General features: G+C 35.9%; 4 protein-coding genes and 1 long non-coding RNA gene across 5 annotated transcripts in view; 2 read left to right on the top strand and 3 right to left on the bottom strand.

The window, feature by feature from the left end:
• Positions 1–602, bottom strand: part of LOC113729045 (F-box/FBD/LRR-repeat protein At3g26920-like) — a 2,768-nt gene extending 2,166 nt beyond the window's left edge. Inside the window, exons 1-2 of the mRNA XM_072077632.1 lie at positions 286–602; positions 1–188 (exon numbers count right to left, since the gene is read on the bottom strand). The exon at positions 1–188 is cut by the window's left edge and continues 1,004 nt beyond it. The gene's annotated coding sequence lies outside the window, so the exon portion shown is untranslated. The remainder of the gene's footprint in view (positions 189–285) is intronic.
• Positions 603–33,397: 32,795 nt separating this feature from the next.
• Positions 33,398–35,221, top strand: LOC113729044 (uncharacterized). The gene has a single exon (XM_027253371.2). It carries the CDS (start codon positions 33,398–33,400, stop codon positions 35,219–35,221), a length of 1,824 nt encoding a protein of 607 aa, XP_027109172.2.
• An 11,615-nt stretch (positions 35,222–46,836) lies between these two features.
• On the bottom strand, positions 46,837–48,852 carry LOC113729042 (putative FBD-associated F-box protein At1g55030). Its single transcript, XM_072077631.1, has 4 exons — positions 48,497–48,852; positions 48,156–48,318; positions 47,933–48,034; positions 46,837–46,959 (listed from the first exon to the last, which is right to left on the bottom strand). The coding sequence occupies exons 1-4, from the start codon at positions 48,850–48,852 to the stop codon at positions 46,837–46,839; spliced, it is 744 nt and encodes a 247-aa protein (XP_071933732.1).
• A 5,614-nt stretch (positions 48,853–54,466) lies between these two features.
• Positions 54,467–54,901, bottom strand: LOC140036280 (zinc finger BED domain-containing protein RICESLEEPER 2-like). The gene has a single exon (XM_072077630.1). It carries the CDS (start codon positions 54,899–54,901, stop codon positions 54,467–54,469), a length of 435 nt encoding a protein of 144 aa, XP_071933731.1.
• A 16,530-nt stretch (positions 54,902–71,431) lies between these two features.
• Positions 71,432–72,089, top strand: part of LOC140037008 (uncharacterized) — a 5,860-nt gene continuing 5,202 nt past the window's right edge. The window contains exon 1 of the long non-coding RNA XR_011840783.1: positions 71,432–72,089. This exon is cut by the window's right edge and continues 3,469 nt beyond it. This is a non-coding gene — a long non-coding RNA (uncharacterized lncRNA).

Raw genomic sequence — 72,089 nt, 5'->3', positions numbered from 1 at the left:
ATCAAAGCTAACTGTTAAGGATATTAATTTCAGAAAAGCGTATCAAACAGATAAGGGCTTCCTTAGGTTAATGTTAAGGATATACATTACTACCGCAATTGAGTACTCTGCATAACAAATTCCCTAAATAACATGCATGAAACAATCAAAAAAAAAAAAAAAACAATCACAAAGAGTCGTCGGATCACCTAGAAAACCCAGAAAAGAAACATTAAACAAAATATACTAGAGGAGAAACGAGAAGAAACCATTAATTGGGGGAAGGACAAAGGAGAGAAATATCACCTAATCCATCTCGCAAACACCTTTCACCCATTATTGATGCAGAAGAATCCAAATAAGGTGTGCTCTCTATAAATGAAAACCCTAGGTCATAGATGTTCTTTGAAGTTGTGATGGTTAAGTTTGAACTCGAAATGAAGAATTCTGAGCTAGAGGAAGCATCTATCGACTCTAGTGAGGTAGCCTCCGCACCTGACAGAGATTTTAAAATGAAAACAAAAGAGTGGAAAAATCTAATAAATTTCATGATCCGTTTGAATTAACTATTTTTGGGTTATTTTTAAAAAAATTTACTCTATCGGTCATTAAAAAACAGAGGATGTCATTTGGGGTGTTGTATATGAAAAACTCAGTTTTAAAAAAAAAAAAAAAAACCTATGCTTGGATTTCGCTGTATTTGAAAAGAGAAAAATGTAATTTTGGTACCCAAACTTTGACACATGAGCCGTTTTAGTCCACAAACTTTGGGTTAAAACAAATCTAGTATCCAAACTTTCAACTTTTGAGCACATTTAGTACCCTTGACGATTTTTTCTCAAATTGTTATTGGAAAGAGTCACGTGATAGTCACATGTCCGGCCATTTTTGTATAAAAAAAAAAGCCAAAAAATGTCAAATGCTATTCTGATACTAAATACTAAGTTTGAGGACTAATAATTTAAAAAAAAAAACTTAAGGACTAAATTACTTCACATGAGTCATTTAAAAATAAAAGAACAAGAAAACGATTGTTTGAAAATCACTAGAATCTACCAAGTTTTCTCAAATTTTTGGAGCCCAACTTGAATTTTTGTTGAAGTTCGGTTCTTAAGTTTTCTTTTGGGGAGCGGAGAGAGAGAGAGAGAGAGAGACGGAACACAAATATCATTTTCTTGTTCTTTTATTTTTTTAAATGACTCATGTGATGTTATTTAGTCCTTAGGTTTTTTTATTACATTATTAGTCCTTAAACTTAATACTTAGTATTATAATGGCATTTAATATTTTTTCGGTATTTTTTTATACAATAGTGGCAGGACATATGACTATCACGTAACTTTTTCTAATAGCAATTTGGGAAAAAACCATCAAGGATACTAAATGTAAGGATCGAAGATAACCAAGTGGAAGAGATAAACAATATACAGATCATAAACGTAACAATAAGTAAATAGAAAGGAAAGAATTGCAAACCAATTAACTACCCAACTCCTCTTGAGCTTGTAAATTAATTCAAATAAGCTTCTTCAAGTTGATAAATTACAATCACTCTTGCGTATAAAGGAAGGTTCACCTCCTTCTTGCCCCGAACACCACTCGGTCAAGCCAGGAAATTTTACTAACGCTCAGGACAACCCTCACAGAGCTACACTCATGAAGTATTCACTCACAAATGAAAAGCTTACAATGAACCTCACACCACTAAGACTACAAATCTTCTTTGAAGAGTATTTTCTCACTAAAATCACTGTAGATCTTTTGTATCTTCAGTGTGCAAAAGTTATTTGATGTATCTGACCAACCACTATTTATATAGGACCAAGAAAGTGCTTCATTAATGCTTTCAACGGATAGAAAGTAGATGAAGAGTCAACTAGCCATTGGAGTATCGGACGTCCGGTACTCCTGTTTTTTGCATCCGACAGCAGGCAGTGAGTTTGAGAAATTTTCTTCAATTGTATCGGACGTCCGGTGCAAGCTCTTTGTGCGTCCGATGGTTTCGTCGACTTCGAAAGATCCTATCGGACGTCCGAAGTTGTGCAATGTTTATCGGACGTCCGGTACTGTCATCACAAGCGTCCGACATCTTTTAGCAACCTTTGTCTTCTTTCAATTGCACTTGTTCATGGAATCAAAAAACTTCATAACTGAAAATATATCTTGAAGAAATATTAGTATTATCCATTGTTTTGTAAATATCAAAAGTTAGGGACCAAGGTCAACATTCTCCCCCTTTTTGATGATGACAAAACAATGGATGGAAAAAGGAAAAAGATTGAGCAAATGAGCATAAGCTCCCCCTCATTCATCACATCCAAACGTATAATCTCAGAATAACTCCCCCTAACACATAGCATCTATTTCTTCCCCTTTTTGTCATCATAAGATGAGAGTAAAAATCAGCTATCAAAATCCAGCAACAATAACAGAGAATTCAATATTCCAAATAAAAACAGAGAAATAATAGCAATCACCAACATATCACAGCAAATCATTATGAGATCAGCATTATTCTTCTTTTTTCTCCCTTTTTGACATCATACAAATTCAGTAATATTCAAAAACATAAAAAAAAACTCAGTTCAAAGTATCAGAAATATTAAAAGAGAATTACAAAAAAAAATTATGAACAAGAATCTCATCAAACTTACCAATATCTTCTACTTGTTAGAATTAGTATCATGTCTAACTATCCACACGCATTTCATGCCTCTTCTCATGTTCTTTTTCACATAACAATTACTTTTCATATGACCTTTTTGACAGCAAAAATTACACATAATCAAAGAGTTATTTACATGAATAGGTTTAATAAACCTTACTTGTCTTCTCTTATAAATAGCAAATTTATTTACATTCTGATTCAGCCTTATCTGATAATACCAAAATTTATCTTCTTCTCATAAGTGCCAAAATAAGATTTTGTTCCATTTTCTTGAAAGCAATTTTGTTTCTTATATAGTAGTAATTCATTTAAATCATCCATTCTTCTTTTCAAATCACCTTGTTTCTTTTTGAGTGTCTCACAAAGACTTGTTTTTCTATCAAGTTTATTTTGTAAATCAATCTCATTATTTTTCAAAGAATCATTTTTAGTTTTCAATTCTTTAATTTCTTGAAAAAGACGAGCATTGCCCTGAAAAAGAAAGCCAATTTTATGTTTTAATTCCTTATTTCCAGTATAAAATTCTTTCAAACTATCATGCAATTTTATAATGAAAGATTCAAGATCATCATCAGTTTCATCATCACTTTCAAATTGAGAGTTAGAAGATATTACCTCATCATCTCCAATGGCCATGAAAGCCAATTGAGCAGATTTTTCTTCCTCTTCAATTTCACCATCGGAGTTGCATTCATTCCATGTGAACTGGAAGTTGTTGAATCTGGATTTTCTTTCATATTTCCTCTTCTTCATTGAACACTCACTCATGTAGTGTTCAAATTAGCCACATTCATAGCATTTATCAGTTTACTTTTTATTGTACTCTTGCTTCCTTTTGTTTCTTGTGTTGCTGAACTGATTTGGGAATAAATTGATGTTTTCTCCTTTTTTGAACCTTCGTTTGTTGAAAATTCTCTTAAAATTTTTTGCGACGAGAGCTAGATCATTATCATCAGTTTTCGTATCTTCTTCATCCAGGGAGGCAGAATCATCCACATCTTGAGATGCCTTTAGAACAATACTCCTTCTTACTTTCGCATCCTCTTCCTCTTGCACTTTGGACTTAAGTTTCAGCTCATAAGAGTTCAGAGAAGATTCAATAGACATAGTATTCAAATCTTTAGCCTCCTCAATAGCAGTCACTTTATTTTCCCAATCATCGGACAAGGCATTCAAAATTTTTCTATTTTTCTCACCTAGAGAGTATTCCTTTTCCAGCACCTCTAAGTCCTTAATGAGGTCGTTGAATCAACAGTACATCTCATCAATATTTTCATGAGATTCCATCTTGAATGATTCATAATTGGTAACCAGAATAGACTTCTTTTGTTCTCTCACATTCTCACTACATTCATGAATTTCTCTAAGTTTGTCCCAAATTTCTTTAGCGGACTTACAACCCTTGACTCTAATAGATTCATTTGAGTCTAAAGCACAATATAACACATTCATGACTTTTGCATTTAAGGTGAGATGAGTTCTATCCACAGCAGTCAGTTCATTTCTAGTTTTTCGTCTAAATCTATGAGTATTTTCATTTATAAGAGAGGCATCATATGGACCTTCACTAATAATAAACCATAATTCAATATCAATTAATTACAAAAAAATAATCATTCTTTCTTTCCAACTCACATAATTTGACCCATTAAATATAGGTGATCAAATGACAGAATGTCCTTCAAAAAACATGGCATTATTGGTTGTCATTTTTACTCCTAAGCCGATTGAGTTTAATCTCAAGGAGACCAAGTTCTGATACCAATTGTAAGGATCGAAGACAACCTAGAGGAAGAGATAAACAATGTACAGATCACAAATGTAACAATAAGTAAATAGAAATGAAAGAATTGCAAACCAATTAACTACCCAACTCCTCTTGAGCTTGTAGATTAAGTCAAATAAGCTTCTTCAAATTGATGAATTACAATCACTCTTGCGTACAAAGGAAGGTTCACCTCCTCCTTGCCCCGAACACTACTCGGTCAAACCAGAAAGTTTTACTATCCCTCAGGACAACCCTCACAGAGCTACACTCTTGAAGTATTCACTCACAAATGTAAAGCTTACAATGAATCTCACACCACTAAAACTATAAATCTTCTTTGAAAAATATTTTCTTACTAAAATCACTCTAAATCTTTAGTATTTTCAGTGTGTAAAAGTTATTTGATGTATCTGACCGACCACTATTTATATAGGGACCAAGAAAGTGCCTCATTAATGCTTCCAACGGATAGAAAGTAGTTGAAGAGTCAACTAGCCGTTGGAGTATCTGACGTCCGGTACTCCTGTTTTTTGCGTCCGACAGCAGGCAGTGAATTTGAGAAATTTTCTTCAATTCTATCGGACGTCCGGTGTAAGTTCTTTGTGCGTCCGACAGCAAACAAAAAGATTTGAGAAATCATCTTGTTTCTATCGGACGTCCGGTGGAGACATATTCAGCGTCCGATGGTTTCGTCGATTTCGAAGGATCCTATCGGACGTCCGAAGCATGCGTCCGAAGTTGTGCAATGATTATCGGACGTCCGGTACTGTCATCACAAGCGTCCAACATCTTTCAGCAACCTTTGTCTTCTTTCAATTGCACTTGTTCATGGAATCAAAAAATTTCATAACTGAAAGTATATCTTGAAGAAATATTAGTATTATCCATTGTTTTGTAAACATCAAAAGTTAGGGACCAAGGTCAACATTCTCTCCCTTTTTGATGATGACAAAACAATGAATGAAAAAAGGAAAAAGATTGAGCAAATGAGCATAAGCTCCCCCTCATTCATTACATCCAAACTTATAATCTCAGAATAACTCCCCCTAACGCATAGCATCCATTTCTCCCCTTTTTTGTCATCATAAGATGAGAGTAAAAATCAGCTATCAAAATCCAGCAACAATAACAGAGAATTCAATATTCCAAATAAAAACAGAGAAATAATAGCAATCACCAACATATCACAGCAAATCATTATGAGATCAGCATTATTCTTTTTTTTCTCCCTTTTTGACATCATACAAATTCAGTAATATTCAAAAATATCAAAAAAAACTCAGTTCAAAGTATCAAAAACATTAAAAGAGAATTACAAAAAAAATTATGAACAAGAATCTCATCAAACTTACCAATATCTTCTACTTGTTAGAATTAGTATCATGTCTAACTATCCACATGCATTTCATGCCTCTTCTCATGTTCTTTTTCACATAACAATTACTTTTCATTTGACCTTTTTGACAGCAAAAATTACACATAATCAAAGAGTTATTTACATGAACAGGTTTAATAAACCTTACTTGTCTTCTCTTATAAATAGCAAATTTATTTACATTCTGATTCAGCCTTATCTGATAATACCAAAATTTATCTTCTTCTCATAAATGCCAAAATAAGATTTTGTTCCATTTTCTTGAAAGCAATTTTGTTTCTTATATTGTAGTAATTCATTTAAATCATCCATTCTTCTTTTCAAATCACCTTGTTACTTTTTGAGTGTCTCACAAAGACTTGTTTTTCTATCAAGTTTATTTTGTAAATCAATCTCATTATTTTTTAAAGAATCATTTTTAGTTTTCAGTTCTTTAATTTCTTGAAAAAGACGAGCATTGTCCTGAAGAAGAAAGCCAATTTTATGTTTTAATTCCTTATTTCTAGCATAAGATTCTTTCAAACTATCATGCAATTTTATAATGAAAGATTCAAGATCATCATCAGTTTCATCATCACTTTCAAATTGAGAGTTAGAAGATATTAGCTCATCATCTCCAATGGCCATGAAAGCCAATTGAGCAGATTTTTCTTTCTCTTCAATTTTACCATCGGAGTTGCATTCATTCCATGTGAACTGAAAGTTGTTGAATCCGGATTTTCTTTCACATTTCCTCTTCTTCATTGAACACTCACTCATGTAGTGTCCAAATTAGCCACATTCTTAGCATTTATCAGTTTACTTTTTATTGTACTCTTGCTTCCCTATGTTTCTTGTGTTGCTGAACTGATTTGGGCATAAATTGATGTTTCCTCCTTTTTTGAACCTTCGTTTGTTGAGAATTTTATTAAAACTTTTTGCGACGAGAGCTAGATCATTATCATCAGTTTTCGTATCTTCTTCATCTAGGGAGGCAGAATCATCCACATCTTGAGATGCCTTTAGCGCAATACTCCTTCTTACTTTCGCATCCTCTTCCTCTTGCACTTTGGACTTAAGTTTCAGCTCATAAGAGGTCAGAGAATTAATAAGTGATTCAATAGATATAGTATTCAAATCTTCAGCCTTCTCAATAGCAGTCACTTTATTTTTCCAATAATTGGACAAGGCATTCAGAATTTTTCTATTTTTCTCACCTAGAGAGTATTCCTTTTTCAGTACCTCTAAGTCCTTAATGAGGTCGTTGAATCTACAGTACATCTCATCAATATTTTCATGAGGTTCCATCTTGAACGATTCATACTTGGTAACCAGAATAGACTTCTTTTGTTCTCTCACATTCTCACTACCTTCATGAATTTCTCTAAGTTTGTCCCAGATTTCTTTAGCGGACTTACAACCCTTGACTCTAATAGATTCATTTGAGTCTAAAGCACAATATAACACATTCATGGCTTTTGCATTTAAGGTGAGATGAGTTCTATCCACAGCAGTTAGTTCATTTCTAGTTTTTGGTCTAGATCTATGAGTATTTTCATCTATAAGAGAGGCATCATATGGACCTTCACTAATAATAAACCACAATTCAATATCAATTGATTGCAAAAAAATAATCATTCATTCTTTCCAACTCACATAATTTGACCCATTAAATATAGGTGGTCTAATGACAGAATGTCCTTCAAAAAATATGGCATTATTGGGTGTCATTTTTACTCCTAAGCCGATTGAGCTTAATCTCAAGGAGACCAAACTCTGATACCAATTGTAAGAATCGAAAACAACCAAGTGGAAGAGATAAACATTGTACAGATCACAAACGTAACAATAAGTAAATAGAAAGGAAAGAATTGCAAACCAATTAACTACCCAACTCCTCTTGAGCTTGTAGATTAATCCAAATAAGTTTCTTCAAATTGATGAATTACAATCACTCTTGCGTACAAAGGAAGGTTCACCTCCTCCTTGCCCCAAACACCACTCGGTCAAGCCAGGAAGTTTTACTATCCCTCGGGACAACCCTCACAGAGTTACACTCATGAAGTATTCACTCCCAAATGAAAAGTTTACAATGAATCTCACACCACTAAGACTACAAAGCTTCTTTGAAGAGTATTTTCTCACTAAAATCACTGTAGATCTTTTGTATCTTCAGTGTGCAAAAGTTATTTGATGTATCTGACCGACCACTATTTATATAGGACCAAGAAAGTGCCTCATTAATGCTTCCAACGGAAAGAAAGTAGCTGAAGAGTCAACTAGCCGTTGGAGTATCGGACGTCCGGTACTCATATTTTTTCCGTCCGATAGCAGGCAGTGAATTTGAGAAATTTTCTTCAATTCTATCGGACGTCCGGTGTAAGCTCTTTGTGCGTCCGACAGCAAACAAAGAGATTTGAGAAATCATCTTGTTTCTATCGAACGTCCGGTGGAGACATATTCAGCGTCCGATGGTTTCGTCGATTTCGAAGGATCCTATCGAACGTCCGAAGCATGCGTCCGAAGTTGTGCAATGATTATCGGACGTCCGGTACTGTCATCACAAACGTCCGACATCTTTCAGCAACCTTTGTCTTCTTTCAATTGCACTTGTTCATGGAATCAAAAAATTTCATAACTGAAAGTATATCTTGAAGAAATATTAGTATTATCCATTAGTTTGTTAACATCAAAAGTTAGGGACCAAGGTCAACACTAAATGTACTCAAAAGTTGAAAGTTCAGGTACCAAATTTGTTTCGCCCAAAGTTTGGGGACTAAAACCGCTCATGTGTCAAATTTTGGGTACCAAAACTGCATTTTTCTCTATTTGAAAAATAGTTGTTGCGACAAAATATGGGTCAGTGAATTTTAAGGATAAATTATGGCTCAAATATATTTTCATTTGGCCTACACCACAAACTTAGGGCATTTTATGGCTAATCATTGGAATAACGGTGCTAGAGATGAGAAAATTGGGTATTGTACCACTTTTGAAAGCAACTTGTCAAAACACGTATACTAATATCACTCCCATTAACATTTCCAATTTGAAGTGCAGGAGCTATCAATATGTGCCGAAACCAATTCTAATAGTTTAACACAATCCACCTTATCATTAAGTTGGTACTAAAGTACATTACCACAAAATTAAGTATTGTTAAATATGAACTTGTTAGCTACACTAGGAGAATTCTAAACGATGATGTCCATCTTCCCATGTCAGATGAAGATTGGTCATGGAAAAAACAACGTTACCTGGTCCATGGATGAGTCTTCCCATGTCAGATGAAGATTGGTCATGAAAAAAACAGCGTTGCTTGGTCCATGGATGAGTCCCCTGTCCACCTCCTATCGATATAGATACACATGATTGGCAATTGTCTGCCGATCTTAATTCCAATCAATAATTCCCTATTGTGACATATAAATTGGATGAGGCGCATAGACTAGGTTCCCTCCTCGAAACCATTTTCATATGCTCCGACTGCATATCCTTCCTCAAAATATTGGTCGTTTGGTACCTGATCCCACATCAAATTATGCAATGCACAATAGGTAAGAACAATATTATTCTGTGTGGCTATCATGTAGTTCTACATTTGCCCCTTAAGAATTGGGAAGTGCTTCTTCAGAACTTCGAACGTCCGTTCTATAATGTTTCTAACTGTTGCATGGCATTTGTCGAACAGGACTTTTGTTGCATGCTCCTGTGCTGATCCCCGAACACCTCGAAATGGAGCCATGAATCTGAGTAGATTTGTATATGCAGCGTGTGAGACCCCGATTAGCCCTTAAGTTTGATAAGAGGCGAGGCGAGTTATTTGGGCGGTAACATTAGGTTTTGGGACTAATTCGAAAGCCCTAAGTTAAATATAAGTTCGAGTTGTAGTTAAAGGTAGTTATTTTAGTGTGTGTTGAAGCAGGTACGTATAGGATTTGAATTGTTTTACATAGGTTAAGTAGGTTTACGCAGGTTAGAAACCCTAAACTAGCAAAACCTCTAGTGCTGCAATGTCTTAGAAACCCTAAGTTGGGTTTCAAAACCCTAATTTTGCTTATGACAAAAGGTTGTTGTTTAATTGCTTTGATGTAGGATAAAGTATGTTTAAGTATAGGTGATTAAGATAGAAAAGTGCTTAGTAGAGAAATTAAGTAAGATTAATGAGATTGGACTAGATTAAGTTTAAGTCCTATGGAGTAAATTGTAAAGAGTTCAAATGTTCAAGGGCAAGAGTGGAATAAAAGGTAAGTTGAAGTGTAAGGGTTAAAAGAGCAAAAAAGGAACTTTTATGTGATTGGGTGGTGAGAAAATATCTTCTCATGTCTTGACTAGGCTTATGACTAAGCTTATATCTAGAATATTCAAGAGAAACCGAGTTATTCAACAACAAAAATAAGAAAGAAATAGAGAGAGAGAGGGCCGAACCTTGAGAGGAAAAGAAGGAGAAAAATTTCTTCCAAGTTTGATCAAGTTTAACCACTCATCTTGGTTGTGGAGCTTGGAGTAACAACTTGAGCACTTGATTGTTGTAGATTAACCACCAACAAGGCTTGTGTGAAGGTAAACCATCTTGATTGAAAGTTAAACTCTTGATGACTATGTTTTGAATTCATGAAAAGTGATGTTTTTGTTGTTTTATGACCTTATATGATATAGATGGTGATTATATAGAGTTTAAATGGTTCATCTTGGTGCTATTTTGCTGCTGAAATTTCGGTCAAACCAAGAGACATTAGGGCTTCTTGTTATAGGTTTTCTTAGTTGATTGGGTTGGTGATTAGACTTGATAATGGAACTTTTGGTGTAAATAATTCATTTGAATGGTGAATTCTTAATAAAATCAGGTTTGGTTATGAAAGCCTAATGCAAAGAGGAAATTTGTGTGGTTTAGTTAGAACTTGAAAGGTTAGGGTTTGATTGACTAGAGTTTTGAAGTTGGTAAAGAACTAGTAGAACTAGAATCTAGATTATGGTTGGTATTTGGTATTTTGGGGAAGGAATTTCGGACCATTGCTAGGTATTTTAGAATCTGGTATAGGTAGTATTGTTTGGCTTGAGTTTGGCTAGAAAGTTTGTATGAGAACCATAGAAACGGACTGTGCGGTTGAGGCGCGCGAAACCGGCAAAACTGGAAACAGGATAGTCCACAAATCCAAACTTGACTTCTATTTTTCTTTATGCTGCGTGCTGATTCAGACGTTTCTCAAAACATGAAAGTTGTAGCTTCTTAAGTCTTTAAGGTGCCTGCAAAATTTCAGGTCAAATGGATCAGTGTAGCCAGATTTATAGCCGAAACACTCACTCCTGTTTTGAACACTGGATTGTGTTACGTTTTTGAATTTTGCTTCTGACCATGCTTTGTCCGTCTTGATAACGTGCGAACTGGGTGCTGATCCCTTCATAAGAAATGTAGATCTTGGTTTTAGCTTTGAAATGGTATAAAGTTCATCTGAATCTGAGTTCCATAGCTTCATTTATGACCAAAACAAGATCGGTTGTCAGAACTGCCTTCGGATTTGGACAGTTCTGACAGGAACTTTGAACCTCTTTTTCCCTATGCTCCATACTGATTTAACTTTTGGTCAAAACACGAAAGTTATAACCTTATAAATAAGCTTTCTAACGCCTCTGTAATTTCTTGATTCCGATTTCTGAGTCGTGAGTTATGGTCTTTCAAACAGGGCCTGTTTGGTAACCCGAAATGAAATGGCTGGAACTATTTTGCACATTTTTGTCCTAGTTCCATTGAGATCTGGCTTGAGGTGCCTTTATGAAAGTTGTAACCCTTCTTCTAAGCTTCGTAACGGTACCTCATGTACTTCGATCAGATAACCATAGCCTGAAATTTGATCAAAACAGTTCTAGGTGCCAAATCTGCCGTTTCCGCACTTACATGTGCCAATTTTGCCGTTTTGCTTGTTTTAGGCATGTTAGTAGCCATTTGTGATATAATGTGATGCATTCATCTATTTCAGACGGTGGTGAGTTAGGCGGAGCCGGTGGGGCCTACTACTAGCTATCCTTCGCGGCGCAATTTTCGTACTTTTGCTATCTTGGTTCTTTGAATAAGTATTCGGGTCGTTTTGTATATATGACTTGCTTATGCGTCTAAGGTGAATGAAAGGATACCTAGGCGATGGTGTACTTCATCGCACTCGACCTAAACCCTAATTTACATGCATATTTATACATGACATGTTTAAATGAATTATTTTGGGGTTGAACCCCTTGAGCTTGTAGCTCGGGGTGACGTTTGTGAGTTGAGGTCGATCTTCCGACCTAAATGGACTATTCGAGCCAGCCGGGGCTTGGTCGAAGCCAGTCCAACCTAGTTTGAGGTCACCAAATTTGTAGGTTCAAGTTGTGAACCAAGTTTGTAGGTTCAAGTTGTGAACCAAGTTTGTGAACCAAGCTTGCGAAGCAAGTTCAATTTCGTTTCGTTCACTCGAGCAAGTTTGTGAGGTGACTGGCCAGTGAGGGTGATAAGGTGTTAGGTGAGAGTACAAGTGGAGTTCTACGGACCTTATTTGTGGTCGAAGGAATGTCGGCAGGAGGTCACGCATGGCAAACGACTTGGCTTTGGAGCCAACCTGTATCCTTCATTTGTATTGTTACTTTTGCACTTGACTTGACATTTTGTGAAATAGTTGTTTATCTAAATGTGCAATTTACGATTTTACCCCTGTTTACTTACTAAGCACATAGCTTACCCCGTTTCCTTTGTTTTGCTTAGCAGGGGACGACACGAGGAACTCCTTGGCACATTCACTAGTATAGTTAGGTTTGCTTGTAATAGTTGGACAATTAAGATGGTTGTTTTTGTTTTGGTGGTTTGTATAAGGACCCTCCTTAGGGTCTACTTTCTGCTGGTTGTTATCATAATGTAATATAGTGGTTTGACTAGCTGCTTTTGGGGATGTAAATAGAACTCTTTTGGAGTTGGCTATATTGTGAATAGTACACTTTTGGTTTATCTAGCTTTTATTGTTTTGAAATTTCGAGTCCTGGCGCGAGCTAGGCAGGCCTCCCGTCGATACCCTAGGGTTTGCCCTTGGGAGAAGCGGGGGCGTCACACAGCGTCCACTATATAATACTTACCTGCACATTACTAATTCATTTCAAGCCCATCAATGCTCAAATAGAAAAAAATATGGTTTACTTTCCCAACTCTAATACTAAAGTAGACAATTGGGAATTGTATTGGAACTTGTTTAATTGAAATTCGTGTCTCCTTTTGCCATTGATCACCTAACCTCATTCATGGTTAGACATTTTTTGGAACACACTAGCTAGTAGCATAGGAAATGCTGCATTTGGGTCAAGAAAGGTATCTTGTAGTAACCGCGAATCATGTGCACTGTCTTCCTAACCTACTCGGACATATACAAATCTCATGTTATGGTCGCAGGCCGCTAAAACATTTTGAGATAATCCACCATGTCTATTTCGAAATCACTCTCTATTGCACCAGACTGAGACAAGAGTGCCATTTAATGCCCCAACACAATCTTGTTGAGAGTAATAATAAATTACGAATGGTATATGTGCAAACATATATTATTCATTACCTAAAACAAGGCTACCTTAAACCACAGCCAATACTTCCCACTATTCACAATCCGTGGATGAATCACATGAAAATTGGTTGGCCTAACTATATCCCAACCTAATCTCACTAAGGCCCTTAGGAAGTGATGTATATGCCGATCCACTGTTTCTAGGGGATGTTGAAGCGTTTGGACAAAACCTGATGCCGTTCATCATGACTTAGGCACATAATGGCAATGGCAACCGACTCATGAATGCCAACCTTTTATGTAGCGTGCGATAAGCTAATAACCCCGCTGTAGTAATAAATCACATAAAGCCAGGAACTGTGTAACCTCCATGGGTATGTTCTCAAATATCCTGTTGCTATGGCCATTTATGAGCTCAATCAGCCATTGCTCGTTGCTTAGAGCACCATCTCGAATCCTGTGGCTTCGTAGATCATTGGAATTGGTGTCTAATAAAACCAACAGAAGCATTACAAATAGAGCATATGCTACCTCGTCATCGTCATCGTAACTGTAATCGTCGTTACCACCCTGTCCATGAAAACCCTGCATGTTGATGAAATTATCCATGTAGTGTCCACAAGATCCCACATAGATGCCAAGATGTTTTCTGAAAGAAAAGCAATAAAGGAAATATGTCAATCATATGCCATACGTCTAATATCGGGCTCGAATAAAAATGGATTGTACCGATATTCGGCTGCATTTGCATCTAAACATATTCTCAATAACAATTCTAAACCAAATGCCACTAGAAAATTGGTTAAAAAAATTGAAGTAGAATCGACCGGGATAACAAATGGCCAATCCAACTGAGCGAAAACCGTCCAAACCAGAAAACATTCTTTAAATACAAATAGCCAACACCTACAACTGTAAAATCAACAAACCAGAACAAATGTATGTTGTTCAATCTAAATTTACAATCATTCTAAGCACTTTAAAAAGTAGCAGGTTACATAGGAGCTATGAACCCTTCAAGATAGCAATACAATCCTACTAATATTTATTTGGTTCGAGAGGTAGATAGCCCCGAAGTGGGGCAAACTCAAGTCGGTCATCATCGGATCTGGCAGTGAACCAAATGGCGCGATCCTCTACATCTTGTAAGATATTGGTGACCTTGACATGAATTTTTCATGGAAAGTTCAGAGAAGACAGTTGTTGGAGGACAACTTCATAGGCGGACAGTGCTGGCACAAGGGGTGGAGCATTTTTGGAAGGGGAGCTCACTGACATCGTACTAGAGCTCTTTTTCCAGCTTACAAAGCTCTATAGTCCATCCAAGATGCGATCAACTCTATCCTGTGAATGCTTGGATACGCTAGGGATAGGGAAGGAGTTTTGATGTGTCCCCGAATTTGCACTTACCTTTTCCCTTTCTGGATTTCACTTTCTTTGGGGAAATTACCTACACTTCATCTTCTGAAGTATCGTAGTCAACCAAACCCTTGGCTCTCGTATCCTTGGTAGCATTTACCATTTCCTTCTCCTGACCCAAATTAGGAGGTGAATCTTCAAATCCAGCACTAAAGTCCCCAGTAGGACAATGTCCAATTTCTCGTCTTGGCCATTACCAAAGTAGGAGAACTATGTGCTTGGAGTTCACAACGACAAGGGATCGATTGGATTTGAGAAATAAGGAACGAAGGGTCAAAAAATAGGGCTGATGGACTTGTAATAAAAAATGATAGTGTCTAAAAAAAGGGGTATTGTGCACTTACAAATTTTTCCTCTGCTTCGGCGTGCTATTGTGAAATACATATACAATTTTTCATAAATTTCTCAAATCCAAACGGAGTCTCAGTAAACTGAAGAAGGGATAATTTCAAAAACCATGCTTAGGTTTCTACTATTTCATCTAACGCACCCCTAATGTTCTAAAAATATTACTGACCTCTTCTTAAACCATGTCTTTTGTAGCAATACCACCCCTATATGATAAAAGTATTCCTAAAAGAACCAATTAAGGAAAGAGATGTAATTTTATTCCAACTCTACCCTTTTGGGTTGTGCTATCTTGAATTTTTTACCAAATTAATTTTTAATATGAGATTTTCATGACAGGACTTAAAAAAATTCTAGGGGTGGGGAGGTTTATTGTATGTGCAACAATAATTGTTAAAATAGTGATTTTTTCTACTTTTGGTTTTTTATTTGAGATTTTTTTGCCTCTATGGTTGTTAGAATATAATGAAGTAAATTTAGTATAAATTTGACATAGAAGGATATTAAAAGTACGAGAGAGATGTTTCAATGCAAAATTAATTTTAAAACATCCACCTTTTATGGATTTCAATTTATTATCTTTTAATTATTTTTTGCCTAATTGATTATCATGAGGTTAACATAGGAAGACCAAAAGTGGAGAAAGGGGGAGGGGAAAGGGGTTGTTATGTGAAAAAATAATTATTAGAGTAGCTACTCCTTCTGGATTTTGATTTTTACTTTTCCAATGTTTTTGGACATAGTTAATCAAATAGCAAAGTTAAATGAATATGAGATTGACATAAAACAACAAGAAGTAAATAGAGTGTTTACCTGAAATGATAATTTTATTATAATCTCATTTTTTAAGATTTTTTTCTCTTCCAATTCTTTTTTTTGGCTTAAATAATTGTAGAGTAACAAAGGCAATTTAATATAACATTGCCATAGGAGAATCAAGAGAGAGAGAGAGAGAGAGAGAGAGAGAGATGTTTAAGTGCCACATTAGTTGCTAGATTAACGAATTTCGGTATTTCTCTCCCCATAATTTTTTCCTTAAAATATATTAGAATTAGTAAAAGAGATTCAATATAAAGTTGGTATTGGAGAACTAAGAAATATCAGGATGGAAAAAGTGTTTAAGTGCAAAAACAATTTTTCACATGACAGTTTATTTTTATCAACTTATAGTTTTTCCCCCTAGATTTTTTTCCTAGACAATTGTTAGAATAGACAAGGATAATTTAATACATAGTTGGCATAAGAGGATTAATTGAATATACAGGATGTTTTAAGTATAAAAAGAATCTGAAATAATCACTAATTTATTATAGTGCTTTCAAGTGAAAACCAGGAATATGTGAAGTCCACTAGTATTAATATACAGCCAAAATGTCATATATAACCGTTTCTTAATGTAAATTACTTACATTTTACCTATGGACTTGGAGATTATTACGCTCTACCACCTTCCATTTAATAAAAATGCATTGTCCTTTTCTATTTAACAATATCTTGTGGTGAATAATGGCCGTTCCAAACAAGGTCGGACATAAAGGTGAACAACTGTTGGCTACATTGAATTTGACAATTTGACGAGAGCTCATCATTCATAGACCATGTCAGATTCTCCTTTCCTATTTTGCATTAATCAATTTCTAAAATATTATTCAATCGAAAACAGGAAATGATAAAGGAGCTAAGAGGGCAAAAGTCCACTAACCATTCAAGAGAAGAATTTTCCATTTCGTTTGTTAGTTGTAGGGCTATAGTCGAGTAGAGTTGAGTTGAGTAGCACTATGCTCGAGTTTGACTCGAAAATAAAAAGATGCTGCTCGAGTTTGAACGAGCAAAATTTTTAATCACTCGAGAGCGAGCTTGATGTCGAGTAGTCTACAAGCCTAAATGATATGACTCCTTGATCCACAAGAATCAAGAAGGCGACACGCGGAAGCAAACCCTAGACCTTTAGAGGGCACGTTGCGAATTGATGGACTCGACCTCCAAACTTGGACCACTCAAGCTTGAATTCGATGGTAGAAGACGCCACAATCAAGTGTGTTCGCTTGATTGGTAAGTCAAGAAACAACCTAGGATCAACTCTAGGGTATTCAACTTAGCTTTCACATGCTAAAGGGAAATTGCCTCAAAGAAGATGAATTTCTGGAATTTCTTTTATTAAATGTCAAAAACTCCTTGAATACATCAACTTAGGGCTATTTATGGCCTTGTCTAAACCTAATAAAACTTGGAAACTTACTAAAGAAATTCGGCCAGCATGTTATCTTCCTCTTGGCCGAAACTTAACCTATTTAACTAGCTAATTGACTAACTAACTAACGGAACTAAGGCCCACAAGGCCGGCCCTCTAAGCTCAACATGAGCTGACTAATCTTGGCCCAATCGGCTATTGAAACTTGATCACTTGCATCTTCAATTATAAAAAAAATCTTGGTAGTCTTGCAAGGATCCTCCATGTCCATTTCTTCGATGCACGGTTTCTCTTGAACTTGAACGGCATGAACTAAGGCTTGAAGTGAGTCTTTGAACCTCTTAACTCGTGCACGTGTCACGGGTCCTTGAGGGACCTTCACAGGGTCTACTTGCACACCATAAGCAGTTTGCTCATTCACATCATTCCCCTCCTCTTGAAAAGGATTTGTCCTCAAAGCTTGGGGAAAAAGTGGAACTCCATGTTGGTGCGCTTATAGGATAGCAATGTGGAAACTAGATGAATGAGCACCAGCCATGTCACATATTGCTTGGACAACCTCATGATGCTCTTGAACAAGGACATTCTCCAAGACAACAAACACCTTGTATAAAGCTTGTGAAAATTCCATGTAGCACTCCAAAACTCTCTCATCAACCCTTGGTCGTTGCATGTCAAATTCAAACCTACAGATCAAATCACACAATTAGTATATGTAGGGTTAATACTACTTGACAACTTACGTTTCACATGCACTAGATAGGGATCTTCATGATGACTCTCAATCAGCGTAGAAAAATCTCGAATCTGATTGTGCAAAGTGACGAAATTCATCACTAGATGTTGGTGATAGGGTACTTCTTGCACGTATAAAGCTGAAGCAACGTGTTGCACCTCCTTATAAGCATGAATCAAGAAGTTAAAAATAACATTTGAATGCTCAACACATATGTTCACATCTCCCAACATGTATGGTAACAAAGGCTTGAAGTCCCCATCACATGAAGCACACGGGTTAGCACAATTCGAAGTAGACACAAGAAACAATTGACAACCAGCTTTAAGAGACAGAATTATGCTTGAAAATTCACAAACTAATATTGATGAAAAGTCCTCAAAACTGGCAGCAATAGGTACTATAGTTTGCCTTGGATTCGATGGCTTTTCTTGAGGAAACTTTGGAGGTACCTGGACATCTTTACAATCTGCAAATAATGAACAAGTTTCATCATGTAAAGGATCAGAATTTGGAACAATAAGGAAGGCAATTTCATGAAGTAATGGTGATTTTTGAAATTGAACAGCTTTTACTCCCTTCACCACTTTATTCTTGAAAGTTGGTAACACTTGAACAACCATAAATCCTTCAAAAGAAACAAGCGAATAAGCTTTAAAAACCTCAGAAAATTCAGAAGGAAATAATGAAGTGTCACTAGATGAATGATAAGGAACTATAGAATAAGACTCAGGTGTAGGTACTCCCTTTGAAACTGCATTCGGATCACCAACAAACAAATCAACTCTAGGCGAGAAATTGGTCACTTGTTGATAACAAAGAGATACCACACTTAAAGCACAAACTCCATGAAAGCTCTTCAATGTTCTAAAGGATTAAGGAATGGAACATTTTAAAATCAAGGCGATTGCACTTTGCTTAACTTGCACAAAACAAGAAACACTAGACAATGCAAAGTTAAGATGGTTAGTACAATAAGAAGTTCTCTTCACATCCTTAGATTCTGTAGTAGATGGTTGCTCTCTCTCTTGTTTTTCCATTATGGCTGAACCGTGCATGAAATTTTCCACACTCAACTCCTTTAAATGTTCATTCTCTCTATCTTTGACACTTTCCTCAACTTTTACCTCAAGTTCACTCTTAGCACCACACTCAACTCGCTCTTTTTCAAGCTTTTGTTGGAGGAGTTGTTGATAATGTCTCCCACACTCTACTAATTCCTTAATCTATGGATAATGTATTTGCATGCTTTGTTGTCGAATGAACCTCCTCCCTTCTCCATTAATATACTGACTTTGAAGAGGTAGATTGGACGTGGGGGTAAAATTGTGGAGAACCCCTCCTCTTGACATCCTCATTCACCATTCGGTCAAGGTGTCTATGAAGAGACTCGAAAGTTTCATCCAAACTCTGCTTGAATTCTTCCCTTATTGCCTCCATGTGTAGTTTAAATCCATTGTTTGGTCACCAACTCCATTAGACATGCTTAGGTAAACCTGCAAAACAAATAGAAACAACTACCTCTTTTTTTTTTTTATACAGTATATAGATCACTCACACTAGTGTTTCACTCAAGTTCGCTGCTCTCTAAGAATCTCACCAAACAATTCCTTGGCTTGCTAGTTGCTCGGGTTGAACAAGCTAGGCGTCACCGCAAGGATCGTTTCTTGACTAGTCAACAAGTGACACAATATTTGCAGCAATAATGGAGATGAATGACGACCTAAGACTTAAATTATGGCTGACAATAACTAACGACTCAAAGGAAAATACAACAAATGACTTCAAGGCTGAAATTTTTCGAAAATCCTAGAAGTACTCTACTCGTCAACCAAATTTTCTGGAATTCTTTGAGCTGCTGTTTCTCGGCCTTTGGTCAGAGTTTTGTGGTATTTTGGGTGGCCTTAGGGTGCTCAAATGATGGCCAATCCGCTTCTCAAAACTCAGCCAAATCGGGTTGGTGCAAGTGCTAAACCGATTTAGGAAAGTTCAAGAATCAAGATTTGGAAATTGTAGAGTTTGATCTGATTTGGACACTTGGGGTTGTTCAAGGGTTGGAAACCTTAGAGTCTGATCAGATTTGGGAGTCTAGAGTTGTTCAAGATTCAGATTTTGGAGTTGACCAGATTTGGAAGCTTGAAGTTTGGGTAAGATTTGGAAACTTGGAGTTTGATCAAGATTTGGAAACTTGGAGTTGCTCAAGGTATGGAAACCTTAGAGTTTGGTTAGATTTGGAAGTCCCAAATTGTTTAGAATTCAGAATCTTGGGTTGATCAGATTTGGAACTTGGAGTTTGAATAAGATTTGGAAACTTGGAGTTCTTGCTACAGCCGATTGTTCTTTCTTTCTTTTTTGTTTTTGTTTTTTTTCGTTTCTTTCTTTTGTTGGCTCTTCAAGAAACACAATTGCAGATCCAATTCATCTAAGTTCAAGATCAAAGTCCAAGAAAATCAAGAACACGGATGAAGGTTATTTCAAGTTTCAAGAACTCCCCAAATCAGCCTTTGGTGGTCCAAGAACTTCAAGAAATTCGTTCAAGAAGCTCAAGAACTTCCCCAAATAGGTTTTGGTAATCAAGTTTTGCAAGAAACAACACTAATAGGCAACGTTTAAAGGCAAAACAGGTTCGGCAGCCCCCAAGAAAAATTTCCAGCAATGACTCAAGGAACAATGAGGTATGTGACATTTTTTTATTGACTTTTGCTGGGTTGTTTTCACAACCCAAAACGACACAAAATCAACAAGAATTATACTATAGTCTAGACAAAAACTAGTAACAAGTAACGAACGAAAAATCTGGACAGATTGCAACAAGAACAACTCCCACTTGCGACAAGAAGAGAAAGAAAACCCTAGTTGCCGCTTCTTTTTTTGTTTGTTTTTCTTGCTGGACAAACACAAAAACCCACAATAATTAACAACAAACTAGACACAAATACAAAAGAGATAACACACAAATAGATTTGTGTTCAGATGAACAGTACCCACGAATGAACAGTACATGAACAGTGATGGTGAATAGTAATCGGTGAACAGTACTTTTTTTTTTTGGGTAGAATTACGACAACAAGGCAAGACATGAATAGCACGGAAACGATGAAACCCTAAACACTAGAAACACATGAAGACAAGATACGAATCAATAAACAAGGGATATAACGTGATACCTGTAACTAGCTCTGATACCAACTGATATGATTCCTTGATCCACAAGAATCAAGAAGGCGACATGCGGAAGCAAACCCTAGACCTTTAGAGGGCACGTTGCGAATTGACGGACTCGACCTCCAAACTTGGAGCACTCAAGCTTAAATTCGATGGTAAAAGACACCATAATCAAGTATGTTCGCTTGATTGATAAGTCAAGAAACAACCTAGGATCAACTCTAGGGTGTTCAACTTAGCTTTCACAAGCTAAAGGGAAATTGCCTCAAAGAAGACGAATTTCTGGAATTTCTTTTATTAAATGTCAAAAACTCCTTGAATACATCAACTTAGGGCTATTTATAGTCTTGTCTAAACCTAATAAAACTTGGAAACTTACTAAAGAAATTTGGCCAGCATGTTATCTTCCTCTTGGCTGAAACTTAACCTAATTAACTAGCTAATTGACTAACTAACTAACGGAACTAAGGCCTACAAGGCCGGCCCTCTAAGCTCAACATGAGCTGACTAATCTTGGGCCAATCAGTTATTGAAGCTTGATCAATTGCATCTTCAATTGTAAACAAAATCTTGGTAGTCTTGCAAGGATCCTCCATGTCCATTTCTTCAATGCATGGTTTCTCTTGAGCTTGAACGGCATGAACTAAGGCTTGAAGTGAATCTTTGAACCTCTTAGCTCGTGCACATGTCACGGGACCTTGAGGGACCTTCACAGGGTCTACTTGCACACCATAGGCAGCTTGCTCATTCGCATCACTAAACGAGCTCGCATACTTGACTCGAGCTCAAAGGCAGAAGCAATTGTTGTTTAGCAACATAATTAATTTGAAGTCTGTTGAAAACTAACTCATTTGTATGCAAGGCCTTAAATATGACATGAAACTTAGCTAAAACTTGCATTGCTATATAAATTTGCATAAAAGGCTCAAAAATGAATATTAGTAAACAAAATTAACTATAATTTGTATAGACATCCAATACCAAAAGGTCCAAAACCAATACTAGACCGAGGACAAAAATTGTAACTTTGGTTCGGCCAGCAACAAAGCCAATGTGATTAACTTAGATTAGATTGAAGGAACATGTCAAAAACAATTCTGCTTTTGTACCTTGAAGCCATTGACAGCTTCTTCCATAACAACAATAACAGAATCCTTTGAATTCAATCCCAATAAGTCTGTCTCGTCTAAGAATCAAAATTTTCAAGACACACCAAAATGCAAACACCAGCACAATTTTTCAAATTTCAAATAGAACCCACAATTCGATAAATCAAAAGATCTCAAAAAAAGACAAATCCCAGATTCCAGAATCACTTACAAAGCGCCAAAGCCATAGACAAATACAAGATAACGACAACATAAGTGAAATATGAAGTCAATTGTCAAGAGTCAAAATTTGAGTCAAACTCAAGTGTCATCAAACATATAATAAGAATAGAAAAAGTACAAAACGCCATATTAATTGTTGCTGCCTAGTACAACTCCCAAAATAGTCAGTTCCTAGTTCCTATTTCCGCTACTGCAAATGAGCAAAATGATTTGGAGTTCAACTATTCAAGCAGCTAACAACCTATACAACTCTTGTCCTAACCTATCCAACCCATAATTCACACTTGCACATCAAATGGAACAACAATTGGACAAGTACTAACAAGACCAGTTTGGCCAAAAAAAAAATAGAATGCCTTTCTTTCACTATTTTCAATTGCAGCTGCTACATACACCATAAGCAAGAATTTCGCCATAAGCAAGTCCTGCCAACAAAAAGTTAAAAAAATATCAAGTTAAGGCATTTAACTAGGATAAAATTAGATCAATAAACAACTACCATAATAGTAGACCTGCTCAGTGACTCATGACATCATGCCGTTGGAAGCTCAATTTCCTTCACTATTTTCTTGAATGTTGTTAAGAGATAAAATCTTATCATCTCATCTTATCTTCTTGGTAGAAAGAGATAAAATGTTATCATCTTATCTTCAATGAAAGAGTCAAACTTTATTCTAATTTTGTGAATGTAGAAATAAAATATTAATTTAGGTAGAAAAACTCTTGCATTGGGCCGTGCTTAACTCATGTGCATGGCGGGCAAATCTATTAGTTTGCACTGAATAGGTTCGACTCAACTTCCCTTTTATGCGCACGAGGCCATACTAGTTACCAATTTATCACAAGCCCAATAGGAAATTAAGCATTAAAAGTGATTGGAAATCTCTTTGTTTTTCCAATGTGGGACAAAATATTTTGAAATACTCAATTATTTACAACAATTTCCTTCCTATTTCAAAAGATTTTGGGAAAAAGTGTAAATTAAAAATCTGTTGGATTTGTTTAGGTGTAATGTAATTAGTTTGGTATCTTTTGGACTATGAACCAAACTTAGATTAACAAAACATGATGTACAGAATAATTGGTGAAGTATGAATTTCTATGAACCAATAACTCTTGATATATAACAGAAATTTTATCAATCACATTGTAACCCACAATCTGCTGTTCAACACGGTTTTGCGCTTTTAGACTCACAAGAGTTCTAAAGATTTAGCCAAAAAATCTTATAGGAGCAGCTCCACTCCACTCTCATATAAATGAATTCATCAAGTGTACACTGCTTAAATACACCATCCTAAAGGACTATAAATACATTAAGAGTTTTGAATTCAACCTCATAGCTATTAGCAGTCAAAGTACTTATCCCCGAAAAGACTTAAATTCGAAGTGCTTTACAGTCAATATTGACTTGTTATTACCTATATAAACCTACTTCATGGGATCTCCAATCACATAGGTTGGGTTACCATCTTTATTGATGACGTGTTGGCCTCAGTCCCGTTTCCCTTGTAGTTTGAAGAATTAATTTTCTTCCTACAGGCTTAGTCAGAGGATCAGCTAAATTCAACTCTGACTTCATAAAATCATTGAAAATTATTCCATCTCAACAGTTGCTTCACAACATCATGTTTCAATTTTATGTGTCGACTTTTACAATTATAGGACTTGTTTATATAATAACAATTGCCGTTTGACAATCACAGTGTATGGACACAGGAGGCAACAAATCCTTAGTTGAAAAAATATTAGCTAAGAAATTTCTTAATCAATCAACCTCAGAACCAGCCAACTTTAGAGCTATAAACTCTAATTTCATAGTTGATCTAGCAATGATTATTTGTCTGGCTGATTTTCATGCTATTGCACCACCACCAAGGGTGAATATATAACTACTAGTGGATTTTGTCTCATTTGAATCAGAGATCCAATTAGCATCACTGTACCCCTCTAATACAGTGAAAAATCCACAATACAGGATACCTTTCAAATATTTTATTAGCTGACTAATGCAAACCAATGCTTACTGTTGAGATTGTGAATATATCTACTCAATCTACACAAAGCATAAGTTGTATCAAGTCTTGTGAAATTCCTCAAATGCATCAAACTCCCAATAATCTGAACATATTTAGACTGAGCAATTGGGTCGCCATTATTTTTCTTTAATTGAGCGTTAGCATCATAAGGGATGCTCACAGGTGTCAGTTCAAAATTTTCAAACTTTTTAAGAAGTCTCTCTGTATAGTGTTTTTGTAACAACATTATACAATCACCTCTCCTTATGATTTTAACACCCAATATCATTTTTGCTTCACCCAAATCTTTCGTATTAAAATTAGAAGATAGACAATATTTAGTACTATTAACAATATCTAAACTTGTACCAAATATAAACATGTCATCTACATATAAGCTAATTATCAGATATTAATCATTTATAACTTTAGTATATACACATTTATCGACTTCTATAGATGAAAATTCTTCTCTTACCAAAATTTGATCAAATTTCTCATACTACTATTTATGAGCTTATTTTAGACCATGAAGAGATTTGACTAATAACCTTATTTTTCTTGTCCAGATACAACATAACCTTCAGGTTGAGTCATATAAATTTTTTCTTCTAAATCACAATTTAAAAAGGCAGTTTTGACATCCATCTGATGAACAAAAATTTATAGATAGAAGGCAAAGGAAAAAATATAGGAATGGAGGAAGTTCTTGTTACTAGTGCAAATGTGTCAAAATAGTTAATAATTCATTTTGGAGAAAATCCTTTTGCTATTAAATGAGCTTTGTATTTTTCTATAGAGCCATTAGAATTATATTTTCTTTTAAAAATTCATTTGCAAAGTTTTGCACCAGGGGGTAAATCTACCTAAGTCCATGTTTTATTTTTCATAAAATAATAGATTTTAGATTTAATTGCTCCTTTCCAAAACTTGCAATTAGGAGAACAAATAGTATCAGAATAAATTAAAGGATCATTATCAATAAGAAAAGTTTGAACATCATTTCCATAAGAAAATTCATTTCTCAGCCTTTTACTTCTTCTCAATTTCTCATTAGAGGTTATTTCTCTATTTATTTCAACAGGTGCATGAAAAATTTTATTAGACAGTGGAGAAATATGTTCAAAGAATTTAGCATTCTTTGTCTCACTAATTATATTACAATCAAGCACATCACTTTTTAAAACAAGAAACCTATACACAACACTATATTCAACATATCTAATAAATATGCAATCAGAAGTTTCAGAACCTAATTTTATTTTTTTTAGGTTCAGGTAATAACACTTTAGCAAGACACCCCCATACCATACTTTTAAATATTTTAAATTTTACTTATAATTTTTTCATAATTCATAAGGTATTTTATCAGTCTTTTTATGTGGAATCCTATTTTATAAGTGACATGCAGATAATATAGTTTCTCCCCACAAATTATCAAAAGCATGAGAACTAACTAATATAGAATTCATCATTTCTTTTAGTGTCCTATTTTTCCTTTCAACTATTCCATTAGATTCTAGTGAATAAGGAGATGTTATTTCATGTGTTATATCTTCATGTTCACAAAATTTATCTAAAACTAAATATTCACCCCCTCTATTAGATCTAATTCTTTTTATTTTCTTATTAAGTTGATTTTCTACTTCATACTTATAAGATAAAAAGGCATTATTAGTATCATCCTTATTTTTAAGTAAGTATAATTTGGTGTATCTGGAATAATCATCTATAAAAGTAACATAATATATTTTACCTTCTCTAGTCATAGTTTGCTTTAAATCACCCAAGTCTGTGTAAATTAAATTTAATAATTTAGTATCTCTTTGGATAGATACACAACTTTTCTTTGTTATTTTAGTTTCTGCACATATTTCACATTTATCCATGTTATTACTAATACAAGAAATTAGGCCACATGCTTGCATTTTCTTGATATAACTAATATTAACATGTTCTAATCTAACATGCCATAAATAAATCGAATCAGCGATATAAGTAGAAGAAGAGGCATTTTCATTGATCACATAAGAAATGTTAAGCACAAAAAGTCCTTGGTTACAATAACTTTTGCCCACAAAAACATTATTTTTGGTCATTATAATTTTGTCAGACTCGAATGACACTTTCACCCTAACTTTTCCTAGCAAAGCCATAGAAACTAGATTTGCCCGAATTTTTGGCACATGCAGCACATCATTAAGGACAAAAGTTTATCCTAAAGTGAGTTTCAAGAGCACTTTGCCCTTACCCAGAACTTTAGCAGTTGATGGGTCTTCAAGATAGACCACTTCTTCATCATTTCCTATTGGAGTATAGGAGGTAAATATTTCTCGATCTGCACATATGTGCTGAGTAGCCCCAAAGTTTACCACCCATTCTTTCACATTGGCCGCCGCAATGTTAACTTGAGAGATGATTGCAACAATTATTTCTTCTCTTTCAGTTAAATTAACCTTAGGAGAATTAGCATTTGCCTTGTCACCTTTGTCTCTGTATCTACACCGGGCAGTATGGTGCCCTAATTTTCCACAAATGTAGAAATTGCCTTTCTTTTTCTTAAAGTTGGAATATTTGAACTTGTGACTTTGGGACTTGTTAGCATACCTTTTATTGTTGTTTTATACCAAGTTGGCTTTGAGAGCTATCTCCTTGGCTTTGGTAGCTCTTAACTCCTTCCTATTGGAATTTTCAATGAGAATGTGTTTCACAAGTTCCTTAACAATGTAATTTTTTTGTTGGTGCTTCAGGTTATTTTTGTAGTTAGCCCATGATTCTGGCAATTTTTCAATTAGCATGCCTGCAACAAATTTCTTGGGCAAACTAATGCCTTCATTTTTCAAATCTTCAAGTAGCATTTGGTACTTTGTGATTTGAATCTTCGGTTCCTTATCGTCAGTCATCTGCCACTAGTAGTACTTTCCTACAACAAAATTTTGCTTGCTTGCATCTTCAGTAGTAAACTTTGTTGTCAAAGCTTCCCAATAGTTTTAGCTTCATTGTAGCTGGAGTATACGTCAAATAATTCATTAGAAACCATTTGTAAAATAGTATGTAGACATACTTTGTTGGTATATTGCCATCTTGTGACTTAGCATTCGCAGCTGCAGCAGGTTGAGCATCAGTTAGTGCATAAGCAACTCCATGGCTGTCGAGAGGTGAGTATACATGTTCTTGCCATCTTTTGAAGTTTTCATTAGTGAAAACTTCAATTTTGAAGATGTCTAGAAAAGGCTTAGCGAATGATAGTGCAACTGCAATAGATGCTGATGATGGATGCGATGTGCTAACATTGTCGTAGGCCATAGTTTCTTAGATTGTTGGCAAAGAATTCGAACAATGCTAACAAGATTGAAGATGTAATTTGAGCAAGCTTGAGTCGTGCTAAATAGCACTATCCTAAGAAACTATTTCAGAAAGTTAAAATGCTTCTTCAGGATTAAACAAGCCTTCTTCTTGTAAACAAGAAGGAACAAAACCAGCAAATATTGTATAAATCTAGCAGAGAGGAGAAAAGGAGCATAGAGAAGAAGGAGGAGAAGTGAGCTGCCAGGAAAATTCAACTGGAACTCTGAGTTGTGAGTATGCTTTCCAAATAAGGAGTAGCTGGTATTTATAGGCATCAAAAAAATACATTGAAGAAAGGAAAGGACAAGGGATAAAATTTTTGTAACAAAAAGAATGTTGGAGTGCTGATTTTCTGTAACAAAAACAACAATAGTTTCCTGAATGTTGTTAAAATCTTATCATCTCATCTTATTTTCTTGGTGGAAAGAGATAAATCTTATCATCTAATCTTCAGTGAAAGACTCAAACTTTATCCTGATTTTGCAAATGTACAAATAAAATTTTACTTCAGGTAGAAAAACTCTTGCATTGGACCGTGCTTAACTCACGTGTAGGGTGGGGGGGCAAATCCATTAGTTTGCACTGAATACGCCCAACTCAATTTCTGTCTCATGCGCACGAGCCCATACTAGTTACCAATTTATCACAAGCCCAATACCTAACTAAGCATTAAAAAGTGATTGGAAGTCTCTTTATTTTTCTAATGCAGGACAAAATTTTTTGAAATGCTCAATTATTTACAACAGTAATTTCCATTATTTACCTTTTTCCAACTAATGACCAAAGCTCAAGAAAGCAAGGTCAGTAATGGGGAATTCCACAACTTGGGGTTTGTGCATTCCTAATTCCTAAAACCGAACCTCTCGGCAAAATCAGTTACTAGAGAAAGCTCAAGCTAGAAGATGGAGAAGATTGAGAAGATGGGTAAATTTGACATGAAGATTGAGAAGGAAGCTTAGCTTCAAGCTTGTATTGTTCGTCTTCATCACTTCATCAAGAGCTTCAGCAGGAAGAAGAAGGTGAATTGGAAATTGAGGAGAAATTGAAAAGCCCAATTTTGTTACACTTATGCCTAATTTTATTTTTATTTCCATGCAAAATGACTATATGACCCATAAGGATATCAGAAGGCAGAGATGATATTCTGGTAATTTATACAACTTCCAATCCTAAAAGAGCAAAAAATGTAATAATTAAATATATAATTATTAATTAATTATACTGTGCTCAATAAGGCTCGTCAAGCCTAGAAAATACACACTCGAACACGAATTGATATATAAATGAGCCATTCGAACTCGACTCCGAGCTCTTAACCAAACAACTCACGAGCGGCTCGGTTTGACAACAGCCCTAGTCGATTGGTTAAAAAATAGATGACTTTAAATTCTCAACTTTAATTTTTGGGCCAAAGAAAATGACTAGGAAGCAGTATAAAGTGGCATTATGCTGAATATATAAAGTGGCATTATACAAAAGGGTGGGATTTAAGAAGCAAGTAGGGAGAAGGGTGAGATTTAAAAAGTAGAGAGGGAAAATGGTGATTTGAATTCAAGACCTCTAAATCCTAGGTTCTCTGTACAAATTCTACTTAATTCCACTTTACTTCTTACAATTGGGTTGCTTGTGCTGTTTGGAACTTGAATATCTGATCATTTGTGACAATTAGACCTTCGAATTTCCATACTTTTTTTGGGGGGAAAACTTGTTACAGTACAGAACAAATCGTTTGCATATGGACAAAATCGTTGTGGTTGGTTTTTGCACTGGATAATTGTTGCTAATTCCTTTGTCCTTTAGGTGCTTGATTATCTACTGTCTAAGACTTCAAAAGATTCGCAAAGTCTTGCAAACAATTTAATTTAGACCAAAAGCATATTGGCTATTGAAGAAGATATGTAATAAATAAGACAATTTAACACGAGATAAAAATGGAGCCAGGGTTTTAATCAAAACTTTAATCTATTCAATTAATTAGACATTAAGAATTAAAAGCACTTCAACTTTTTATTAATAGCTAACTGGATATAATATTGATTTTAGCAGTTCAAAGCATCTTGCCTTTTTCTTTGACCGCATCAACTTTTATACATATATAATGCTTCTATTTTTAGTACTAAATCTTACTACTTAATTACTTAGTTGATTAGAAGAATCTTAAGGATGGATTGCGTGATACGAAAGAGGGAGTGTAAATGAGATGTCTCGGGTTTGAACCCTCCCATTAACACAAAAAAAATAAATGAAAAAAGGTGTGTTCTACTTACTTGTAATTTTGTTCATACCTAAACAAATGATAATTAAGCAAGTCATAGGTTGTAATTATTTTATGATTAATCAAACTTACAAGATACAAAAGTTAGACGATGTTTCTCACAGTTTGATTAGTCAGTTAATCAACAAACACGTGAGATGCAGACAAAGAGAGTTGCATTGACCCATGCACCCTTGCAGAAAGTCCAAAAATAATTAGATATACGATGAAAGGCTGAAGATTTAGTACTTATATAGCATCTTAAGAATATTCTACAGTATTAGGCAACCATAATTTGACAAGAAAACAGTTCACGTGCTTTGGCAACAAATGAAGCCTCTAAAAGAAGAGAGACAAATGCAATTGCAAATAGAAAGACAAAAAAAAAAAAGAGTTCATGTTCTTTGGCAACAATGAAGCCTCTAAAAGAAGAGAGACAAATTTGACACGAGTCCCATATTTGTCGTTTCGGTCTGAAAGGAATATAACTACAATGGTTGATTCTCTTATCAAATGTGCATGCATGTGTGTGGTGGTGCATAAGTATCGGTTTTATCATAGGAGTATTATTGTAAAAAATAAAATAAAATTTTTTAAAGGTGAAAATTAAAAAAGAATGCAGTTTAAAAAGTGTTATAAGTAATTGTTTGGTAATTTAAATATTTTAGAAGGGAGAAGGACTTAGTAGTTGAAAGTAGAAGAGATATATATGTTTGGCAGTAATAGTGTCAGTGCCTATGTGTGTCAACTGACAAGTGATTAACATCTTTTTTTTTTTTTTGTATGGTAGAGGTTTTGAATCTAAAATCTTTTACTTATAATTTCTCGCATCTTACAATCCAATCCAATCCATACCCAAGTGATTAATATCTAAGCATTGGCAAACTTGAAAAAGACAAAATAGATGAAAAGTCTTTAGCATTTACCATAGCCTTCGAATGAAAGGGTAGGAAGGGATTTTTCTTTTTCTTTTTCTTTTTCTTCGTAGAAACAGAGATTTTATTAAACAACTCACGTAAGTCTTGTACAATCATCCTCGAGCTGTTTATCACCCCTTAAACATAAGATTGAAAATGCATTATTGCATGTTTTCAGCATCTTGTCACTTGCGTCCCTATGCTCCATATTGAACTGCTATCTAAAATATTAGTAGAGTTAGAGGGTATTTGTTTCTTTTTTATTTTTTTGGAGGCTTTGTGTTGGTGAATTCAGTGAGGTATAATTTTGCATTTCCAAATAGAGGGTAGACAAATATAATAAGGATGAGAAATAATTTTATAAAAAGTATAAGAAATACATATCAAACACAAAATTTTTTAACCAATAATATATGCCTAAATACAGGACTCATAGAGATGCGACATATTGTACTTACCTAAATAACTGGTCACTCGAATAAAATGTTCAATTCTAATAATACAACGGCACTACAACAAAAATGACCTTTCCTGACATGTCTATAAGGACATTTGCTGGTTTCTGCCATTATAGTAAACATATCATGACACTTATTAATAAATTCAATAATATGTACTATAATTTTTTTATTTTATCATGATATACAAATAATAATGTGCCTTTAGGCTACCTATGATGACACTCTGGAAACTGTGAGATGAACAAAAAAAAAAAATGAAAAAACACAGAAAACGACATCGTTTTATTTTGGCTCCAAAACACTTGCTGAAGTACTGTGAAGTTTCATTTTGCCGGCAAAAGGACTTGGTGAAAATTTTCTTCTTCTCATCTCTCTCACCTCTTAGCATACAAGCTATCTCGGCCAGTCCAGAATGTTGGTAGCAATCGAAGCTATCTCCGCAAACAACCATCTTCATCTTTTCTAACCTCAACTTTAAATCCCTCGGCTAAGACATCTGGAAGGGCAGGCAGGAAGTAAAAGCTGAAGAACGGAGCTCTACATTGGGAAAGCGGGAAGATACTTCAGGTGCGCATATCTTGTTCCAAAATTGAAGTGGTAAACACAATGAAGCTGTTGCCCATAACCTGTTCAATAAAATGTCAATTCCCCCCTGTTTTTCATTTTTTTCTGTGAATCTCTTTTAATGTTAATATATGAAACTTAGTTGTAATTGAAGCTCTGTTTAGGCTATGAATAGAAATCGACTTGGAAGCTCTTTGATGAAGATCAAAATAGCAATGGGGTGACTAGAATGACCTTTTTGCAAGACAAGTGCAAAAGTTTAAGAAATAGGTTGATGAAAATTAATATTTAAGGACTTAATTAATGGACTTCTTGTTGAACTGCACATTGGTCATAGATGACATAGCACCCTTACTAATTTGGCCATAATGTGGTATACCCAGCTAGCAAAACTAAAGTTTGAAAGATGGATTGAAGGAAATACTCGAAAGATTGAATCAAGAAGAAACTTTTGGAGAAGAATGAAACTTTGGATGCTTTGGAAAGTAGGGAAAGAGAGGGATTTACAGGAGAAAAGGAGGTGAAGGAGTGCAACTACCCCAACGAACTTTTAATTGTGATGGCGCGTAGGCATTGAATTTACCAGACAAGAAAATAGCAGGATTTCGTGTAAAACTGTATTGTATTTTTTAGTCTTTTTTCTTTTTTTTCTTCCCCTATCCATTTTCTTGTCGAACTTCCACCCCTCCCAGTTCAGGATGACATAGCACCCTTACGGGTTCTGTTTTTTTTTCTCAATTTAGTCCTGTTTCTAGATCAATTAGCTGAACAGTCATAGCAACTTAAAAGAATCCTGGGACAATCCTGGGACCAAAAGAATCCTGAACAATCATGCTCATGTGTTTGTTTAACCTTTGACATTTCAGATTGAAGTTAGGAGTTTTGCGAAGACGCGAGTGCAGGAGTTGGTGCGAAGGGCTTTGTTCTGGTATTAGGTAAATATAATTTCTATCCGCTTGCTTGCAAATTCTGTTTTTACAGATTGTTGAGAAATTTTACATTTTGTTGATTTCCTTTATTTGCTGGGCTGCTTTATTTAGTAGACTGTAAATTCTTGAACTTGAAATTAGGGACTTGTAAGCCATGGCCTGAGTTTAAAAAATCAGGGCGCTTCTTATTCTCAATGATTTTATGGGATTTGTCTAGTTTTCTAAGTACTAATGTGTAGTTGTTGTTTTCATGCTCTTGGAAGCTTGTTGGAGGACATTTATTTATATTCAAAGTATGGATAAAAGATGGATGGATTTTCCAAGAACAAGTGAAAAGTACGAGACAGGACTTCAAATGTTTCTAAACTTTGCATTTTCCAGATCAAGTTGTGACGGAAAGATTTTGTGTCCTTGCAAAGATTGCGGCATGGGTGTTTGTGTGACAAAAATGGAAGCATATGATCATTTGAAAGTGGTAGGATTTATCAAGGATTATAATAATTGGATAGCACATGGAGAACTTTCAAACTACAATGAAGCCACATCTAATTCTGAAAATACATCAATTGGGGTTTCAAATGGGACTAATGACATGCAAGACTTGGTCCATGATGTATTTGGGATACCATATGGAACAAATGAATTGAATAGAGAAGGGGACATTCCTGTTTCAGATGCTGAAAAATTTTACAAATTGATTGATGATTCTCAACAGGATTTGTACAGTGGTTGCAAAAATTTCTTGAAATTGTCTTTCATTATTCGTTTGCTTCACCTAAAATGCCTGGGTAAGATGAGTAACAAGATTTTTAATACGCTTGTTGAGCTGTTGAGAGAAGCATTTCCAAAGGCCATGACTAATTTGCCTTCTTCTTACTATGAGGCTGAGAAATTGATGAATACATTGGGGCTGGGTTATGAAAAGATCGATGCATGTCCTAATGATTGTTCTCTTTATTGGGGTAGTGCTGAAAAAAGAACTTCATGCGAAACATGTAATGAGCTTAGGTGGGTTGCTTCAGAAAATGATCCAACTGGCGAAAAAAGGAAAATTCCTCAAAAAGTGTTGTGGCATTTTCCCTTAAAACCTAGATTACAAAGACTATTTATGTCTTCTAAAATTGCGTCTCAAATGAGATGGCATGAGGAAAAACGTACAAAAGATGGTTGTATGAGACATCCAGCTGATTTTCCAGCTTGGCAAACTTTTGACCATCTACATCCAGAATTTGCTAAGGATTGTCGAAATGTTAGATTGGGGTTGGCATCTGACGGGTTTAATCCATTCAACAACATGAGTTCTACACACAGTACTTGGCCTGTAGTTTTAATACCATATAACTTACCTCCGTGGATGTGTATGAAGCAACCGTACTTCATGTTGTCCTTGTTAATACCCGGACCATCCTCTCCTGGGAATAATATTGATGTTTATCTACAGCCTCTAGTTAAAGAATTGACCGAATTGTGGGATTTTGGCATTCAAACTTATGATGCATCCCAAAAAGAAAATTTTCAATTGCATGCAGCTCTGTTGTGGACCATTAGTGATTTCCCTGGATATGCAATGTTATCTGGGTGGAGCACTAAAGGTGAATATGCTTGTCCTGTTTGTCACAAGTTCACTCATGCACGACGGTTGACTCATAGTTTCAAATATTGCTATATGGGTCATCGGAGATTCTTAGATAGTAAGCATAAATTTAGAAAGCAAGCCCAATTCTTTGATGGCACCGAAGAACATGGAAAGCGACCACCTTTGCAAACCGGGGATATGATTGTGAGTGAATTGGGAGACTTGCAAATTAAATTTGGAAAACTTGTGAAAGGTAATCCGAAGCTGCCTTTCAATTGGAAAAAGAGGAGTATTTTCTTTGACTTGCCATATTGGAAAGATAATGTCTTAAGACACAATCTTGACTTCATGCACATTGAGAAGAATGTTTGTGAAAATATTTGGGGGACATTGCTGGATATTGAGGATAAAGCAAAGGACCATTATAATTCCCGCCGTGATTTGAGAGAAATGGGAATAAGAAAAGAGCTGCATCCCATTGAGACAGAACCTGGAAAGGTGTACTTACCTCCATCTTCCTTTGCAATGGATAAAAAACAGAAAACTATGTTTTGCAATGTGCTAAAAAAAGTGAAAGTTCCAGATGGTTATGCAGCTAATGTCTCAAGATGCGTTCGAGTAAAACCACCAAGAATTTCAGGGCTTAAAAGTCATGATAATCATATCCTAATGTAGCAATTGATGCCTATAGCTTTGAGAAAGACTTTGCCAAAATCAGTGCGCTATCCTTTGATTCGATTGAGTAGATACTTCAGGCAGCTTTATTCTAAAGTTATTTGTCCTCAAGATGTGGTTCGTTTGGAAAGTGAAATTGCCGTCATACTCTGTGATCTTGAGAAATGCTTCCCACCAACCTTCTTCGATGTCATGGTGCATTTAGTTGTTCATTTGGCAACTGAAGTGAAATTAGGTGGCCCGGTGTATTATCGTTGGATGTATCCTATAGAGAGGTACTGCTTGTAATTCTCATTATGCCTTAAATGTTTATTCCTTTTTTGCTTTCTTTGATTGTGGAACTAATTAGAGAGGTTGGAATGATGATACTTTAGGTACTTAGGAACATTAAAATCTTATGTTCGAAATAAAAGTAGGCCTGAAGGTTCGATTGCTCAAGGCTACTTGGCAGAAGAATGCATTAACTTTTGCTCATTGTATCTTGCGGACTATGTTGAGACAAAATTCAATTGTCCAAGCCAACAGTCTTTGATGCTCATATCTTGAGTAAAGCACATCAGTATATTTTATTTAATTGTGATGCTGTCACACCTTACATAGAGTAAGTTCAACTACAACTTGATGCATTAAAATTTTATTGTAGAATTCAATGCATGATTACAATTTTGACTCATGTTCTTCTAGGCAGCATCGTATATTGATAGAAGAAGGACATCCTCAAATTCCACAGCATCTAAAAGAGCGCTTGCACAGCGAAAATTTTGCATGTTGGTTTGCTGAACATGTAAGTAAAATTCTGAATATTAAGTACAATTTGAATTGTAGGACTTCAAATATAGTTTCATCTTCTTTTTTTTTTATTTATTTACTTTTTTTTTATAGATTGACAAGTTAGAACTTCCTCAAAATGTTTCGGTGTTGAGAGAGTTGAGGTTCCTTGCTAAAGGTCCAGATGTTGTTGGAATCCAACATGACAGGTTTGTTGTTAATGGATTTCGGTTTCACACCAAAGAAGTTGAGAAGAAAAGAAAAACGCAGAATAGTGGTGTTACAGTCAATGCAACAACATCCAGTTTTGCAAGTATAAAGGATCAAAATCCAGTTTTGAGTGAACTAGTTTACTTCGGCGTCTTGAAAAATATGATTGAATTAATTTACGGAGGTCATCGGGTGGTGTTATTCGAATGTGATTGGATATCAAATGGTTCGAGAATGAAACAAGATGCTGATGGGTTTACTTTAGTCAATTTTGCAAACGTGAGGCCTCATGTTGAGCCATTTATACTCGCTTCACAAGCATCACAGGTTTTTTATGTGGAAGATCCAACTGATAAGGATTGGCAAGTGGTTATCTCTACCACTGCAAGAGCTGGATATAACATGGGCACAACTATGGATGTTGACACATATTTGCAAAGTGATGTTGGCAATCCTGTTGTTGAGAATGAAAATGAGGAAATTAGTTGGGTTCGTAAGAATGGACTTGGGATTGAAGTTGATTTGTCCCAATATAATTTGATTTAGAATCTTTTATAGCTTTGAAGCTTACTGGCCCTATTCTTCTCTGTTTTAATTGCTAGGCCTAGGCTTTATTTCCTTTTGTCGATGGTTTTAATCATTTTTTTTTGTATTTTACTAATATGACCGACATTCTTAGTTTTGAAGGCATTTACAAAGCTTTGAGTTTAGTGCTCTCGGTGTCATGTTAAGCCTTCTGACAGATGTGATAAAAGACTTGGTGCTATTAGTTAAAACTAGTGTATTAATTTGCCTCTTTAAGGCCTTTCTTTCATTGATACTCCTATGGTCTAGTTTTTGGATTTCTAGTCTTGGTTAGTAATCGTCAGTCTTATTCATAAAAATGGTATTGGAATGATTTTTCTTTTAATGGCATGACAACAATTGGCAATCGAGGCTATGATTTGGGGAGAAGAAGATGATTGGCAACGTACGGAATGTGCAAATCATTTCAGACCAAACATAAAACTATCCAACTTTCCAAGGAACCCATTACTCATTTTAAGAGCCCAATGGGCTGCATAAATACTGGTCATTATTTTATAAGCAATTCCATTAATTGTAAGCTGTAATATTACATTTGTGAATCATTATATTATGGCCAATTCTTTTTCCCAATAACCCGAGGTCTAATTTTTTATCAATAGAAATATTTTGAAACTTTAATCTATAAATTTCTTAAATAATTTTTTAATACCATGAAAAAATTATTTTTAAAACCAATAACAATACAAAAAGTTAATTCCGATTGAGCTTTCTAATCCAACTGATCTTTGATCGAATTTAATCGGTTTAGTCACAATTTTAGATTATCCTTCAAAGTGAAAAGGAGACACGATCGAACCGATCAAGCACGATCAAATCGATCAAACCGATCATACTATATGTTTATGTTCAATCAATGCGTTGTAAGTGTAAGCCTAAGGTTAATCATTGAAAAGTTCAATAGTAAGATCTTGTAAGTGATAGTAAGCTTCTAATTAACACAAAGTTCAATGGCAATTGCTTTGGAATTGAAAACATTGAATATATATATATATATATATGTTTATGTTCAATCAATGCGTTGTAAGTGTAAGCCTAAGGTTAATCATTGAAAAGTTCAATAGTAAGATCTTGTAAGTGATAGTAAGCTTCTAATTAACACAAAGTTCAATGGCAATTGCTTTGGAATTGAAAACATTGAATATATATATATATGTTTATGTTCAATCAATGCGTTGTAAGTGTAAGCCTAAGGTTAATCATTGAAAAGTTCAATAGTAAGATCTTGTAAGTGATAGGAAGTTTCTAATTAACACAAAGTTCAATGGAAGTAAAATTTGGAATTGAAAACATTGAATATATATATATATATATATTCAATGTTTATGTTCAATCAATTCTAATCCAAATGTTTGTCAATGGAAACTTCATGTATTCACAAGTTAATTTTCTTGTTTCATAAACTAATTCGATCCTACCAATGGCTTGTTAGACTACAAGCCGTACATAATTGCTAGCAGCATAAAATAAATTGAGTAAGCGAAAACATTTTGATTAAAAGAATGTTTTTTGTTAGCTTCTCAAAATTTTTAATTATTTTTATATTTTTAGTTGTTATATTACACTGTATATAGCTTTAACAAAATTTTTATTTGTTATATTTTTAGTTGTTATATAGCTGTAACAAATTTTTTGATTGTTATATTATATTGTATATAGCTCTTGCAAAATTTTTATTTGTTACATTTTTAGTTGTTATATAGCTTTAACAAAATTTTTAGTTGTTATATTATATTGTATATAGCTTTAACAAGATTTTTAGCCTTTATATTTTTAGTTGTTATATTATATTGTATATAGCTTTAACCAAATTTTTAGTTGTTATATAGCTTTAACGAAATTTTGCCCAAACACACAAAAATTGCTATTAGTAGCACGGCAAATTGAAAAATTCAAGAGGCTTGACTAATTTACTTTGGCGTCATTAGTACCGCCTTTATTTCAGACATCTTCTCCCTCTCTTGTTGTCCTCTGCCTTTGTCCTCTCTCTCTGTTTCAAGCTCGCACCACCAATTTGAGTCAATTGCCGTCTGTGAACTCGCACCCATTTGGGTAACTTGGTTGAGCTCGCACCAGGCAAATCCCTAATTCGGCTATTGTGTTGGCTTGGTGGCAACAAATCAGAAATTAGGGCTTCAAAGCTTGGGTGGTGGGTGGAATTCAGATCTTGAAGCTTGGGGAAACCGAGAAGTTAGGGATTCAAGCCTTAGTTTGAGGTAATTTCAGTATTTTGTGTCTAATTTTGCATTGCATGGTAGACATGTTCTTGCATTGCATGGTAGATTTAGTTTTTAGGCTATTCGATTCCCATCTCTGACAAGCATCTTCTCCGTTTCTGAGAAGCACATTTCTAGGTAGAGTGTTTGCTTTGGGGGGTGGTGGTGGTGTGAAAAGCTTTGGGGGGTGGTGGCGGTGTGAAAAGCACGATTCTGAGAAGCACATTTCTAGGTGAGCCTGGTCGAATGGAGACTGCTACTGTGAACTGAATGTACAATTTCAACCATTTGTTTTTGGTGATGGGTTCTCGTTTTCAGTCTTTCACCGTGATGCTCTTCGTCTCCTTCCTGTTCTACGCCTTTGTATTGTTTGTACTATTACAATTGTATTGGATAAAGTGTTTGTGCATTTACTGTTAAGTGTCAACCCTTAACTGTGGATGTGGCTATGGAAACAAAAAAAGAAGTAATTTGGTTTGGAAGCGTCAATGCTACGTAAAGCTTGAGCTCTTGTTTAGATGAGACACTATCTTAGAACAATAGAATTAGTGTTCTTGATAAATGCAGAACTATGTCAGAATCTGGAAATAAAAGTATTCAGTAGAGCTTCATAACCAAGAGTTGTATTTGTTGGTAGAATGCATTATCCTCTGCAATTTTTGGTTATCACATGGCCAAGTATATTTCGTTAATTCAAGACAATCATTTATTAGTTTGCTCCATTACTGAAGTTAAAATTACGTGGACTCTTCTACTTGTGCCCTCATTGAGCATAAGCATACCAACTTTTGATCATAGGCATCATTCTCAGAACAATATGGAAAATAAAAATCTGGTTACAAGCTTTAATGTTTCACTTACTATTGAAATAAAAATCTGGTGAGGAGGCTACAATATGCAACAAATACGAATCTGACTAGGATAACAACATGATTCAGCAGGTTCCTCTGAAAGCTAAACTCGAAGAATCAGAACCTAAAAAGGAGAGTAAAGCTTTATAAAGCTTTGAAGTAAGCTTGCAGCCAGCAAGCTTTATGATGCTGAATAAAAAGGAGAGTAAACTTGCTCTTCTTAAAGCTACCTATCATGATTGACTACTTTTTTTCTATCAAACCTGCCTATGACAAAGCTTGTAACAGCTCCATAGTCTTCCCCTGGTTTATTCTTGAAGAATGCCATTTGTTACTTGTCATGCCAGTTTATTCACTTTATTGTTTAAGTAGTACTTCTTTATAATAGCATTTGTAAGTTAAAGAAACTATAGGTAGAGTGTTTGCTCCAATAAATTTTAAACATTTACATTTGTCCCTTTCTTCACTCAAATATTATGCAGGTATGGCCCGTAGAGGTCGAAAATGTAAGCGCGCTGCAAATGGATTGAGAGATGAACCAATTGAGCAACCTCCCTCATGTCATGAAACAAGGCAGCAGCCTCCACTTGGAACAAGCCATGAAAATGTAATTGAACAAGTGCAAGGAGAAGCTGCTCGGGCACCTCAATCTGCAATTCAGAATTCTACATTGGGAATAATACATGAATCAGGTGACCAAGTCACTCAACAAGCTGATGGAGGTTCCAAGTCGCATGAGCACTGCCAGAACTCTCCAATTCAACAATCTCCACTTGGAACAAGGCATGAAGCAACTGAACAAAGTCCAAATCAGGACTCTCGAGGTCCACATTCCAGTGACACCACCTTCATGTCATGCAACTCGGACAATGCAGGTATTACTAACTGTTTTGAACCAATTCCAGAAGTGCATTTTGTTATGTTCATAACTTGCACCTTTTTCTTATTTTATACAGGAAAAGAAACTACAAATGATTCAAGTGAAGTACATCAGAAAACCCGAGGCCCTACATTTATGAAAGAAATTTGGGGTCGGCCTAAGGAACTTCCACGGATTGAGATTAAACTCGATGACAATGGGATCCCAATAAGTGAGAAAACCTCTTTCTCTGAATTCTTGGGCAGTTTGGCTAGGAATGGTATGTATTGTCCAGTAGATGTTGAAACATGGCTTAAGATGCCAAGGAAACTTAAAATGGACATGTTAGAAGTGATAAAGGTAATGGTAGCTTTTGTATTATGTATGCTTTGTACAAAAATTACTGTGAAGTTGTGTTGATTTTCTTGTTGCTAACTACGTTTCAGGAAAGGTTTGCTTTGCCTATGGGACTGGAAGCTTGGACCTTAAGATCTATTGGCAAAAAATGGAGAAGCTGGAAGGCAGATTTAAAGGCTAACTATTTTGATCCTGCCGTGCCAAATGCTGAAGCTCGGTTTCAAAAGGACATAAGGGTACGGGAAGAGCAATGGATCAAACTTTGGGCTTATTGGAAAAGTGAAGAAGCAAAGGTACAAATCAGCTACAACATTCTTCATAAAGTTGTGTTTATTCAATGCTGTAATCTTGCTTTTGATTTTGAAATTTAGAAACTAAGTGAGAGGAACAAGAAAGCTAGAGGGGAGAAGAAGATGAACCACACAACCGGAAAAAAATCATTTGCTCATCTTCGGAACCACTTGGTGATACCTCATCAACTTTTTAGTTGCTAATCTTTTTGCTCGTACATGTTTCATTATGTTAGCTTGTTTTTTAATTATATGCTAAATGCTAAAACTATAATTAAAACGATTCAATTTCTTATAGTCCAAACAGTTGGGAAGACCTCCTAGTAGAGTAGAAATGTTCAATAAGTTTTATACCCATGCCGATGGAACTCCATCAAGTACCATAGTTGCTGAGAATTTGGTAAGGATCCCAGAACACAAGCCTATCAATTCTACCATGGATGTTTTCAGACAGTCTTTTGCAATAACAAGTGTTTTCCTTTATTATGTAGGAAAAAATGACTCAGCTGAAAAATCAGCTTCCATCGGATTCGCAAGATCCAGTTGGTCGTGATGATATATTTGCCCAGGTGGTTGGGCAAGACAAACATGGTCATGTTCGCTTGTTTAGTGACGGTGTGAATCCAACGGACTTATGGGAAGACATTCCTAGTCGTAACACATGCTACCGTATAAGTGTTCAACAACAGTCAACATTGGTCCGTTTGGAGGAAAGGCTTCAGCGACAAGATGATGAAATAGCCAGCTTGAAGAAAATGGTTTTAGTTCAACATGGAAGGGGCTCTCCAATTGACAGCCCGAGACATCCTTCATCATCATCTAACAATGTGTCAAGCCATGCTCCATCGCGAGCCACGCGACCTATTAGAGTAAATATTTACAACTTCTAAACTTTTGCATTTGTAATCTGGAATTTGGCATGAGTTTGATTCTTGTACTTGTTGGATGTTTGCTAGGTAGGGAATATGGTTTCACTAAAAAGTTTGTTTGACCCAACAAAAATCGTGGCAAAGGGATATTTACAGAGTCTGAATCCATTGGATGAGGTCGGGGGACAAGCTCTTGGGCCAAACTGGTGTGAAATACAGATACAAGTTGCAATGAGTCCACGTGAGCAATTGATTAGACCGTATGATTTGCAGCAAACAATTCAAGATGCACTTGGTGCACCAGTTGCTTGGCCTTGTCATTTGGTGAGATATGCACTTAAATACATAGCAGATTTTCTGGAATTTTAGTTCTAGCTATGATGATCTAATGATCCCCTTGGTCTTTTGTGCACAGGTGGAAACAGCTGAAGAATGATGGGGACTTCATGGTTATGACTGAGGACTCTCAACAAAATGGAAAGTTTGGAAGCTACTTCTACTTCTTTCAACTTGTTAGGGATGAGAGTCTTTTAGTTTGTGCACAAGAAAGTCTTTCAAGTTATTGTAAATGACAATCTTTTGGTACTGGTTTGGAATTTTAGTACTTGCTTTTAGCACTTGTTTGCGATTTTAGCACTTGTTATCGACTTTTAATTCAATGAATTATATTTCAGTATCGACTTCTTCTTTTACATTGCTATCTGCATTCTGCTCTTTGGGATAAATTTACAAGTCCCTTGGGATTCTGGTTGATGGAATGTACAGCAGGGAGGACTAATTGCAGGTTGCTTCCATATAAAAAAAAAATAGAGAAAATTCTCCTGGCAATTAAAAGTGTCAGCATAGCTTAAGCTTCGAAAAACACTAATAACAAATGGGCATGTCGTCCAACACATTGTAGATTCACATGGCTATGTGTCCTTAAAGCCATATATTAAGACAACTCAAGATGCCTTCATAAATTTGATATCCTACTGATTCCCTACTGATGTCCTAACGCTATACAGACACTTTCTATTATCACAAAAAAAGGATTTTGTTGGCAGAGGTAAAGATATAGCAGCATGGTTTGCCTGACACATTTGAATGCTGCTAAAGATTTGAGGCTATCCCCACATTGGAAGGGACAACACTCGCCCTGCGTGTCAGGATAGATAAAGTGTCAGGTTAGATATTATATACTGACACCTTTAAATGCTGCTAAAGGCCTTTTTTGTTGTAGTGCGGAATGACTTTCAACATACTTGAAAAGAGAAAAAGAAAATCACACGATACAAGGGAATGAGAAACTTCATAGAACAACATATATAGTGCAATGATTATGCCAAAATTAAATTACACTAGAAAACTAGACTCACTTAATTTCTGCCAAAATTGGATGTGTCAATTCAAATTTGGCAAAATTCAATTTTCTCAACTTTTCTAAATAAGAAAACTTTGGCAGAGTAACCTTGCACCATGTGTAGCCATATCAAGCATTGGAATCACCACAAGTGTTGACCTTATTCTTGTCCTTGTTCTTCTGAAAAGCGGAAATAACAAGTTTCACAATTTTCTCTACCGCCATATGGGATACAGGCTCCCTTTTTTTCGGAAACAGGCTTCCATTTTTCTTGTAGGAACCCGCCCATGTTCCATTGCTAGAATCTCCTTCTACAGATTCAAGCTTTCCTTTGCCGTTCTCCATGAAGCAAAATTTCTTTTTGTGTGTTTGAGTGTGTGTATTTTTTGTTTGAAGGTAAGTAAATATGAGCTTGTGGTATGCTTCAAGAGAAAGGTATGGCTATATGTATTTATAGTGTTCAGCATGATGGTTTTATAGTGCATATCTCTCAAAAGATTTCTGGTTTGGGAGGTGATTGAGAGGAAAAATTGGAGAAAAACTGTTAGAAAGTACTTATGAACTATGGGAGATTTACATGGAAAAGGGGCAACAATGTGTACTATTACACATTTTTTTTACTACTTGGCTAAATAACTTTAGTGCTATAATTCGTGCAGCTTCTCAGTGTGAAACTATAAATTATATAAGATGTAACATAAGTAAAATTCAACTTTACTGTCATTTCATTTTTCAACATCCAACAAATGATAACCTTTAAAAGTTTCGTAGGGAAATTTCATTTGTTCAGTATCTTGTCATATCATAAGATGAATCCTGCCCCCCCCCCCCCTTTTTTTTTTTTCAGTTCTCAAGGCTATACGTTGTTCAAAAACACATTAGTTTATCATACACGAAAAAGGCAGACGTTTAGATTTTTCTTCCATGTTTAGGATTTATTATAAATAAGAGCTAAATATTATTGCACTATTGCAAAAATTTACAAATTAATTTATGATGTGGTACAACCTAATCAAAAGGGTAGTACACCATTCCTGTTCATGTCCATCTACATATCATTTGCTAGGAACTTACGTGTAGAGAAATTACGTCAAGTGTTTTGTGGTCGCTAGGTGAACCACAATAGTTAAGAAAATGGTTAGTAATTTGATCTACTTTTGCTCAAAATCAACGTTACATTGTTTTCATCCCTCAATAAAACTGTAGGAAGTGACGGGAAATTGATGAAAAAGGTTCTCCGGTGGTGCCGTAACAAATAGACGAAACTAAATTGAATTTCATATGAAGCTTAACAGGAACTGTGGGGAGATAACCTGGAAATTGAAAGCAAACAATTTCATTTCTTTTTAGTTTGGATCACTCTACCAAAGAAAAAAACCTGGATGAATAAATAACACCTTACCCTCGAAACGCAAGAGGGAAAAAGAAAAGAAGTTTGGTTAAGAAATTACCAGTCTGCTGGTCTTGGGAATGGTTAAGGGGCTGTGTATCCTGTATAAATTGACCTGTCTACTTGGTCTTTAATTTTGACAAAGATTGCAAACCACAAATATCTCATGTTTGGGGATTACGTATACGTTGGATTTTCGTGCATATTCTTTTGCATAAATCAAAACGTGTTCCCCAAGGCAAATGTGCAATTTCTTGGTATTACGGTTACCATGAAGCGGTGTAAGATGAAACATGAGGTAATCTACGTTTCTATATATATATATATATATATATATATATACCCTGTTTAGTAAAATCCAAATATTAGGAATAACCTATAAAGCATTATCAGTAAGCTACGAAAAGGAGAAATTAAACATTTGCTTGAAGAAAAAAAAGGGAAAAAGAAAAAGATAAAAAAGATTTGAGTTGCAGAATTTAAAGTTCGTAATTTATGATGTAAGGTCCAAATTGATCATTCTGTTACTTTTTGTCTCACTAAATCACGTTTTGTCTCATGAAAACATTGCTATAACAATCCTCGCAAGAAGGATGACTTGTTACTTTTTGTCTTACTAAATGAGGTTTGCCCTTATTAAGAAAAAAGAACCACGAAATCCATTAAATTACCCCTTGATTTACATCTCCTCAGCGTGTAACGTTCCATACCCCATCCATGAAATTTTCACAATAGGGAGAAATACAATTTTGCTCCCTTATGTTTGAATTGTATGCCAAATTGGTTTCTAAAATTTTGACAGCAACAAAGGAAAATACACTTTTTATCCCCCCAAACTGAATCATTTGTTTATTATGATATTCTCTACATATTTCTGTAACTTAATAAGTTTTAAATTTAAATGGCAGAATTTTTTCTAAGAGGATAGACCAATTTGGTTCCCATTGTTTAGTGAAAACACATTTGGTCCCTTAAGTGTTGATTTTTTATCAATTAGGTACAATTGATGTTTAATAATCGAATTTAGGCTAATTTTGAATGTAATCACTCAAATGGAAGGAATAAAATGCATAAGAGGCATGTATCATTTGTAAAAGAATTAAGATACAAAATTCATCAAAATTTGAAAATAATATGGATAAATGAGATGAAAGGTTGGATTTAAAGAATCATAAGGAAGGTGAAATGGTCCAATTTTGACGAACTTTGTCTCCCTTAGATCTTTTTACCAATAGTGTGTGCCCCTCACAAATTTTATTTCGTCCAAATTAAAAGACACACACATATTGAAGCAAATGTTATTTTGGGACGGGTGCATAGGAATTTAAGATTTATTTTGCCCTTTTTTCCCCCTCTTGCAGAGTCACATGACTGGTGTTAGACAAGGACTAGCCATAGGTTGAAGACATAACAAAGTTTTTGTATCCTAATTTTCAAAAGGGTAAGTACAAAACTTAAAGTAAAAATTGAGATAACAGATATTTAAATAGAACGTGCTAGTAAAAAGGATTAATCCAAGCTCCAAAAGAAAAGCAAAAAAGGAATAAATTTAACTTAGATTCTCTTTCCTCTTATGTTTCTTTCCAACAAAGTAATGGTGGTTATGCACATTCCAAGAGCAAATAAAATGCACCTTTAGGAAACCTTCTCAGGGTCAGGTGAAGAATGAAAGACCCTTCCAATGCCAGGGTTGACTCAAGCTTTCAGAAAACTCAATCTGTCACAGCACATCAAAGGGCATCTCGTCTATGACGACTAAACATTAAGGTTTAGGAGTACTGGAGTAGCTGGAGAAGCAAAAACTTGTCAGAACTATCCAGTTTAAATTTACATATTTAGCCTATCAATGCAGCAACCAGAGAAAAGAGAGGAAACAAATCATTCACATCCAATATGCTGAAATGGCAACATCTTGTGGAAGGGAATATCCCGCACCAAAGTTTGAGAATATTCTCGGCAAAAGAATCCAAAGGCAGCAGGGACATCATAAAAAACATCATCCTGACAAATAATTGAGGATAATAAGGCAGTAGTAAAATGAATGACATAATCATGAAATAATGCTGTCAAACGTTGAAACTGCAAATAACATGATATCTAATAATTCTGCCAAGTACAAATTAAAAAGCAATCTCTATGCAACTAGCTTCTAATGGAGCAAGACTGCCATGCAAAGTCCAAAGCTTGTACAATCATGTCATAAACAGCACCAAATGAACAATGTTTGTTGAAGAGCACAAAAGGAGAGTTCGTAAAGAAAGTTCAAACATAAAGGACCAACAAAATTCCTCATTGCCAAAACAATGATAGCAAACTACTTTATTCGCATAGATTGCATCCTTTAACGAGTAAGCAGCACAGCAGAACATATTTGTGCACCCAACTTCAAATGCATTTAACACCAAGAAATTAAACCTTGATTCTGCCTTAATTACATCACCCATGGGAAAAGCTCAACAGCCACGATCATTGAAGCCACCTCAAGCATATTCAATCGCACATGTGGATGACTTTCTGGGGAACATTGATATCCTCTAAAGAAACAGGAACTTTTCCTTGATGTCATCCGGAGGTAGACCAGAATGTAGCTTTATTCTTTTGAGGGCTCTTCCATGATTCAGAAGATACCTTACTGTTGAAAGCTCATCTTTGAGGCCAATAAAATTCCAAATAAAAATTTCTCTGAGACTTGACAACAAGCAACTTGGAAACTTCTTAGGAACCCTCCAGCATCCACTATGTGTTTCTCGACATTCCGAAAGCTAATTACGACAAAACAGCTTTTCAATACACTCTCCACTAAAAATACAATCAAAGTCTTAACAGAATTACTTCTTTCACATTCTATAATTCTCTTTCGCCCTCGACATAAGAGGGCCTTAAGCTGACCTTGTAAAGTTTGAAAAAAATGTAAGTTAGTGGAGCTCTCAAGCAAATCTGGTAGAAATTTCAACCCACAGCATCCAGCTTGTACCATCAATGAGGTTAATCTCTCAACCTTTGTTGACAAAGGGTAAGTCGCTTCGTTAATAACTACAGAAAAACCATTCACCTTGTCATGGATTTGAGCTCTGATCTGCAACTAAGTACAAAGGCATACAAGACAATTGTTCAATTTCCTTAATTAAGTTCTTTGTGCACCATATGGTATCTTACCTATTTATAGGCTTAATGAGAATTAGAACTAGTAGCTTCACCTTACTGGCATCAAATGAAACCGTCAGAATCTTCACATGATGAAGTGCTTGAAGTAGTTTAACAACTGAATTGCAGTTTGGGAGAGTGAAGAATAAAACAACATCAACATATGCTTCTACTAAAGAGGTATGGCTTTCAACTATGAAGTCTGTATCTCTAAATCTTCCAGATACAGGTACTCAAGGGTAGGAGCATTTATCTCGAGCTTATAGTGGAAATCAGGATTATGTACACAATCCGCATGAAAATGTAGTTAAAGTCTTTCTAGAACAGGAGATAATATCGTAATTATAGCCACATCATGACAAACATCTCTTGTGATAGGTAAGGATTTTAATACTGCACAGCGAGGTATATAAGCTTCTGAATAGAATCATTGGATTCAAATTCAACTGAATTAAGGTACAGGATAACAAGCCTAGGAAGACAGACGAAGTTTGGAACTTTGATGACAATATGATTGGATAATTCAAGAAGTTCCAGTGTTTCGCAAGTATGGAGGCTCCTACGCAATTTATACCATACATCAGGACGATAAAGAGAGACATCAAGCACTCGAACATTAGAAATTGCAGGGGTGACCCATCTATTCATGTTGAAGATATCACAACCAAATTCCCATTTCAGACAGAACTTATCTAGGGATTGCACATCACTGAGAAGCAAAGCCCTGTCAACAAACTTCACAACTTTCATCTTTTTAATGAAGCATTCACTACGTCTACAATACACCAAAACCGTCAAAATGAAAACTAGGGAATTTTAGTCCAGAGAAACTCCCCATCATCTTGATGAAATGCTGGTTGCCACAACTTCTTTTGGTGGAAGAAAAGACAGAATGGAATAGACAATCGAGTTCAGCAAATTACTAATCCTATCGTCCAAAATCACCAATTCACCGGAGGCTTTCTTATGCTTGTAGCTTGATCTTTTACCAGCAGATCGAGTCCAATATCCATTTGGCATAGTCATGAAAACCCTAGGTCATAGATGTTCTTTGAAGTTGTAATGGTTAACTTTGAACTCAAAATGAAGGGTTCAGAGCAGTGTTTTGAAACCGCGAATCAGCCATGCCTCTGGTCCGATTCATACTTGAGGTTCAAAAGTCATAAAAAACGGTCAAAACTGGTCAAAATAGTCAAAATCGCATGAACTGGGTTGAATCGTGAACCACGGTTCTCTGATTTTCTAACAATTTTTTTCATTAAATTGAAAAAGTAAAATGGTCAAACCCTAAAATCTAAAGACTCTCTCTCTTTCAAGCCATAGCCGTCACTGTTCCATTGATCATCTACTGAAATCATTACAATCAAGTTTGCTTTCTTCTTTCATTTTCTGCACTCTGGTTTCTGTACCATAACACATAAAGGCTGCTAATAGTTTTGAATGCCAAGAGGAATGAGTTCAGAGACCCACGAGTAACTTCCATGGAGTGGTTGGATATTGTCAAAGGGGTAATAAAGGAGAACAATAGTTGTAATCTATAAGTTTGTGGGCACTTGAATAAGAGTTGGATAGCACTGATGCCATCTATGTCAGTATAAGATCTCAACCATGGAGAAATTAGAGTATTGATGGCGAGAGATGATTTATTGGAACTGGAGATCGGGACAACTTGTTTACATCTTGCTTTACAATGGTTCTTCTTCTTCTTGTTCTTTTGTTTCTAATATGATTTTTGTTGCTATGCTTCTGATAGACCAACAGTGATATCAACTTCTTGTAATTTTTTATTTTTTTTATTCTCACGATTTTTTCCTCTTTAGTGCTTAACTTTTGCCCTTGTATGTATTTTTTTCCTTTTGTGGGATGAAAAGAAAGAACTCCTAATGGGTTTATGTAAAAAGTGTTTGATTTTAGTTAATTTAGAAAATAATGATTTGCATTAAATTTTCAAATGGTGTTGATTAGATTAGCATTTATCATTTAAACTTTCTTTAGCATCATTGTTTTTAAAGTGGGTTGTATTTAGCTTTCATTTCTGGAATTTGTTTAAACGATGAACATGGTGTCTTGAGGTTTACTTTCTTTGTTCAAGAGTTAGGGGTGCACCTGATTAGTAATCTATGATGATGATGATGACACAACGACTTCTTATGGTGAAGTTTCTTGAAGCTACGTCATCGCCTAGGCTTTTGAATTGTTCTTTTTGGGCTCTAGTTTTTTGGATTTGTTATATAAATAACTTTTAATTTTAGAATCTATGGTGTTTTATGGTAGGAATTAAAGATGAATTTATGGTGTTTACAATTGCCAAAAAAAAAAAATATTAAAGATGAATTTATGGTGTTTGCAATTGCCAAAAGAAAACACTAGGTATTTTGAATTTTTCGGGAAGTTTTGAACCTTTTTTTCGTAGGATGTCTTATTCCATCACATAGGTATTTTATATTTTATTTTTTTTAATAAAAATCATTAAACCGAGGTTGAACCGTGACCCAGCCACTTGACCGGTTCATTTAACGGTCTGAGTTTTAAACATTGGTTCAGAGCCAGAGGAAACATCTATCGACTGTAGCGAGGTAGTAGTCTCTGCAACCGATAGAGATTTTAAAATGAAAACAAAAGAGAGGAAAAATCTAACGAATTTCAGTAAACTGAAGAAGGGATAATTTCAAACACCACGCTTAGGTTTCTGCTATTTCACCTAAAGCACCCCTAATGTTCTAAAAATATTACTGACCTCCTCTAAAACCATGTCTTTTGTAGCAATACCACTCCTATATGATAAAAGTGTTCTGAAAATAACCAATTAAGGAAAGAGATGTAATTTTATTCTAACTCTACCCTTTTGGGTTGTCCTATCTTGAATTTTTTACCAAATTAATTTTTAATATAAGATTTTCATGGGAAGACTTAAAAACATTTTAGGGGTTGGGACTTTTATTGTATGTTCAACAATAAGAGTTAAAATAGTGATTCTTTTCTACTTTTTGGCTTTTTCTTCAAGATTTTTTTGCCTGCATAGTTGTTAGAATATAATGAGGTAAATTTAATATAAATTTGATATAGAAGGATATTAAAAGTACGAGAGAGATGTCTCATGCAAAATTAATTTTAAAATATCCACTTTTTATGGATTTCAATTTATTATCTTTTAATTTTTTTTGTCTAATTGATTATCATAAGGTTAATACAGGAAGACCAAAAGTGGAGAAAGGGGGAAGGGGAGAGGGAGGGGGAGGCGTCTTTAAGTGAAAAAATAATTATTAGAGTAGCTACTTCTTGTGGATTTTGAGTTTTACTTTTCCAATGTTTTTGGACATAGTTAATCAAATAGTAAAGTTAAATGTATATGAGGTTAATATAATACAATAAAAAGTAAGTAGAATGTTTACTTGAAACGATAATTTTATTAGAATCCCATTTTTTAAGAATTTTTTTTCTCTTCCAATTCCTTTTTTTGGCTTAAATAATTGTTAGAGTAACAAAGGCAATTTAATATAACAATGCCATAGGAGAATCGAGAGACAGAGAGAGAGAGAGAGAGATAGAGAGAGAGAGACGTTTAAGTAAAACATTAGTTGCCAGATTAATGAATTTTGGTATTTCCTTCTCCATAATTTTTTCCTTAAAATGTATTAGAATTAGTAAAAGAGATCCAATATAAAGTTGGTATTGGAGAACTAAGAAATATTGGGATGGAAAGGGTGTTTATGTGCAAAAACAATTTTTCACATGGCAATTTATTTTTATCAACTTATAGTTTTTCCTTCTAGATTTTTTCCTAGACAATTGTTAGAATAGACAAGGATAATTTAATACATAGTTGGCATAAGAGGATTAATTGAATATACGGGATGTTTTAAGTATACAAAGAACTTGAAATAATCACCAATTTATTATAGTGCTTTCAGGTGAAAGCCAGGAATATGTGAAGTCCGCTAGTATTAATATATAGCCAAAATGTCATATATAACCTTTTCTTAATGTAAATTTCTTACATTTTATCTATGGACTTGGAGATTATCACGCTCTACCGCCCTCAATTTAAAAAAATATGTGTTTTCCCTTTCTATTTAACAATATCTTTTTGGTGAATAATGGCCTTTCCAAACAAGGTTGGACATAAAGGTGAACAGCCATTGCCTGCATTGAATTTGACAATTTGACGGGAGCTCATCATTCACAGACCATGTTAGATTCTCCTTTCCCATTTTGCATTAATCAATTTCTAAGATATTATTCAACTGAAAAGAGGAAATGATAAAGGAGCTAAGAGGGTGAACGTCCACTAACCATTCAAGAGAATAATTTTCCGTTCCATTTGTCGGTTGTAAGGCTATAGTTGAGTTGAGTTGAACTGAGTAGCACTGTGCTCGAGTTCAACTCGAAAATAAGAAGGTGCTGCTCGAGTTTGAACGAGAAAAATTTTTAACCACTCGAGCGCGAGCTTGATGTTGACCAGTCTACAAGCCTTAACAAGCTCGCGTACTTGACTCGAGATTGAAGGCAGAAGCAATCACTGTTCAGCAATAGAATTAATTTGAACACTATTGAAAACTAACTCATTCGTATGCAAGTCCTTAAATATGACATGAAACTTAGATAAAACTTGCATTGCTATCTAAATTTGCATAAAAGGCTCAAAAATGAATACTAGCAAACAGAATTAACTGTAATTTATATAGACATCCAATACCAAAAGGTCCCAAACCAATACTAGACCGAGGACAAAAATTGTGACTTTGGTTTGGCCAGGCAACAAAGCCAATGTGATTAACTTAGATCACACAGAAGGAACATGTCAAAAACTATTTTGTTTTTATACCTCGAAGCCTTTGACAACTTCTTCCATAACAACAATAACAGAATCATTTGAATTCAATCCCAAGAAGCTTGTGTCCATCTCAAAATTAGGATTTTCAAGACACACCAAAATGCGAACACCAGTGCAACATTTCAAATTTCAAACAGAATCCACAATTTGATAAGTCAAAAAGATCTCAAAAAAAGACAAATCCTAGTTTCCAGAATCACTTACAAAGCCCCAAAGCCATATACAAATACAAGATAATGACAATATAAGTGAAATATGAAGTCAATTGTCAAGAGTCTAGCTCAAGTGTCATAAAAAAATATAATTAGAATAGAAAAAGTACAAAACACCATATTAATTGTTGCTGCCTAGTACAACTCTCAAAATAGTCAGTTCCTAGTTCCTATTTCCACTACTATGAATGAGCAAAATGACATGGGGTTCAACTATTCGAGCAGCTAACAAGCTATACAACTTCTGTCCTAAGCTATCCAACCTATAATTCACACTTGCACATCAAATGGATCAACAATTAGACAAGTAATAACGAAAGAACCAAGAAGATCAGTTTGGTAAAAAAAAAATAGAATGCCTTTCTTTCACTGTTTTCAACTGCAGCTGCTACCTACACCATAAGCAAGAATTTCACCATAAGCAAGTCCTACCAGCAAAAAGTAAAAATGTATCAAGTTAATGCATTTAACTAGGATAAAATTAGATCAACAAACAACTACAATTACCATAATAGTAGACTTACTCAGTGACTCATGACATCATGCTGTTGGAAGCTTAATTTCCTTCATTATTTTCACATGCAGCTGCTGCATACACAAAAAAAGTAAACATATGTCACAACACAAGTCAGCAAATTAAAAAAATTTGAAAATTGATAAGTAATTTATGAAAATCAGAAGATCATCATGTATGTAAAGTAAAACTCACTTTCATTTTTTTTTATGCCATAAAAATTTCTACACCAATCTCCGTCGCACATTAAGATTTGAATAATGTCCGCAGACAATGAAGAATGATAAGGATTAAGTGCTCTTGTTCTGACGTTGAATGTGGCCTCAGGTGCCACTGTAGTTATAGGGATAGCCAATATATCGCGAGTCATCTCAGACAATATTAGATATATGATATTATTGACTTTCCACCATTTTAGGCAATCAAATGATTCTGGACTTGAACCAATTGCCTGCCAGGCATATCCAAATAATCTGAAAACTTAGATTTGTGAGGCTTCGAAATCTCCATTTCTACACAATATTCATCAAAAGTATCCTAATCAGAAGACTTAGGTGGAATTGGACCCCGACTATTAGATTTCATGTGACTCCAATGCTTTTCCACTTGTACTGGTAGCTTCAGCCACATATTCCTCAAATATGTCAAAGATTGCTTTCTAGGACTTTGATGACATTCTCTTGAGCTTGAAAGGGCAAATATATTTTTGGAAAGGTAAACTCTATGACCTGCATTTTCTGTCTTGGATCCAAAACATTCGCCCCAATAGTTATCAAATATGAATTTCACTCGATGAACCATTCCCTAAATGAAGTCATCTTCATTGTTCTCTTTTGAATCTAAGAGTGTCTTCACCTTAAAAATCTCCCGGAGGAATAGATTGCTTGTCGGATAAGCATTACTTGAGATTATATGCATGGCTATCCAGAAGGTCTCTAGAATGTTGCACACCTTTTCTACTTTATTCCAGTCCTCAATAGATGGACAACAATCATATTGAGGCTCTCTATCTTGAAATCGGGGAAAGACCTCCTTAAACTTGATTGCACAACTTAGCATTTTGAAAGCCGAATTCCACCTAGTTCTACAATCACGAATTAAAATTTTGTTCGGTATTTGTAATTGTTGAGCAATCTCAGCACATGGAAGCCTCTTGATATCAAATCGATTGACAAACTCAACACTCTCCCTAATATTTTCAATAATATCAGCAATCTCATCAAGGCCATGTTGAACCATAAGGTTCAAGATATGAGCAGTGTAGCGGACATGGAAAATTTTTGCCCCCGAGGACTAGCTTTCTAGATCTAGAGAAATCATCTCTCAAAAGTCGCACAGCGACATCATTATTTGCTGCATTGTCAACTGAAACAGTATACAACTTATTCTCAATACCCCACTTCTTTACACATTTAAAATTACAGCCAAGATTTCAGCACCTCATTGCAGTAGTGGTATGTGGACAAAAATGGAGAACTCACTTTTGCAACTTCAAATTTTGATCGATCCAATGGCCAATGATGACCATGTATTTAATCTTTTTATTTTTAGACTTCCATGTATCAATTATTATGCTGACTTTATTCACCCGAGACAATAGGCTCTTTAATTTCTATTTTTCATCTCATATACTTGCTAACAATCATTTCTTGATGTTGTTCATGAGATTTGTCCACTCAAGAATCGCACATTTCATCATCAAATTGAAACCCTCCTTTTCCATTATGTTGGGTGGGTGCTCATGCATTAAAATTCAATGTGCAGTTGATCATGCATTTTCTCCATACCAAATTTACCTGAATGCAAGGCTGGGATAGTCGAAAAAGTAAAATCACATGGCTAGAAATTTGTCTTTGTTTGTTGGTTAGCCTGGCCAAGCTTTGCTTTTCTAGCTGGGCAAGCATTTCGATGCCTCCACAAGCTAGTGGTTTGCTTGGTTTTTCCCAATGATATTCTCTTCATACAATGAAGATAAACTGCATAGTGTGCGCTATTTTCTTCAAATTCTTTATAGTCATTCCAAGTCTCTGATGTCTTGGTTCTTTTCAAAGCGTGGAATGCATCTTCTCCTTTGTCTCGCTCAATAGTTTGTACATTATTTTCAATCTCCATAGCTCACACAAGTTCTTCTTCATTTTTTAAAAGAGCATTTTGGGTGCCAATGGTGCTCCTTCAATTGCTTGCCTTTCGTTGTCATTACTCACCACAATTGGGCTGTCTAATTGACATGGAGTGAATGAATCAGCAGTAGAGGCAATTGCGCTATGGGATTGACTGAACTTTCGCTTATTCTTTGTATACAATGTGGCTAAATAACTCTAGCGCTATAATTGGTGCAGCTTCTCAGGGTGAAACTATAAATTATATAAGATGTAATATAAGTAAAATTCAACTTTACTATCATTTCGTTTTTCAATATCCCACAAATGATAATCTTTAAAATTCTCATAGGGAAATTTCAATTATTCAGTATCTTATCATATCATAAGATGAATCTTGGGCCTTTTTTTTTCAATTCTCGACGCTGTAGGTTGTCCAAAAACATATACATGAAAAAGAGAGACGTTCACAAGTTTTTTTTTTTGGCAACTGATAAGTGCATATTTTGAGTGTTTTAAGTGTGTTTTATTAATTAGTTTTGGTGTGTTTTATTCAGTTTTATAGCTTTTTTTTTTTTTCCGAAACGATAGGATTTTTCATTGCTTTAATGAGAAAGAGTACATATACGAGCAACGGCTCGAGAGAAAGCTATACAAAAAGTGTTCTAAGAACACTGAGGAAACAGTCTTTCCTCATCAACAATAACGCCTAAGGCATCTTCACTTAATTTTTTGCTAACTAACATATGTTCTTGTCTACACAAGTCAAAAGAGCACATGCAAAACAACCTCTGTAACTTAGAGATGTCTTCCAGTACTGTTGCCATCTTGATGTCCGCAGGGCTCTGCTGTTTGATTTGTCTCCATAGCTCCTTGTTACAAAACTTCAGCTTCACCTTACTCCAGTTTCGATGCACAGCTTTGCACAAGGCCAGCTTCAGAGCTAGTGCATCGTCTATGACTTTGCTTCCCAAACTGATCTCATTCATTAACCACCCTGTCATTCTATTCCTTGCATATTCCTTCACTGTGACTCCTATCCCAACAGTATGCTGTCCTGTTTTCTTTGTTGTTTCTATCTCCATTATCACAGCTCCCTCATTCGTAAAGTTCTGATCTTGCAAATCTTGTCTAGGGGCTGTTTCTCCTGTGCTCTTTCCAAATGTCATGCCCTCTTCCTGCAGTTGTTCCCACCAATCCTTGTGTGCTCTTGCTATTGTTTTGAAAGGTGTAACTATGTCAGATTTCTCGAATTCCCTCTTATTTCTTGCTTTCCACACCTGCCATAGGATATTAGCCGTTAAACCAATGTGTTCCAACCCCTCTGGTCTAAACCGTGCTTCTGAAATCCTTAGCCACCATTGCTTGAAGTTCCCTTGTTGGTCCTTTGCCCCATCCCACTGAATAGGAGCTGCCTTCCAAATGTTCATTGAATGAGGACAGGTCAACAGGAGGTGTTCTACTGTTTCCTGTGCTGTTCCACAAGTTGTACAAGTAGGATCACCCTGTCCCGTTCTCCTCCTCACTGCTTCCTTCACTGGCAGGGCTCCTTGAATGCATTTCCAAATAAAGAACTTGATCTTGTGCTTAATGTTTAAACTCCACAGAGTGTTCCACATTTGAACAACTTGAGGGCTACCATCTGCATAACTGGAACTTGCTCCATCAGGGTTGCCCTCTTTTCTTTTTCTGTTTTGCTTCATCAGGAGATTGTAGCCCGAGTTTACAGTGTATTGCCCTCCCGCCTTTGGTTGCCAATAAAAGCTATCCTCCCTCTCTGAAAGACTCAAGGGAATAGCTAGAATTTTGTGCGCATCAGCTCTGTTAAAATTTCTGAAGATGATATTCCTATTCCATCGTTGATGACATATGAGCTCTTCCACCTTTTCCAGCCCACAATTGTTCCTTCGACTTGTTGTCGGCCTACCTGTAGTTGTATCTGGAATCCACTTATGTTCCCAGATGCTTGTACTACGCCCATTCCCTATCCTCCTAATCAGTCCTTCATTGATTAGGCTTCTTGCTCCCATTAAGCCTTGCCAAAACCATGATGCATTTTTGGTGGGACTGCAATGTAAGATGAACTCCTTTGGAAAATATTTAGCTTTTAACACTTTGGTCACCAACAGATTTGGTCTAGTAATTAACCTCCATATTTGCTTTCCTAGCAGAGCTTGATTAAAAGCTTCAAGGTCCTTGAATCCTAGACCTCCTGCCTTTTTTTCCAAAGCCATTCTTTCCCAAGAAATCCAGTGTATTTTGTTCTTTCCATTAGATTCTCCCCACCAAAAATTGGCCATCAGTGCACAGACATCTTTACACAATTTCCTTGGCAGCTTAAAGCACGACATAACGTACGTAGGCATAGCCATTGCGACTGCCTTCAGCAAAACTTCTTTACCTGCGGGGCTCAGAAATCTGTTTTTCCAGTTCTGGAATCTTTTCCTTATATTGTCCCTCACAAAGCCAAAAATCTGTTCTTTCGTTCTTGAGACAACCATTGGGAGCCCCAAATATTTGCCTTGTGTTGCCTCTCTCATTCCACCCAGAGCTTGACAGATTTCCCCCTTCTTCTCGCTAATCATGTTTTTGCTAAAGAACACTGCAGACTTGTCCAAATTGACCAACTGCCCTGAGGAGTTTTCATATACTTTTAAGACTTTCATAATCTCCCCTGCCACTTCCTTATTTGCTTTACAAAATATGATAGAATCATCAGCAAAAAAAAGGTGAGTAAGAACTGGACCCTGCCTGCTGATCTTTAGACCTGCAATTCTTTTGCTTTCCTCAGCTCTTCTCAACAAGTTCGAGAAACCTTTTGAGCAGATTAAAAACAGGTAAGGGGACAAAGGGTCCCCCTGCCTGATTCCCCTCTCTGGGGACACATAACCTTTGACTTCCCCGTTACAGTTGAAAGAGTAACTCACTGTCTTCAGGCAGCTATGGATCCAGTTGATCCATGTAGCACAGAATCCCATTTGTTCCATCATAGCAAGCAGAAAGTGCCACTCCACCCTATCGTAGGCCTTTGCCATGTCCAATTTGATTGCCATGTAGCCTTCTTTCCCCTGTCTTTTGTTTTTTAGATAATGCATATACTCATGAGCAATAATCACATTATCCAAAATCTGTCTATCAGGAATAAAAGCAGATTGAGTTTTGCTAATGCAAGCATCCAGAACATGCTTCAGTCTATTGGCCAAGATTTTGGATATGATTTTGTAGATCACACTGCATAGACTGATAGGCCTGTAATTTTTCAAATTGATTGGATGCAGAGTTTTGGGAATGAGAGATATGACCGTATGGTTCACAGACTTAAGCATAAGACTTGAGTGAAAAAAAGCTTTGATTGCTGGTATGATATCATTCTTAATGGAGCTCCAGAAATTCTGAAAAAACAATGGAGTCATTCCATCATGACCTGGTGCTTTTTCTGGATTCATAGAGAACAAAGCCTCATGGATTTCTTTCTCGCTAACTTCCTTGATCAGATTATCATTCATCTTCTGAGTGATTGAGTGTGGAATACCAGATAAAATTTCTGTCATTTCACCTCTCCCTCCACTCGTGAACAGCTCCTTAAAATAGACAGCAATTTCAGTCACAACCTCATCCTCATTGTTAGTCCAAGACCCATCCTCTCTTTGTATTTTGCTCAAATTATTACTCACTCTCCTCCCCTTGACATAAGAGTGAAAATACTTAGTATTTTTATCCCCTTCCCGCAGCCAACTAATTCTAGCCTTTTGACTCCAAAAGATTTCTTCCTCCTTATAAGCTTCGGCCAGCTGCTTCTTAAGTTCCCTAACCTCCCCGTTTCTCTTATCTGCATCTAAGTTCCTAACTCTATCCAGCTCTTGCTTAAGGTCATTAATTTTGCTCCTAAAGTTAGATTGGACTTTATTTCTCCACTTCAAAAGTTCGATTCTGCAATTTTTAATCTTCCTAGTTACTTTGAACATTTTAGAACCATGTTCCTCCTTGTTCCAAGCCTGCTCCACCACTTCCTGAATCCCCTCTTTGTAGAGCCATCTCTTATCAAAATAAAACCTCTTCTTCTTCCTTCCAATCCCTGGATTAGTATCTAGTAAAAGTATGGAGTGATCAGAAGCAAGGGTATCAATGTGTTGACACCTTGCCCTCTCAAACTCTTGAAACCACTCCACACTTCCAAGACATCTGTCAAGCCTTTGTCGGACTTCACCTTCGTTATCCCAGTGATTACTCCACGTCCAAGGGTGACCTTCAAAACCTATATCCACTAATCTATTACAATCTATGAACTCTCTAAAGTCCCTAAAACTCCTCTCCTCCCTATACGCTCCCCCCCATTTTTCATCATTGGACAAAATATCGTTAAAGTCACCTGTGATTAAGAATCTGGATCCCCACAATCTGCTTCTATCAGTTAACACTCTCCATTGTTCTTTCCTAAATCTCTGGTCACAACTGGCATAAACTCCAATAAACCACCAAGTAGCCCGGGACTCATTATCTTCCACTTTGGCTTCTATAGTGAAGGCTGTAGTGTTTACCTCCACAATTTGAGTTTCCTTAGTCCATAACAAAGCCATTCCACCTGCCCTATTCATAGCTTCCACTGTTACATTATGATCCAACCTTAGATTTCTAGCTATTCTATCTATCACATTCTTCCTGTTCTTAGTCTCGCTTAAGAAAAACATACTTGGGGAGGAGAGGTTGTTAACCTCCCTCAGACTGGGAACTGTCAAGGGACTCCCCACCCCTTGGCAATTCCACACCACAACTCTCATTTGCAACTGGAGGTCCCATTAAGGAAGGACCCCTCTCCCTTTCCCCTAGTCTCTTCAGAATATAGCTCAACCATAGGTTTAGATTTTTTCCCTTGATTTGCACCCTGTTGTGCTTCCTCCATCAATTCATCTTTAATCAACATCTTCCTTTTTCCAGTTCTAGCCTGAGAAAAGTCATTACCATTTAACACTTGTAATGGTTTTCTAGTTTTGACTGGAGGCTTTAACTTTCTAAAGGATCTCCTGTATTGCCTTTCTATCACCCCTCCCATCTTTTCATCTCCCAGGGAGTCCTGATGAAGAACTAAGACCCCTACCTCTTTCTCCCTGAGCTCGGTTTCCAGATTTTGGTTGTGCACTGTCACCTCTACATCCTCCTCCATCTCTTCCGCTGCAGTACAAGTCTGGATTCCTTCCCCCATTGGAAAAGAGGTGGTGAGAACAAGGCCCTCTTTCTCAACGTTCCTCTGTCTCTCCACCTTATCATGAGATCCTGCCTTATCTTCCTCCTCTCTAGTTGAGATTTCTATATCCAGCTCTGTTCTAAGATCAGACCCTACTATCTCCCTCTCCTGGTTGCTACCACTTCGTTTACCAGAGAACTCCAATCCATCTACAACCTTCTTCAGATTTTGTGGCCTATTTTTTTCCTGTTCGACCATCTCCCCATTCCTAAAAGTCCAGTAACGTTTATCACTCCCCTCGGTCGACCTCCCAAATTTTTCCTGGGGTGAAATCCTAGTGTTCCCTGCTCTCAGCCAAGGACCGTACTGGTTCTCAGCATTGTTACCTCCTAAACTTCGCTTTTCATTGCAGGACCTCTCACTGTGTCCTACAATCCCGCAGTTATAGCAGAAATCCGGACATCTTTCGTATTTGAAAGCTATCCATTTTCCAGCTCCCGCAATCCTGACCACGGTACCTCTGAGAAGAGGTTTAGATAGATCGACCAAAGCTAACACTTTCAAATGTCTACCCTCCTTCCCTCCAGATTGTGGGACTAAAACCTCCTTAACATCAATAAAAACTCCTCCTATCTTTTTTCCAACCTCCTTAGAAAGCCAGTGAACTGGTAAGTTCCAGAGTTGCACCCACAGAGGTGCTGTCATGAAGGCTTTGTAATCCTCTTCTATACCTTCTACCCATCTTTTCAGGACTAACATCTGATTGTCTATAACCCAAGGTCCCCCCTCTACTATTCTGTGCTGATCATCAGGATTTTGCACGTTGAACTGGAACACGTTAGGTCCCAGTTCCACCACGGACAGATTCCTGGGGTACCCCCAGGCCACAGCCACAAAGTTTTTAATTCCAGTGAAATTAATAACTTTTTCTCCTATAACTCGACCAATAAAGCTGTTCTCACAAGCTCTCACCCCCGTATGAAAGTCCTCCAGCTCCAACGTCGGTCCAAGCAGCTCATTCCCTTCAAGGGAAAATTTCTGTAGGAGCTCTGTCAAATCTCCCTCCATGGTACAAACCAGCAATTCCACGTGGTATAACCACCCACACTCAGGATAACCCAACGCAAAGCAGACAGCAAAGGGACCCAAAAAAACAAAAGATAAGAGTGGACCAAAAGGCTAAACAGAAAAAAGGTTTCAGCAAAGAAAATAGACAAATAGAGAAAAATAATGATCTCTGCTCACTTGTGCCGCATACGCAAGACAAAGGAAAGAAAGAACACTAACTCTCTTTTGTCCAGGCATTAGCAAACATCAGTTGGTAGTGGCGCTTGATCTTCTGCCCTTCATGCACTGACTAGCTGTAGCTGATCTACGTACCTTTAAACTTGAATCCAAAGACTCTCATAGTTGATTATTGATCGATGGTTTCCTAGAAGTTGATTTGCAGGAATGTGGAATTTTGAAAATATTTGAAAAGTGCTGACTTCCCACCAAAGAGGTGAGAGGGCTCTTAACCCAAGAGAGAGCACAACTACTTTAGAGTGAGAAAACCTCTACTATAGTGAGAGGAAAAATTTTCAGTTTTATAGCTTATGGGCTAAGTTTCTTGTGAAACTATGCATTTTATGGTTTAAGTGGTAAACATTGCATTTCTACAGACTAAAGTGGTGAAACTTCATATTTTTGTAGGTTTAATAATTCAAACATCAAATGGCATGAATTGAGAAGATAATTGGATGATTGATGATGGTTTGAAATGATAAAAAGAGAATATGAAGTGCAAGAGATAAAATACAACTTAATATACAAGAAGAGAGTTTTCTAGCTTTGACACCTTGTGGTATTTCAGCATTATCTTGGGCTACAAGTATTGGATAGAGGTGATTCTTGTTTGAAGCTAAGAGATAAATCTGCATTTGATATGAGACATCGAAGTCCAGTTTAGTAGTTTTTATTGTCAAAATGTCGAAATACAAAAGTACATTTTCATTGTCGAAAGTTGAAACAAAGTTTTGACCAGTTGAGGGTATTTTGGTCATTTCATGGTCTACAGAGCTCCAAATTGGATGATTTTTGGTACATTGGAAAGTTAACTCAAAGAGTTACAACTTTTATGTTTTGTATAAGAGTGAATTCAACGTCTGTCATTAAGAAAATATCAGTTGAACTGGGACAAAAAACAGAGCAAAGAAAAGATTGACCAGAAATGAGCAAACCTGCAAAAGAGCAATACGTGGGGTACAATACGCAACCCAAGGTCAAATTTTTCAGGTCACGTATTCATCATTTTTAGCTGCAACTTGCTCTAGAACTTGTGCTCTGTTTAGACAACTTTCCAGCTCAATTCCAGCAAGTGGTTTCGGCTGTATCTAATCAAGAAGAATGTGAAAACTTGGAGAAATAACCTTTGGGAGTTTCAAGAGCAAAAAATAACAACTAAAAACAACTATTATTGTTGGCTTGTTAAACCAGCAAAAATAAAAGTTCCTACTCTAAAAATATGAATTCGAGCGTAGCGGTAAGTAGGGTTGTATCCACAGAGACTGGGTGATTTATTTCTTTGTGAAGATATTAAATGAAAAAGGGGGATTATGAGAAATTAACTAAATAACTCACTTGAATAAAAATAAAGACAACACAAAATTAAATAAAACTTAATCAAGAAAAGGCAATAATCTAGTCGAAGGTCTAATCTCCACTTTGATTCATTTAACTGATCATCGATGTATAGGTGAAATCAATTATTTATGAATAAACTGGTTATGGTGGTCAACAAGCTCTGACAACCTGCCTCTCCTTATTGTTTCGATAACCACAACAAGCTCTGTGACTATTTCTCTTGCCAATTAAGCAACCCTAAACAAGCTCTTAGGATTTAACCTATTGACAGCATTAATAATTAGAGAAGCCACCAATTCTAACCAACAAACACACTAGCTCGGTTCATTTCAACTAGATTATATATTCCCGTGATATAGATTCGAAAGTTTCTACTACAATCAAATTATATCACTCGTCACAAATACTAAAACCATCAAATAATTACGGATTTGATATTTTAGATGGCAATAGACTTTTTTGAGAATTAAATATTGATCAGGTATTTAACTGTAGGAAATAATCATAATTATGAATGATTAGAGAATATATAAATACTCATAAATAAATGAAACATATATATCAAATTAGATCTCATAGTATTGTTGAACAAAGCTTCAATTATCCTTCAACTAAAAAAGAAACAAGCCGCTCCTCATGGTGGATTCGCAGCCACAAAAAATTCTAGGGTTTATTGTTCTTTTAAGAGAAAAAAGAGGAAAAGGAATGAGAGACCCTGGCCGAAGGCTTCCCCCCTTCTTATACCCCTAGGATACCAGTTTAATCGCAATGGACCAAGGAAAACGTCTTCTAAAAGGAAAAGACTTCCTTTTCTAGTCTTATTCCTACTTAAACTAATAAAGTAATAAAAATTCAATAGGCTAATTACTTTCCAAATGGAATGCATCACTCCACAATTGATCAGAACTTCCAATTTGTGTCTAATGCAGCAACAAGGACACGACAAGTGCAATCCCATGGGTTTCGTCTTTCACTTGGTCATTCGTTGCCCACGTCTTATAGAATGTAGTCTTCTGAAAATTTCATATTTGACGCACCTTTTATTCTCTTTTTAGCACAAATTCCTAGAAATAACACGAAAAATCAAATATGAGTAAAATCTATCAATTAACACCATATTTTAGCAAAATAAAGGGGAAATTATTCACAAATTATATGCACAATTAGCCACTTAACAAATTCCCCCACTCCTAAACCATGCTTGCCCTCAAGCATTCACTACCCAAGGATCACAGCCAAGATGGCAAATATTTCATAGCACAGTGCATACTAACACAAGTATCATGTCTTCTCAACAATTTTATCAAAATCAGGATGCACAAGATTCAATAGCTCTCACATGGATAATAATGTATACACTTAGCACTCAAATGTTTAAGGGGATATTTAACACTCAAATCAATACCATGAAATGACATTACTATAAGCTTGCTAATATATCACATTTTCACCACTTAAAATGAATTGAATGCAAAAATCAATGGGTCTTTATAAGGGTTGTAACAGGGCTTGGGTTAAGGATTGGATAAAAGGGAAAATTTTAGGTGTAAATATATAAAAAGAAATACCAATAATACTTTGCATGAAGTCAAACTTCTTTGTCATTCACATGTATGGCTAGCTTCAAAGCATGTCAATAACTTCTCCAAACTTGGCAAGTGCAAAGGCAATTTAGGCATTGGCCCAACTACCACAAAATAACACAAGTGCACTTCACAACAAAATTTTTTTATTTTTTTTTCAACTTTTCATTTTTTTTAATATTTGTTCTTGTATTTTTTTGTATTTTTTCCCTCATTTCTCTCTTTTTTTTAAATGCACAACATAACTACCACACTTGCCAACCATAAACGTACTTTTAGAACACTTTGAAATTTTCATGCAAGAATATTAATGTATTCCTTTGACACAAGGTTCCAATGAGAAGGTTCAAACGAAAAAGATTTAAGGTAACAAATTTGGCTATTAAACAAAGAAAAGTGTCGCGCCCCATTTTTTGTAAGAAAAATAAATAAATAAATGGTTTAAAAAAGTGAATTTTTGATTTGAAAAATGAATTTTGATTTACAAAGAAAATGAAGAAAAATATGGGTCTAAATGGGACTTAAAAATGCGACGATTCGACCCAAAATATAGTTTAAAAAGGGTTTATTGAATGAAAAATGGAGTCGCCACTTGGTATAGAATTAAGGTGTACCAAGTCACCTAAAAATGAATTTTTCGAAAAAATAGAAAACCCTTTTTAAACGACTCCTAGTCTACGAAAATCAAAGGAAAGGTTCGGGAGTCACATTTAACGAAGGGGAAGGCAAGGATAAAAATCCAAGGCACCCCTTCGACCTAGCCAAGGCTAGTTGCGTGATTTAGTCAAAGATTTTCTTGTTTTAATCTTAAGATTTATCACATTTGGATGTGCTATATGAATGCAACCCTAGACCTAGGAAGGTATCGGGGGTCAAAATTTCTCTTCAAAACTTGAATGGTGTCAATCACATTAATTGTGATGCCCAATAATGACTCTTTGGAGAGGTCACGAATAATGCAAAAATATGAGACTCTAAGAAAAGGAAAAGGATAAAATAATTATAGAAATATACATGTCTTAAAGGAATGCATCATGTCGGGTACGGGGGACTAATGTTCGTGACTCAATTTTTTCTTTTAATAGAGGGAATACGAGCGTGCTAAGGCTAGAAAAGCCAAACTCGTCCATATCCCATATCCAATGGGCTATTTCCTAATCTAATCAAGCAAATGCACTACCCTAATCCTAATTCTAAAATGAAATGCAAGTCTAATGTCATGTATCATACATAGGGGGGATATATATAGGGAAATTAGGGATAAGGGCTATATGTATAAGGGGTATATCATACAAAATGATAAAAGACCCTAGAAAGTAAAATATGCATGAGATGAGGTGATTTTATCACACAATCATGATCTATCGCGTGAAGGGGCTCCTAAGGGTCTAGCGTTGGACTAGCCCACATCTACGCTCTCTCACAAGCATTGGACTTGTAAGAGCTCGAGGGGACAACCATGACTAGCATTGGACTAGCCACAGTTACGTGCATTTGCATCCATCATACACATATATAAGTAATGTGCATAATTAAAGCAAGTAGACATGTGAGCACGTAATTCACATAACACATAAGCATGCATATCTAAATGCCAAAACCTAAGGAAAACGATTAAACACATAGCACCTAAGCATGCAAAACACACATAAGGCAAATAAAGCAAATAAAGCCCTAACTATTACATCAGGAGGGGGAAGCCTACTACAATCTAAAAGGGGAAATAAGAAGGAATAAAATAATTAAATTCCTAACTATTACAATTTTGGCATTTGAGTGCCTCCCAAATGATGAAATTGAACGAAAATTAAAGCAAAAACTAAGCAACTAGAGAAATAAATAAAGTGAAAATGAAATAAACACTTAAAGTCATGCAATTGCACACATAAGACACATATACGCACGTAGGGTCAAATAAAGTCAAAAATAAAGGATAAGGTGTACATCCCTTGAGTCGATACCCTAATGAAGCGGAATCACAGTCTTATTTACCCTCCAAAATAATAAAAGGGGTCAAGGCACCAATTTAATAGTAAAGTATAAACAAAATCACCAAATCCCTCCCAATTGCAACTTAAATGAAATCAAATAGTGCATAATTTTAAAGAAAGTAAATTATTGATCAAATTTCTAAAATAGAAAAACTACTAAGGACCCAATAGCAACCATTAACCAATCATTCAAGGCCAATTGAAATATTTTGGGAGCTTCAAAGGTCCAAAAGTAATAAAGGGGTCAAGTAATGGTTCAAATCGTAATTACTCTAGGACCTAATTGCAAGAAATCAGCACATAATTGGGCCTTTGTGAAGCAAGAGGGGACTTGAGGGGTCAAAGTGCAATTTTTTGGGAAAATCCATGCATGCAAATGAAAGCTTTCTTTGTTCCTATTTCTGCAACTGAAACTATGCTTCTGTAATCAAAACAAACGGACTACTACACTTTTATTCCAACTTCAAATACCGAATTCAGATCCAACATCCAACACCCAAACTTTAAGCTAAACAACACAATACCAATTTGACATCCAAACAAGCAAGAAACATAGAAGGAACTGATGCAAAAAATCACGAAGAAACTCATGCATTCTGCAAATTCCAGCCACCATTCTTTCTTCAACATTTCCCCTTCAGCTAAAGCACATTCATGCACATAAAGCCTATTAATTTTACCCTCCCAACCCAATACTACAGCTCTTAACCCAGGTTGCTAACAAACACTCAAATACAATTACCCACTTCGGATACATTCAATAATGCAAACAAACCTACAGACTGCAGCAAGAATGAGCAAGAACAGAAACTTGTGATGAATGTCCGCATAGTATACCAACTGAACACCACCGACTTCAATCCCAAATCGACACCACAGCGAACAAAAAGCTTGTCAAAATGGCTACACTCTCATGGGTTCTTCTTACACATAGCAGGTTACCCCATCTCTATATGTTGTCGCTAAGTATGAAACAAAGAGAAATCAAAATGCTGCTTGAAAACAAAACTGATAGGCATCAGGCGCTGATTTCTTCTTATTCACTGCTGGGTTTCATTATCAACCAAATACATCAACAACAAAACATCAAAAGCTTGGACCGACACAAGATCATGAAGCCCAGAACGCGAACACAACTCATCGTTCAAACACCATCTTTAATCATATGCAAATATGGTAGAAAGCTTTAAGCCAAACAATCACAGCAAATGGCAAGAAAGATGCAGCAATCAAAATGGCAGAAATCTGTTGTATATTTGAACTTATATATTGAGAAAGACAGCTCAAAAATTACCTTTAATATCAGCTACCTCAGGATTTGCTTACTATCATATCCACCGCTGGCAATAACGCTTGTCCGGCAGTGACGGCAGTGAAGACCTTCAGCCGCAGCCAGCAGGCTTTGGGGCAGAGTATGGTGGTGGAATCAGCAGCAGTGGAAGGATGCGGACTGGTGGTGGCTTGGGCAGATGGCGTGAGGAAGAGAGGAGATTTGGGGTGGGCGGCGGTGCGCGAAAGAAAGAAAAAGGAGAAAACAGGGGCAGCCTCTTCTTATCGTTTTTTCTTTTTCACAAAATTTCCTCCTGCCCGAGCTTTTCTTCCTCCTTGCTTCTCAAACCCTTTTCAGCCGTCAACTTGGATTCTACCCTAAACCTCCCTGCAACCGTCCCTCCTCCCCGGCTCTCTTTCTTTTTTCCAGTTTCTTTCTTGCTCTTCCCTCAGCCCCCCTCTCTCGTTTTTCCTTGCCTCTGCTGATTCCTCTCTCAGCCGTCACCACTAATCTTTCTTGGCCGAAAGCCTTTCTCTTTTTTCTCCTCTCGTTTCACTTAGCCTTTTCTCTGGCCGCTCCTCCTGTTTTTTCTTCTTCGATTCTCAGCCGTCACCTCTCCCTCGTCTGTCAAAACCTAGCTCTCTCTGGTTTTTCTTACCTTCAGCCATCAACTTCCCCGCCGTTGTTTTTCTTTCTCTCTCTTGCCTCTCTTGTTTCCTCACTCAAACAGCCGCCAACCTCTTGCTTCATCAGCCCTCCAGACCCTCTGCTCCCAGCCGTCAGTCTCTATTCCTTGTTCTTACCCCTTTTTTCGCTCTTCATCAGCTTTTTATATGGGAAACTTATCACCGAAACCTAGCATTTAAGGCGCAGAAATAAACCCCATCTTTTTTGAATTTTTACAACCTTAGATCTTCATGGTTTCTGATAAACCCTGGATCAAGCCAGGTGTTTTCTGTTAGGATCATCAGACGGAGGAGGTAAAAAACTGAATAAAACAATGGAGCTGGAATTTTCCGTATCTTCGTTTTGTAAACGAAAATGTAGAGGAAAAGTTTGGATCACATGCTTCTCAGGGTCCGTGAGCTTGCCTTTTTCTTTCCCCTTGTTCCAGCCGCGCCATTCATTTCCCAATCCTTTTCTTTTTTTTTTGATTTTTCTTTTTCATTTTCTTTCCCCCAAAGATTCCTTAAACTTACCAAGTGTTCCTAACACCTCACCCCTTAGGTGCTTAGTTGTGTAAAATATAAAAGAGACACTTGTCAAATGCATGCCTCCCCACTTGTCATTTTCACTCTTTTTTTCCTTTTTTCTTTTGCCTTTTTTTCTTTTGTTTTTCTGAAATTTAGTATGAAGACAAAAATAAATAAAAGATAAAATAAACCTGAACAAAATAAAATAAAATAAAAAAATAAAAACTCTAGAATTGAAGCAAATAAACCTATTAAATTAATTAAACAAATAAAGTTAAAAAAAATCAAAAATTTGGTGTCTACAAAAAGTATTGAGGCTAAAACATGGTTAACTATGGGTAAACATAATTAGGGAAGGCATTTAGAAAGTAAAAAATGGTTAAACCTAATTGCCCTTATCATTTTAATGCATCAAATTCAAGCATGGTCTCAACATGTATAACAGAGCAAGTTCTAGAATGTCAAATCATGTGTGATATCACTCAACAAAAGAAGATAGAGCAAAATATACTAAATTGCTCATAAAACCCAAAAGGTCACAAAGTGGTTAAAAGTATGTCAAATCTAGCACATCCATCATTCAAATCAATTGCAAGAAAATAACATACTCATACTAGTAACATTATACTATTCATATTTGCATCTTGATTGCTTTTCGTAAAACACAATAGAAGATCCAAAACTAGATTTGAAAAATTTTTATGACAAATTTTCACCAAAAAATTTCACTAATTTTTTTTTTCACTTGAAATATTCCCTCCCCCACACCTAAATCAGACATTGTCCTCAATGGATGAAACTTAAGTGCAAAAAGAAGAAGAAGTGGACTTCCCTGATAATTGAGCTAAACACCCGGGTGGGGATTTGTTGCTTCAAAATCAATGCAGGCGAAACACATAGTGAATTTCAACTGGGCATCGCAGTATTGGAGGTTTTGTTGTAAGGCATAGGCATGTTGTATAAGAAATAGTCTTCTGTCCATCCAATCTTAGAACAAACAATGCCTTCTGGACATAGAGCATAGGCACGTCTTGTAATAGATAGTTGTCTGTCCAATCCAACCTAAAACAAACAATGCCCTCTGGACATGGAGCGTGGGCATGTCTTGTAACTGGAAGTCTTCTGCCCAAGAATTTGTGTGAGGACTTGTAAAATTCTTCATATTTTCTTTAAAATTTTCTTTTATTTTAAATAAGTTAATTTATAATTTCTTTACTACTAAATTACTCCCTCAATAGTTATAATAAATAATAGAATCAAGAGTTTTGCCTTTAGTTTTATAGTTAGGGTAAACTAGGATTTTTGCATATTTTGGTAGTGTGATTAATTGGTAAGGAGTGTGTACTAAATTTGGTTGATAAGAGTGAGTATTAGGTAGGAGAAAGTGTGTGATTAGAAGTGCTAATAATAAGTGAGTGAATCACAAGTTAAAACACAAGTACGAGAGAGTTGAGGAAAATAGGTTTGAACCAACGTGCACCGTTTGCTACCGATTGAGTACACCACTTGAATACTACTGTAGACACCAAATTTTGATTTCAAACTTTAATCATTTAATTAATTTAATTTTTTTTATTTTATTTGTTTCGATTTTAGGTTTTTATTTTTATTTAATTTTATTTGTTTCGATTCGTGTCTCTTGTCTTACTTTAATTGAATTAAGAGTTTTTTGCACTAAATTTCGAAAAAAGAAAAGAAAAAAGTCAATCAAAGGGACAAGAATAAGACACGTAAACCTACTTTGGGGTTTGAAATCTTGGCCTTTCATATTAGGTTTAGTCTTTTAAGGTGCCTTTAAAATGCCAAGGAGCCGCAAGCCAAAAGGGAGGGGAGGTACGAAAAGGCTAACGAGAGGAAAATGAAAAACAGAGAGGGACTGCTAGGGTTTAGGGCAAGGAACGAAGCAAAAGAAGAGAGCGATAGGAGCTGGGGCTCAACGGGGTTTGAGAATAGTAAAACTAGAAGAAAAAGGAGCAGCGGCAAGGGTTTGAAAAAGGGAGGGGAGGATTCCAGGAATGGCGAGGGTCTGAGCAGAGAACGGCTGAGGAGAGAAACAGAGAGGTCTAAGGCCAAGAAAAGAAATGAATGAGAAAAGGAGTTTCGGGCATTAAGAAAATGGAGGAAAGAAAACAGAGGGCGGGGAGGCGGAAAAGTCAGAGCCAGAAAAGGGAGGAAGAGCTTCGATGGACTAGAAGAAAAGAAAGGAAAAAGAAAGGCTACGGATTGGTGGTGGGTTTGAAGGAAGAAAATGGCTGCTGAAAGAGGGTGGTGAGCAGAGGCAAAACGAGAGAGCAAAGGGCCATATCAAGTGGTTCAATGACCAGAAAGGCTCTGGATTCATCACTCCTACTGACGAAGGTAAATATTTGTTCGTCCACCACTCTGGGATTAAGGCCGGCAGTGGAGGGTTTCGCAGTCTGGGCGAGTATGAAATCGTCAAGTTTGAAGTGGAGCAAGGTGGTGATGGCCGTACCAAGGCCATTGATA

Source organism: Coffea arabica, chromosome 2e (genome assembly GCF_036785885.1).
Source record: "Coffea arabica cultivar ET-39 chromosome 2e, Coffea Arabica ET-39 HiFi, whole genome shotgun sequence".
Classification (NCBI taxonomy): Eukaryota; Viridiplantae; Streptophyta; class Magnoliopsida; order Gentianales; family Rubiaceae; genus Coffea; species Coffea arabica.
The sequence above is the reverse complement of the archived record's forward strand: the minus strand, read 5'-3'. Positions and strand labels throughout refer to the sequence as shown.

Coding starts and splice junctions, on each gene's coding strand:
- LOC113729044 (XM_027253371.2), top strand. CDS start 33,398: ATGGGTGTTTGTGTGACAAAAATGGAAGCATATGATCATTTGAAAGTG.
- LOC113729042 (XM_072077631.1), bottom strand. CDS start 48,852: ATGAAAGTTGTGAAGTTTGTTGACAGGGCTTTGCTTCTCAGTGATGTG. Junction 48,319..48,496: donor CTTATATACCTCGCTGTGCA/GTATTAAAATCC, acceptor TGTATCTGGAAG/ATTTAGAGATACAGACTTCA. Junction 48,035..48,155: donor TTTCATTTGATGCCAGTAAG/GTGAAGCTACTA, acceptor ACTTAGTTGCAG/ATCAGAGCTCAAATCCATGA.
- LOC140036280 (XM_072077630.1), bottom strand. CDS start 54,901: ATGGTTCAACATGGCCTTGATGAGATTGCTGATATTATTGAAAATATT.